Below are 72,089 nucleotides of genomic sequence, written 5' to 3'. Positions count from 1 at the left end.
ACCTTATGATAAGGAGCGCAATAAGTTTAATTTATATACCTACTAGCTGTTGCCTGCGACTTCGTCTGCGTTTGATATTGTTTTTAAAGTATTCAGTATCGCTAAGCCTTAAATGAGTATAGTAGTATATATATAACATGTGACTGTCAATTAATTATAGACAAATAATTTGCAATAAAATAAAATTGCGACTATAATTAAAGATCTAAGCTATCCTATCTCTTAAGTTGGACCAGACTGCTCACAGTGTGTCAATTTAATTTAAAATCGGTTAAGTAGTTTAGGAGTCCATCGCGGACAAACATCGTGACAGGAGATTTATATATATTAAGATGTCGTAGAATAAGTGGGCAAACCGACGCCTCACAAAAAAACAAAAGAAAAATTTAATTGGAAACCAAGAAAAATTATCACATTTCATTCTTAATTTAGTCACCAAAATTTAAAGTTGAAGAAGTGTTTTAGTAAGGTTTTTTTTACATTATCTCTCGATAGTGTAAAGTATCTAAGAATAATGTCGCAGTTAGGTAGCATGTTTTTTATTGTAAATATTTTAAATGGCGTTTAGACTTTGCTCTATATTATTTCTATGTTTATTTAGTTCCATATATTATTTCTTGTAGATGAAGTTATAGTTATACTTATTTCATACATCTAATCTTATAACTTTATTAGTCGTCCTTCCTATGACCTGTTCGTGTTCAGTGTCCAACACTTCCCAAGATTGATGAGTTTTGCCAAACAAGATAAAGCGACGAAATTCCCTTTCTGAATTACGAAGATTGGGGGATAGGTTAGGTACGCATTAAGTAAATTGACAATTATTATGTAATCAAAATGTATTTGATCGAAATAATGAAAACAAAATGTTCAGGTAGGTACCTTCATTAGGTAATTAATTAACTTGCACAGTGTTAGGGAAAATCATTTTCTCTTTCCGTTACGCAGGGTAGTAAAAGCGAGTAAAAGGGTCATTTCTGACCGTCTGCCCTTTCACGCAATATCTTGGTTGTGGAATGCGAAACGATTCATTTTGGGCACGTTACTTGCGGAACCAATGACTAGCTTACTTAAGGCAGTTTTTTGAATAATTCCTGCATACATGATATAAATATTTTGCTGGATGTTTTGTTTGGCCATATAACATGTTACAGAGAAAACTTAAAATAGCGAACGGTATATCATAAGTCATTTTAAAATGCCAATTCCAGTCCAGTTTTTTTATTAAATAAGTCGTAATTTATTAGTTATAGAGTGCATGATCTAGGCTTAAAGGCATGTGAAGCCCATAAATCTGCACTTGGCCAGAGTTTTATTCCTAGAGGAGACCAGTGCCGTAGTGGGCCAGTGGGTTGATTATGATGATGATGAAATATGCATTGAGGAATCATTGAATTAATGTCGATAAAACCTTTTAAATATCCACATTAAAACGCATAGCAAGCTTTTAAATTTGTGTTTCAAAGAATTTATAGCGCGAGCAGATAAAACTCTTTTCCGAAAAAGACTTTTTATAGTCAAAAGCTCGCTGGTTTTAATGTTTCAGAAAAGGTTACCATAAATGCAGACATTCGCATTTCGATCACTTTATATAATGAAGCAACGATAAAAAGCTACATTTACTTTCTACTTTGCGGAGGATATTAATGGCAGTAAGCACCGAACAAGCCGGAAAACAGAACGGCTTTAATAGCTTGGTCCACCTCCCGACACACGCGTCCTTCAGTCGAAATGACAACGATGAATTTCTATTAATCCTTAGTCACGATGACTCGTTATCTTTTAGTTCTTGCTAGAGGATATTAAAGTGTGGAGAGGCAAAGACCTGAGCGTTTGCTTTGTGTAAGTTTACACTATGTTGTCAACAAATGTCTATTCTAAACTATATATATTGGCAGGTGTAAAAACAGTGCTATTATTTTCACAATGTATCTCCTGGAAAAGGAGATACACGCTATTTCTAAAAATTACAATGTACTTTCATTTATAATTTGAAATATAACGTAATTGGCACGTGTGATTCGTAATTTTTAATAAAACGTAGATACAGGTAACATTATGTCTACCGCATGAATAGGTAGGTAACCACGAATACGTCGCAGTCACACAAACGTTAATGAGACTCGCTTTGCTAGCTCAGGTATCGTTTACGTAGCATAATGGGCTTCGTATGCTATATTGACTCAAAAGCGACGCGGCGAAATATTACAAGCTGTAGCGTGCATACAGGATATGCACTAAGCAGGCAGATTTTTTAAAAAGGAAACAAAGTCCACTACAAGTAATAAAAACTTAAGTTAGTCATTGTACGATAGCCTAACCTTACATTATAATAAAAAGCCTACCCATAAGTTTTTATGAATTATACGACAGTTTTTTTGTTTTTTAAATTTTATAACATCTGCATAGTGCATACCCTCTGCATAACTTGTACACACCCTATATGCACGCCAATAATCTCAAGTTTCTTGCTTTAACAGTAAAGGAAAACATGGTGAGGAAATCTGCACCCCTTCTTTGTATTGTTCTCAAAGACGTGTGAAGGAAAGTCATCGGCACTCGGCCAGCGTGGTGGACCACGGCTTAAACCCTTCTCATTCTTAGAAAAAGCCCTGAAGTTGGTCGGTACTGGGTAGATTATGGTGATAATGACAAAGTGTTCTCTAACATCTAAAATTTTCGTATAGTTGTTTCGGAACAATGACAATATATTAGGTACTCTCAAAAGCTCCTTTCTTCCTTTCAACGACAATCATACAGAGCTGACTATAGAGAAAATATCTATTGTGTTGAGCTCTCAATGTCGGTACTCCCGCTTAATGCTGTAGCTACATAGGCTTTTCGCTTCTTTGTGTAATTTGTAAGAGCATTATGGGCGCAAAGCTCCTACAAGACGGGTAGTTACTATACCGTAACTTTAGGATAACGACTGGCATTGCGACGTCAATGGGTACTGCAGTTAGCATTTTTACCGACCTCCCTCGCACATACGTGTGCACTGTGAGCTTTGAAATTAGGGTTCCGTTACCAAATAGTAAAAACCCTTATGGTACGTTTTGTTGCGACTTTTAGAGTTCACTTTTTATCGAAGTACTTTAAATTTTGATAGGTTAGATAACGCCCGTTCAACTTGTTTGCAAATTAAAAAAATAAATCAGTTTTTCATAGTTTTAAACATTCATAGAAATTGTGTTTTCCCCCCTTTTACTAATAGGTGTACTATAAGTTCGATCGATCTAAAACCCGAAAAAATCATCCTTTCTGTTATTTCGTAAGGAAATACATGTTCTGTGGTTGGAAGGGTTCAACTGCGGCTTGAGACAACCGACAAGCAGTTGTGTATTTTCTGTAATATCCTCATCTCCAGCTTTTCTATCATTGTTCTGAGTTAGTTGTCCCACTGGCTCGAAAATTCATTACCACGAACTCCGTAGGTACACTCCGTAGTATTCTGATTTCTTTGTTTTATTATGAAAATAAAAAAAGCGTTAACGTGTTCTTTAAAGTACTTTCTTGAACGATCTCTGACGAATTTAGACTTCTTCATAAGTTAGTCTTTAACTTTTGAACGAATGAATGAAATTTGTATTGTATCCTGGTAAATTAAAGAAAACTTCTTAAAAAGTCTTACCGAACCAGCAATTTACAGCGTCGTTTATTTTAAAAGGACTTAGCTGGCACCACATTCTTTTAAACAAATTACGGAAGTTCTCCGCTTTTCGCTCTGAACGTTTTACCCGGCCGTCAATTGGTTTTGTTGCAGGTGTCGTCTGGATAGTATATCAACATAGAGTAATAGCTTAATATGGATATTCTATTTCTTAAGAAATTAGAAAAAAAGTAAAGAAAATCAGTCAATCATAAGAAATAAAAATATTTCAAATAACAACCGTACGTTCTGACTTATCCAGTAGGAACTATGTGAAGACTAAGTTTGGGGTGAAACATTGGTGTATAGAAAGTTGAGAGTTCAAAGAGGATAATCAAATTTCAACCGTTCGTTGCATTGGTCCGACCTAAACGACCAAACTCTCAAGTCAACATTATTCCACTTTGCAACTTACAACTATGTAGTTCTCTTTAGATAAAGCAATTCAAAGTTGTTCAGTTCAACTTGGAAAGGCTGCAGCTAAAGGCACCATCAATTTTCAATCCAATTAACGAGCCACGAAATGTATATAGCTCATATAGCTCAGTAGCACTCGCAAGAAATCTAATTATCGTATACTTGCTCAGAGAGAGCTGGTTCTAACATTGCTTTTTGTGGCTTTCCTAATTGTCTGTTCGCACTTCGTTACGTTCGTGAAAAATCAAACAAGCTCCTGTAGATATAACAAGCAAAGCCTTTGAAATAACTAAAATATGAGATTTCATCATTTCAACCGATGGACCTCCACTGCTGGTTTTCTTGTAGTAATTATCATATTCCACGTGCTTGATTCGACTGGGTCCAGCCGTTTCTGAGAGTCATTTGATGAGTTCTGTCCACGTGGGAGGGTTAATAAACCGCCAGCTTGTCGCCTTTCCAGAATTGTGCATACTTTTATGACGCAGTTGGAAAGTATGAGCCACGTAGAAAAATAAGAAAGTCGTTCTGTATATACAATAATTTTACCAATTATAATGTATGTAATTGTTATTATATTAGTTAATACTTAAAAATATCTTTTTAACGGGATTTTTTGAAACTTCGCTTACAATAATCTGTACTAATATTATAAAAAATTTGTTTCCCTTGCGATTCGTACTTAGATTCTTAATTTAATTAGATAGCTTATAACGTCAAATCAAATAATTTTTTTTTAGGCCAGAATTATACTAAAGTCACTTCTTAGCATGTTATGGGTATTCCGACGTATTCAATACACAATTAGGGTGCCAATTTTAGTGTACATAAATCTCTACTTTTTTTATAATCAACTTAAGTTGACGCGTCTAACAATAAGCCTTTTCTAGGACAATCTGACAATTTCGTTGTTATCTTTGCATTCCACAGAATCGTCGCCATCTTTATACCCAACTATTTAGTAAACAAGAGTCGTTCATTTATAGCCATTTGTAAACTAATATAGCTCTAAACTGTAGATAAATCATAATGTTAACGATAGCACTAATTGCATAGACATCATTAGTATTCTACGCAGCACTAAATTCTCATTTCCATCGTCCACAAAATTAATTGTGTTGTTCCGAACAACGTTCGAATAACTCATTTAATGTTTTCATAAATTATGGTATTTTCTTTGTGTTTTATTTGATTAAAGGTTATCGCATGACAACGGCTGGGCTCTCGGCTTGATTTTTCAAGTTATACTTCCTTTGGCGCGTTAGGGTAAAATTATGAGAGTAAATTTTTACGATGTGCGCACCGTCACAAAAAACCGACACCCTGAAATTTAGTCAACACTTTAGTTTTCAAAAAAAGGTTTGACAGTGTACATATTCAAATATCAAAGCCTGAGGGCTCATTCCGGTGATTTAATTGATTCAATTGTACAAAAATCTCAAATTTTAATGTTAAGTGGAACTTGGTTGTACTGTAATGAGATAACTAAATAAAACGCTATATTAAACTTTCAAAGTATTAAATAATTAAAAGTTTAGTAGTTTTAAAGTACCTAGTCTTTTCTACAAACGTAGAAAAAGGCGAAAGGTAAAATTTTTAAAATGATTTTTATCTTGTTACGCCAAAGAAGTAAAACTTCTAACGCGTGTACCTACATAAGAACACACACGTTGTTTTTTAAATTTTTTATATAGTAATATTAAATAATTAAACGACACTAACAATTAGAACTCAGGGTTCTTATTGTTAGTCGTCGTTTTATCTAAAAACGTAGAAAAAGGCAAAAGCTAAAATTTATAACAAGATTTTTATCTTGTTACGCCAAAGAAGTATAACTTCTAACGCGTGTATCCAAGCACACACACGTTTTTTTATTTTTTTTATATAGTAATGATTAACAGACCAATGAGATGGTCCAGCTGATGGTAAGTGCAAGAAGCACGTCTAATTACACAGGCAACTACATCCTTCAAACCGGAACACAGCTTAGCAACAATGCTGCTTACCGGCAGAAATAAGCATAGTGATAGTACTTCCCCGGACGAGCTCTGTCATAAAAAGTTCTACTACTACTATCGATATTCTTAAATTGCGATTTCGTTTAATATGAAGGTATGCGGCCTTATATTATAAGTAAAACTATAAAAAAAGAAAGGCTTTACCGAAGGCTCTGATGAGGACTGGTGGGCTGTATCAATTAATATGAGCGGGACGGACTGTTTACTGAGCTCTACAAGACACGGGTAGACACCCAATCTTCCTAGCTCCGGCTCTTTTACCTTAACCGGGAATCGGACCCAGGACCTTGGTATCAAAAGTAGAACATGCTCACTACTAGACTAGCGTAGTTAACCCAAACTTATACTTTATGTGCGTTCAATAATTGAACCCTATATGTGTTTAAAGTACGGGCATCCATGTGTGTAAAAAGAAACCGTAATAATTTAACGTCCGACTAAAGTGGGATTAAAAGTTGAAAATATGAAGGAAATCCAGAACCTAGCTCCATTGCAATTAGTGCATTCATTCTCTATAAGCGCCTGTTGCATAAAAGATTCATGTGTTTGAGCAACTATAAAGAGAATTGTGCAGAGATTTGTTTGAAAAGAAGTAAGCATACTTTGAATATGAATTGTTTGAAATCACAGATGATATATTTTCAGATTTATATTAATCGACAATTATAGTGATGTGGAAATAAATTTTACCACGGTAATTTATTTTTTATTAGTACCTAAGTACTTACGGAAAATAGTATGTTATTTTTTTACTATAATAATGTAATACATTAGTGTTTTTATTGATAATGTTAAAATTAAACTTATAACTAAACAAATTACTGTAAATATCATAGGTATGGTGCCAAGAATGCTGGCTGCATTTCCGCAGCCAGGATGATTCTTTGCACAATAAATGAGCCAGCCGTTCTATCATCATAGGAGACAATCATTAGTTAATACATAATTTGGTGAGATGACAACGCGAAAATATGAAGCCATTTTCAAATGTGGAAATTATTAGTGTTTGGGAGCTTTTAAAAAATATAATATATATATATTTTTTCAATATTTTGAAATGAATTGAATCACTTGAATTGTTGAAATGTCTAAATAATTAATTCCTTATAGTATGTGCTAAAATACATACTGTGACTTTGTTATGTCGTTTGAATGTTACATTGATCACATCACTAATGAAGATGGCGTGCCGTTAGTTCATATCTGCACTTATGTCATTAACGCTCAACCAACATTCATGAATCATGAGTAGCCTGACTAATAAGGATTCTAGTTAGTAATACCTACTCTAAATACGATTTCTATATACTAAATATACATAAGAACAATTTGTTCCCGGATAATAATACAAAAATTTGCCCACACCTTGATACACACACACACATAGATGTTTTAATGCGATTTCAAGTCTTTACGATTTGTTATGGTTGTCAACTTTGGTTTGAAAACTTCTTTAGCGTTGAGCACTTTTTTGGTGAATAAAAATCATGAAATTCGTCATCATCATCGAACGTTTTCATGACCTATGAAATGTAAACTGTGTATATATGTGCACTTTTTGGGTGAACCAAAAGCGTGAACGTCACCGCACGCTTCCCATGAGCTATGCGTATGGCTACTGTGTACGCATATGCATAGCTTTAGTTAAGCTTTAGATGAGCTATATATAGATTTAGTTTTTAAGTCCCCAAAGACTGTCCCGAGCTTTTTTCTAAGGTTGATTTTATATGAAAACTGAAACATACATTTGAATTTATAACTATTTACCTAGTAAGAGTCTAAGTGTAACGTTTTATGAGTAATATCCTAGTACCTCCTGTCCCTTTGTATATATTGCTTAAACTGATCAAATCCCGAAATCTTTTAAATGTATTGCAAATATTCGTAGATACCGCTACGCCGTAAAGTTCACGTAGTTGGCTACTACTTAAAAGCGATTACTCAACAAAATATCAGTTAGAATCCCCCCAGCCTACGTATTACATAAGAGCTAGGCTTTAGAGCGATTCAGTTTTAGCCATTCATTCAAATGCCTTATCGTTTGAAGACTTGTTTGTATCGATTAGCTTACTGCATAATCTTGGTAAAAGCAAAGATTTAAACGGAATGTTACCAATGCCCGTTTTAACTAGCTCTAGGCATAGCGTTAATCGAATGCCTAATGATTTAGGCGATGTATGTAGAAGAAAAACATTTGACCAATTCTTAGGTGATTACTATTGCTGGACGGTTGATGTATGCCTAGGAACGTGACTTATTTTATTTGTTGATGCAATTAAAGCATGGGCGATCGACGAATATTTTACGTTATAACGTGTGTCAGAGTAGAAGAAAGATGCGAACGCTAAGGCTCTCTATCGCTTGTTCCGCGCTCTCGATTGGACGTTCGGCTCCAGCAGAACGTGACAATGAGTCATGTTTTTTAGTGCATGCAGCTGGCCTTCTTCGATTTATAAGACGTTATAACTTAAAAAGCATTGACCGCCACCTAGGAACAATGCATAATATTGTTAATACGCCACCACAGTACGCCTGGCAGAATTGAAACATCAACATACAAGCAAGCCGAGTTTGGTGGCGCACGATAGCATTGGAGAGCATAGTGCAATTTTCCTTGTTTTACACAGGTTGATTTTACTGCCAAAGCGCGTCAATACTCAATATAACATATATTGAGTATTGACGCGCTTTGGCTCAACTAAAAGTTATATGTATTTTGAGTGGCATCTTTATTGCTCAGCCTATTTATGTCCCAGCTGGGCACACTCCGTCATCAAGCACTTCCGAGAGCTTTATTTCACTTAGTGTTAAAAAATAGGTGTAAAAATCATCTCATGCGTAGAATTTTGACTAGATCACTCGAAGATAACGGTCATTTTAAAAGTTTAAATGAATGTAAACACATGAATTCACGGGTGGCTTGGGCTATGAGCTATATGTTTTGGATTTCCGCGATAATAAATCTACGGCGGTTAACAGAACTAGAACTCTAAATCTCGACATCAAGAAAAGCTCTGTCAATTAAAACGAGTTTCTAAAGTGCCCCAAACTTTGTTTTCCTCCTAAAATATTCAGCATTGTATACTGCGGAGTGTTTATTTATTAATTCCCTCGGTTTGCTTCATTAAAGTATATAAACTTGTGTTAATTTTTGCTGGTTTGATGGTATGGTTTCAGCTAACTTGGTGAAAGTTTGAATGTTTGGATAATTCATCAGACTTTCTCCACAACGATCACGCTAATTCTCCTATAGGGAGTAGTTATAAGTTTTGTTATACAAAAAGCCCTACCTTCAAAATAGCAATTCATTTTCGAAAGTAAACTATACCGTTTTAAGAGTAATGTTCCGTAATATTATCTCAATTTTCTGAGCACGTAGCTCCTATGAATTCGCCCGCTCGTTTATCTAAGCTTGTAGTTTTAAAGACGGGAAGGATCATATTTATTTATTGACATTATGTTCCGTTCTTGTCTAAGAAAATATACGTCGTTAAATAACTAAAATCTTCATAAGGGTCGACGAACAATAGTGGTACATATAGGTTTGACCGTTTTTGTATGCTGCGTGATATTTTTTTATTAAGAGTTTACAATGCCAATGGTACTTAGCAAAGTTCGAGAAATCGTCAGGCGTTTGACGATTATCATCAGCTCTTTTCCTAGTTAGTGAGAAGATTTTAGTAAACAAATTGATATTTATCACTTCCAGTCGAATTTGTACTCTATATCCTAATAAACTTTTGTCTCTCACTACGAATAAGTCTTTAGACTGCAATATCACCTAGTAGTAAATGATGATGCAGATTGAAATAGTAGCGGATTAATCTGTACCAACTATGACGGTTATAATAAACTCGTACACTTGATCGGTTTCTATGAACGCTATCTTAGTGATTATTGGCAAGTCTTTATCGGTACCATTGCGCAAAAAAGGTCAACATAGCCAGACTGCAATAATAAGAAACCTTGAACTGACGCTGCAACTTGACCACTTACAACAGCAAAGTAAATAATGTCTTGATTCGGTATTAAAAGAAGTTTGTTCACGTTTGTGATATTTTGAATATTATTATGAACTTGTAAATTATACTTTGAGAGCCACTTATGAGGCAAATTATGTCAGCATCAATTAAATTAACCAACTCGTTTTGCTACAAGGGGATAGAATAGAATAGAAAAACTTTATTGCAACACAACACAATAGGAAAAACACAAGAAAAAAACAGTAATAGTACTTAGTGCTAGGGTGCAAAGGCGACCTAATCACTAAAAGTGATCTTTTAAAGGCAGCCTGAGCGTATGAAGCCGGTAAAAAAGTGGAAAGTGGGCATAGAGGATGATACAAAAAATATACTACATTTACACATTTACACTACATTTAACTACAAAAATACCGATATAAATTTATATATACTACTAGCTGTTGCCCGCGACTTCGTCTGCGTTTGATTTTGTTTTTAAAGTATTCAGTATCGTTAAGCCTTAAATGAGTATAGTAGTATATATATGTTATAATATGTTCAATTAATTAAAGACAAATAATTTGCAATAAAATAAAATTGCGACTATAATTAAAGATCTAAGCTATCCTATCTCTTAAGTTGGACCAGACTGCTCACGGTGTGCCAATTTAATTTAAAATCGGTTAAGTAGTTTAGGAGTCCATCGCGGACAAACATCGTGACAGGAGATTTATATATATTAAGATAATAGATATTTAGGGAAGTAAGATTGTTTTCTTTTATTCCGCTACAAATTAGCCCTTGTAGTGATAATTGATGACGCACGATTTAATATATGCATCTGAACTAGGACTGGCCTTCCGGCTTCCATTTTTCCTACTACCATAAAGTACGTTCTTTCAAATCAATAATACTACTCGTCAAGTTCTCCTTGGTAAACTTATACCTAATTCAGAGAAAATAGCACAACACAATATGTCATTTGATATACAATTGGCGGCCGATTGGCGCTGTGGGCAGCGACCCTGTTTTCTAAGTACAAGGCCGTGGGTTCGATTCCCACAACTGGAAAATATTTCTGTGATGAACAATAATGTTTTTCAGTGTCTGGGTTTTTATCTGTATATTTTAAAAGTATTTATGTACTTATATTATTCGTGAAAATTATTCATCAGTCATCTTAGTACCCATTACCCAAGCTACGTTTATTTTGTGGCTAGATGGCGATGTGTGTTTTGTCGTAGAGTATTAAAAAGAAATGTAAAAATATTAAATTTAATAGGATTTTATAATAATTAAACTTTTTTGTGCTCCTTGATGCGAATACTTTGAATTTACGGAGCGTGAAGAAGTGGTAAATTTTTAATCGGACCCCGAAGTTGAGGCTTCGATTTATTTTATCTGTTATCTGATTTGATATATTGCAAAACTTTAAATTGTTAGTTGAGTTCTACCTCTGTCTTGACTATTTAATAAAAGTTTTGAAACGTTGCTTACAAATATTTAAGCTCACAAAAAGTAACGCTATTGTCATCAGCGTATAATTAATGGCCCACTGCAGGGCACAGGTATATAGAGCTTACACCCACCGAGCTGCTTCAATATGGAGAGATGGGCTTTTTTACTATTTTGGGTGAAAAGGACAATATCACCGTTGTTATTTTTACTTCCAGAATACTGCCTCGTTAGTCTAGTGGTTAGCATGGTCAACTACGGATTACGAGGTCTTGTGTTTGAACCCCGGTTCGGACTAATAATTATAAGTATTTCTGTTATACAATTTTCAGTACCAGGCTGGAGCTAGGAAATTGCTGGGGTTAAAGGCGTCCAAGATACTACGGTTAACACAAGTAACTGGGAGTAATACACGGGAGCGATGGTTATTATCTCTCACATGTGGTAATAGTCGTTACTACCCGCATAGGAGCATTGAATCATGCTCTAAAAGCGTCTATCCGCGAGAGATGAGGCCTTTGCTCAGCAGTGGACGTTAATAGACTGCGGATGATGATGATGATGATTTATGTCTACACAATAGGGATTAAAAACGCAATGCCCCAACCTTTTCCAACACGAGATGACAGGTTTAAACGATTACATTCGCATGTTAGTGATAATCTATACTTATAATGAGACTGTAACTGGAAGATTTCTGTACGTTTAATATATTTTCATAACACAAGCTTCGCTTACTTTGGGACTAGATGGCGGTGTGTGTATTGTCTTGATCCTTTATAATCGATACTGAGTCCAGATTTTATTTAATTCTGGTTTGTCTGGCTGACTGTCTGTCTGTTTGTCTGTCTGTCCGGGCATCACGTGAAGACTACTGAACGGATTTAAATGAAATTCGGTATAGTGGTAGCTGATATTCCGGTTCAACATATAGGATACTTTTTATCCCGATAAACAATAAGTTTCCTCCGGGAAATGGGATGACAATTTTTATCAATTTTACTTCATAGCTCCGTTAAATTGATTGTAATAATTCTTTTTTTTATTTGAAAGTGTACCAAGCATGTATTGTCTTATTTTAATAAGGTTCTGATAAATATTTTCGGAGATAAAGGACATAACTCTTCACAAATAACAGCATGTCGCAAGGCATATGGGACAACGATCGAATGCATGCGTACCATCCTACTAATATTATAAATGCGAAAGTTTATGAGAATGGATGTATGTAGCAACTAAAATAACAACAACAACTTATTAACATATATATAGCTATCCACGATGATTATGATGTTAGCATAAGATATATTCTAGCTTTTTGATTAACTCATACGCTGGAGACGTCGCGAGGGTCCGCTACTAGAAACATATATTTCAACGGGTATATACCACGGGTATTATACACGAAAATCTTAGTTTCTTTAATAGAAACATATTCCCCCCTATATTACTACGAGGTAGCTATGTAGTAGTTATTTCTTATTTGAACCGCTGAGACAGTAATGTTAACGTCAAATAAAATTAAGACGCTGCTTCAATTTGTCCAGGCCGCAATCAGCGCAGGTGGCATTCAGAGCCACTGAATAATTCAAATTTAGTAGAAACACCATCTTGTTCCTCAATACCTTTGATATTCATCTATTGGCTTAGTTTTATGATTACATAAGAAGCTCTCTGCTTACTAAACTACGGATAATGAAGTCGAGGTTCGATTTTCGAGGATTCGAAGATTTTTTATCGGGCTTTACACGACTGTCTAATTTTTAATGTTTACACGAGTTTCAACACATTTTTACTATGAGTTATTTGGTCTTAAAAAGCATCAATTCGGGATACTATAGTAGAGCTCGTCCGGGAAAGTCAAGTCGTCGTGCTTATTTCCGCCGACAAGCACCATTGTAGTCCAGTCTAAAATTTCTGGTTGCCGGTGCTATTAAAGGTACATGCGGCTTAACTTTATGAGACTTTAGGTTTATGGACTTTGTTGGACGCGTTCTTTCGGTAAAGTGTTGCTCTGTCTTTAGGCGATGGTTATCCACTTACCAACGGCCATCTGCTTTGTCCGTCAATTATTTTATTTATTTATATATACACATATATATATATACATAAATATTATACTTATAAAAAACAAATTGTTTTGTTTTTCATAAGAATTAGGAATCTAGTTAGGTTGATCCATTATTAATTTTTATCACATTGGTGTCACTAAAATACCCTTAATTAAAAATAAATAAACTCATGTGCTTCTAAATTCTTATAAGCTTTAATAAGTTAAAAGTGAACTATAATAAATAGCCTATGGCCAATAATTATAGTTTATTTGTAACAAATATCCAACCGTACCCTCAAACTACGCCTTAAACTAACTGCTTAGACTAACTAAACTAGCTGGATGTCATTTTACTTACAAACTCTCGGATTTCAATCCATCCCTTAGCCTTTGAGGCGTCCACAGGGAACGTAATAATAATATCCAATCCAATATCAGACGTTTGACAAAAACACGCTTCTTACTATTTCTTAATAATATTTTTCATTATGCTTTTATAGACTGGCGGTCCGGAGAGTAATATTAAACCTCGCGCACATATTGTCCGACCACTCCACAATTTAATATTTTGTTTCTTTCATTTAACTTGGACCTTGAGCTTCGTTGAAATATTTTAACAGACACTACGTATTTGTAGAACGTGTCTGAAAGCAATATCTGTCGCTTTAGATATTTATTTCTCGCTGTTATTATATAACTGGTATTTTTTTTGTTCGTAGATAATATGCATATTATATATTCAAGAATTGTGTATATGTTTTGTATATAAAATAATTGTTATTTGTTTCCCGAGTCACAAGTATTCCAGAAGTTTCTTTCGCATCCTAGTTGAGAGAGAACACTTTTAGTAGCAAGCTCAAAATTTGCATGTAATTTATACTATATTTTTTTGTTTGCTGGATGCAATATAGATGAGGCTCCGATTTTAACCATTTTTCGGCAAAAGGAACTGTAAACTATCACGAAGTAACATGTTCTAGAATATATTTTAAAAATAAAGGAGGTTCTTAAGGAAATTGCAATCATTAAACCCAAAGTAGCAAAATTTGGCATATAGGTATAATTAATTCATTACTTGGCGTGCGCAGGGAAAACTATTAGTAATACATACAAAATATATGTTACATGGTTGTACTTGAACCTGAAAAAAGTCCGGTAGGAAATATATCTAATTAGCATAGTTAAGTAGCAATAGCAGCTTTTGTGTTCTTGTGTTTTTTTTTTGATGAACATAAAGGGTGCGCCGGTAGAAACTAAAAAGAGGTTTAGTTAGTATCGCAGTATTATTCAAATAATTAGTTTTACTATCAAAAATATTTATATAGCAGTAAAATACTTACTAATTCACACCGATCGGACATCGATTGTAGAAGTTATTGTGAGTGCCAAAAAATAATGGACTACACCTAATGAAAATAGTTATTTTTAGAGATTCAGTTAATTGAAAAGTTTTTTTAAAAACAACACCCTTTATTAGATTTTTATTAGATATTAGATATTCGATTTTTTTATAACTTAAAAATTGAATTCACGAACAAAAACACACGCGGACGAAGTAGCGGACAATAGCTAGTGTAATATTATATTCGATATACTATAATTCATATTTTGTGGCAATTCATATATGGATTCGATGTGTAAATGTAAATATGTAAAACTCAGTGGTTCTGTTCATAACGCTGTGCGGTTACCTTAACAAGTCACCCAGAAAGTTAATACTCGGGAAAATGTAATAGCTGCAACATCGTAACAACCAACATAAAATTTACAATGTTTTCATGTCTTTTAATTATACCTATCGGGCGCATTTGTGTGAACCTTTGCTTTTCCGAGTTAAAACGAATCCTATCGGTCACTAGGTTTCAAGCATAATCCTAGCCTATATAAATGCATAATTACAGTTGCTAAGCCGTACATAGGTTAATTTGTTAATTTTTTTGATTCTGCGAGGACAGTCCCTAGACGCCAAGTCCGCCCGTCTTCAGGATCAGGACCGGTCCACTTGGCCAAGTGCGGACAAACACCTTTCGGAACATTATGGAAAACTCTCAGGCATGCAGGTTTCCTCACGATGTTTTCCTTCACCGTTGAAGCTAGTGATATTTTAATTACCTAAAAGCGTATTACTTAGTAAAGTAAGAGGTGTGTGCGATTCAAACTCGGCCCTCCGAAAGTCCAATGAAGTCGAAGTCCTACCCACTGGGATATCACCAATTCACTCTTTCGCATTTATGATATTAGTAGGTATAGACGGTTGTTAAAAGTTTGAGCCTACGCTTCTATAACCAACTTTGACGAAAGTGTGGAAGGAGTCAATATGTCGGCATATTTTAAACAAGATAAGACAATGAATTATTGTAATAAAGATTTTGTATTTTAAAGCTTAATACCTACGCTTCAGATGGATGGCTACAAATACGAATTAAAATTCCCCTTTCAGATTGATAATATCCATGAGCATAGGGCGGCGGTGAAAATAATAAGATACTTTAAAAATTCTATTTCGATTCACTGATATAACATGTTAACGAAATTTCCGTGTTCTCTGTTTGGCGTTGTTCGAAACTTCTCTCTGTCTTTGATTATGCAAAGTACATGCTATACTATCGTAGTAAGGTACGTACCTACAGTTACTTCATCATATTCCTTTCTCTATTAAATAATTTATCAGAACTCTGAGTTGTTTATTGTATTAGAGGTGATTTAACATTTTAATGAACATACTCGTACCTTATTTTTATAACGTTACTACTCGTAACTATTCATCTCGGTTTCACATGCGTTATATATATTTATGTTATGTTTATAATGGTACTAACTTAACGTTGGCCAACTAAAGGACGTAACGTAACGCTATATAAATTATATTAAATAAGAAAATAAAAACAATATTAATAAATTATTTATAAGAACCAAGTACTCATAGACTTAAAGTTACCATTCGTCCTGTACAAACTATGTTAATTAAATAATTTTTCAATATCTGCCTCTGCATCCAAATAACATACTGTAAAAGGCAAGGGTCTACTGAAATGACTGTTTTTTGTCAGCAAAAATAGTTTAACGTAAACTAAACAAACTACGTATACACAAAAAATCGAATTTATAAGTCAATTTCAATTTATGTTACAAAGGCGGTCTGTGTCATTTATAGGAAGTTCTGCCAGGAAACGTTTATGGGAAGTTCACTTAGTTAGAAATTAAATTAGCTGTGGCCGGTGCGCAAGGTATAACTCGTTAGTAAGTTTTTCTGGTTTTCTTTAGAAATAATGATATCAGTCTAGAATCTTATTATAACTATAATATCTTTTTAATTATGTGTAAATTTCGTATAGATCTGATGAATGTAATTGGAGATAGAGGACAGAACTCGTCAGCGAACAGCAGCAAACCCCTCATATAAGGCTTAGCTATGATTATACATAAAGTGCTGCGTCTTTTATGAGGACTTTAGTGCTAGGACAAAATAAAAAATGTTACAAATGTTCTTCGTTACACATTGGGCCATTAGCATATCAATCAACTACTAATGCGATTTCGATTCTTCCTTTAACGATTAGGTACTATTCTTTGTAAGTGATAGAAAGAGCTGAGACTGATCAGACAGTTCTTTTTAGATATTGCTTTCTATACGAATTGAAATATTTTTTTTAAAACTTTACCAGTTTTTTTTAAGAATACAATACTTAAAAATTTCAGTAGAACTACACCTTAATTGAATGCCACATTTCTCTCAAAAAACAAAAACATAGGCAGCGAAATCGCGGGCAACAGCTAGTATATAATATACAATATAGATAACGTTGACTTAGATCATGTACCGACAAAAGAGCAAATAGGTAGGTAGGTAGGTATTTGCAAATGGCAGCTTTCTTGGCCAATATATTAATTTGGCTATTCAAGGAGAAATGCTATATCCGCTTCACTGCAGTGGAAACCGATAAGTTTGAGGTTTCATTAAGTTTATTATTTTGCAATTATTTTATTCACATTAATTGCTTGTAAATTATAACGGTAGGTACTACTATAATGTGTTATTTACTAATTTGTATTATATAGGTTTTTTTGAATTGTTTACGGAAATGAACTTGTTACTATAATAAAATATTAAAACATGCAATAAAGTATTAACTTACTTGTCTGATTGTCTGTGCGCAAATGCAGAAACTACTAATAAGGTTAATGTTTGGAAATTTTCTCCACAACAAAACAATAATGGATACTTTAAGGACGAAGGTTGAAATGCACACTTCTAATTTAGCATTATATTATAAACAGTATATTTATTGAGGAAGGTTGTAGGCTACGTATTATGCTCTGAGTCTATGCCCTATACTTACTTGACAGTTAAAGTGAAAATTAATTCCAAGTAGAAATATTCCCTCACGAAAAAGAAAATCCAAGATGCACAACACCGCGCCGGGAGAAATCATCTTATGAAAAATTCTTTCCCTTCTGCAATTGAATAAGGAATTCGAAGAAATTTTTGCAAGTGTCGGCGAGTATAAAAATATCTGCAGCCACTGTAATAATAAACAACTGCCAACGGGTTTTTCATTGGATACGATTTTTACCATAAGTATGTTAGGTACGAGTATTTACTTTTCTGGGTTATGTGCGTTTTAAGCAATTAAAATATCATTGCTTCAACGGTGAAGGAAAACATCGAAAAGAAACCTGCATGCCAAAGAAGGCGTGTGGAATCCACCAATCCGCACTCTGCCAGGGTGGTGGACTACGTCCCAAACCCTCCTCATTGTGAGAGGATACCAGTGCCCTGCAGTGAGCCGGTAAATAGTTTATATGATGATGATGATGTAGGGCTACATTACTGGAATGATAAAACGAATTATTAAGGTGCGCTTTTGTTCTCTGTTACAACTACATATTTCAGTATATGTAATGATCGGTAATGAAACTGAAAGACTTATAATTGACTAGCTTTTGCTGGCGGCTAAGCTCGCGATAGAGTGGATTTTGTCAAGGAAATTAGGGGATACACCAATTCCTTAAAGTTTTTTCCGTAATAGTAAACACTGAACAGAACAGTACAGTGTAGAACAGTACACTGTCTCTGGATGAAACCTACCTGATGTACTTTTCTTTACCCTGATGGTCGGTTAGACGTGGAAGCGTAACAAATAAACCAACAAACAAACTCAGATTCGCATTTCAAATATTAGAGTTTTTCAATTTATGTCGCGTAGATTTTGATCGATCGTGAAAAATGGAAAACCGTCGAACATCAATTATTTGACCAAATAACTATTACTTTTCCCTCCCAATCGTGAGTGGAACTGATTTGCACTTGACCGGTTTTTGTATCATGCTTCGCCGGCATTAGTTTCAGTTTTTTTTAATGCCGAAACGTAAAAAAATTACCAAATGGTGGTATTATAGGCACTTTTCAGGATCTCTAACGCAAATTTTGTAAGAGATAAGAAGCAAATAGACAAACTTTCGGATTTATCATATTGGTGTGGATTTATACACACCATTTATACATGTAGTCACATGTCACATGTCACAAAGGTCAAAGAAAGACCGTTAAACTTTTAACTGAAAGCTTTAAAGTTGGCAATGGAACATGATTGCAACACGTAGAGGCTACCTGAGGGACTTGCTAAAAATAATTGTACGATAAAATAAACCACTACCGTAGAATAAACTAAAGCAAATAACGTGTCACTTTTAGCAATCCTACAAGGAGTTTTCGCTTCATTCCTACAATGTTTATTAAATGTCATGACGTTATAATTAAGTATGCGAGTATTGCACGACTCATGATGCGAAGCATCAGAGAGGTCTTTACGATCGAAAAAAATTTTTTTCGCCTCATTTCGGGGGCTATTTTTATTATTATAGCCTTGTTAGTTCACGGAATCAAGATATTTTGCATACTATATGTCGAGATAATTTAATGGAAATTAATTCCATACTTTTCAAAAATTGATTTACTGCAATAGAATTGGAAAAAAACACCAAAATAGGTCAAATAATTTTCCTGTCCGTCATGTGTGAAACCCGAAAATACTCTAACTTCTGAAAAAATCCATTATTTGAGTTAAATTTAAAAAAAAAAAATTCTAATTTTACTTATTTGTAGGACACTGAATGCGAATGATTAATTAATTCAGTGTAGTTTAATTGCAATTAATAAAAAACAGCTGTACTAGGAAAGTGATGCACAGGCGCCCCTGGTGGAATAAAATGTACATAATATCTATAGATATAGATATATCACCATCCATGCTAATTTTACATGGATATATATAGATATACAGTCTTGCAGTTTTTGTTTTTTTTGTTTTTTTTTTTTCAATATTTGATAATTAAATGAGCATTATGAGTCGTGCACTTTTGGATTTTCCAAATTTGTTCTTATACAAATGAATGTAAAGTCTATTTTTTCTTACTTATCTAATAATGTTTACAATCTTTTTGTTTATTTTAAAAAAGAGAAAAGTTAAAAAAAAATGGCGTTCCATTATTTATATAATATTATCTCAAAATAAAAAATATTTATAAAATATAATTTTATCTAAAATATGTCAAGAAGTATTTGTGTGTGTATGAAGTAAATTGAAGATCTGAGTAAATAGCAAATTGTTGAAACGAAATGCGTAAGGGTAAACGTTTGAAACAGTATTCCTTACGTAAACAGCCAAAGCAAATACAGTATAATTAATGAGTCAAATTAAACAAATAAACATCAAGATCAAAATACGAGTATCTTATGGATGCTTTTAGTACAATGAAACAAAATGAAAAGCAAATATTTTTTTTACAATACTTACTTCAGAAAAGCTTATTTCAATCGCCGTGGGTAACAGTGAAGACCAAAGTTGATGATTTTGTATACCTTTCTGTTCAAATTTCATACTGGATATGGTGTAGAATACTGGCCAAGAGCTAGCCATCCGTGGCTCGGTAATAGTGAAGAAGACACGGACTCTATACATTGCGGTAGCTGCTTTAGTGAAAACTATTCTGAGCACGACTTACATTGACTACGATTTTTTTTTTACGTTTAAAATTACGTAAGTACTAAGTAGTATTAATAACCAAGGCAGCAAGCTGGGCGTGGGCGTCTGTTTCCAAGGTGGGAGAGGAGGTAAGGTGAAGAACAAATTCTTATCAAAAAGGTCTGTTACCCACCCAGTCATTGATGGGTCAACGTTGCTTAACCAATGCAATTGACTGATTAGCAAATTGCCCACACCTTTATTGTGTGTTGTCGTAGTATATTTATTCATTTATAAAATTTCAAACAAATACAATATTGAATAAAAGTGTTTGAAAATCCATTTGTTAGATTTGTTTTGCTGTTTACAGTGCTACAAAACCATCTGACTAAATTAAATGCAAACAAGCCAAATTCGTGAAACGAAATTTAAAAATAAAATGGAAACAGCATTTTGTAGTTAACAAATAAAAAATACCTAAATATGTGCTAGAACGCACTTGCGTTAAACCGCAAGAATAAAATGCTTGGGTTTATTCCTGTGGTTGATATAAGGTCACCATTCACAGGCGATCCGTTGCAGCGATCGATTGCACGCAGACCGCAACGATCCATCGCTTCAAAACTGCCTTCTATATACGTTTTGTTGACCTTTTTGGCGCAGGGGTGAGTGCTGTGATTTTAAGTGCTTCCTTTTCGTTTATTGTTTCTGAATTTTCTCTGGTCTGATCTGGTAGGAGTTTTCGGCCGTGACTAGTTACCACCCTACCTACAAAGAGCTAATTACCGTTCCAGTACGATGTCAACATAAAATGTAACTGCCATACCCCGAACAGGTTAGCCCGTTACATCTAAGACTGCATCATCACTTAACAGCAGTCAAGTGATGATGCAGTCATGAAAGTTACTAAGCCCTATACTGGTGGTAATTAAAAAAAAAGTGCAATCGGTCGCTGCGATCGATCGTTTGCATCCGGATATTGCTACGCGGAAAGATCAAGCATGAGGAATGCCCCAGTCAGTATCTTGTGCAAATAGTAGATATACTCATGTCGCTTGCACCTGTAACGTGTGCAAATAGTTTGCTCTATTAATGAACAATGTATTAAAACGGACTGCAAGACTTACGCGAGTGTGGACACGTTCAGGATTGCATGCGATCTCCTAAATCACTGGATGTATTGCCAAGCTACGGATTGCCCCGTGTATATATGCCCCGTTATATAAGGTAACCTTTAAGATCGCAATAAGACAAATAATTTGCAGCCGACTGTCGGCTAAATAACTCTTGAGCTGCGAATTGGATACAATAACAGCTGGCGCCTGGATACTATTTCACCCGTACTTTTGTTACAAATCGTCGACCGACGGTAACTAAAACGCCACAAACAATACCCGTTGTATGACCACGCCATCTAAAATACATGGCAGGCAGATAGCGGCAAACTATTTGCCCAATAGTGACCTATCGGGACAGCCTAAATCGAAAACTTCATATTGCGCTTGGTTTTTTCCTAAAACCCATGGAATTCTATAAAATTCTAAACGGGACAAAATCATTTAAAATGCCAACAAGTAAGCACAAGTAATAAAAAAGTAATTAGCTAACAAGTAATAAATAGTAAAGTAAATTATCAACTAACGGTAGTTGGATGGCGGACTGAGGCTTCTGATTTCTGTTTGCCCCCTAAGAAATCAGCGTGGGGATAGAGAGGAATGAATTAGTTTCATCTGTCCCCTCGTCGGGCACAAAGGGACAGATCGCTCTTTTTTCCCATTTGTAGCCCTGAGGAGACAAATAGGAATAATTCATATTTTCTGTTAATATAGGTCGAAGTATGTTATAGTTTTTAATATACCACCTACTGCGATCACTAACCTGTCTGCCCAACGTTGGGATTATGGACACTTCAACTCAGAGCACCGCCCAAATGTTAGAGTTTAATAAATATTCCGACGTTATTTCACGTTTATTTGCAAGGCCTGTCAAGTTTAAACTGTCGTGTAAATACATATTGCATAGTTTAGATACAGATTATTAGTCCAATTTATAAATTTTCCGAAACAAAATATGTAAGCGGCGCGGCCCGTGGAATAAACGCGTAGAGACCATCCATGTGTTCTTCCACGAATGTATGTTAAAAATAATTAAATACAAATAGTGTATATAAATAATGTAATCTGTTAGTTTTCTTAACCCAGGTAGGTTTTGGCGTAAAGCTGAATTTCGTATCTTAGACAAAAGTGGAATAGTGTTAATCAATCAAAATGCTCGCAGAGAATTAACATGAATCAACCCCTTGGTTATCTTAACATGATTTTCTAGGGCATTGCAAAATTACTACGCACGACGCCAAGTGAACTTCTGATAGAAAGACAGTCAATATATTGGAACTTCGATACAGGTTATAATCGTCACCCTATGAAAGCTATCAGCTGTAAACTGCGGTCAACGCGCTTGCAGCGGCGCAGCCATTAAGTGCCGATTTCATTAAAATTAGAATAATAAAATTTTTATATACGGTTATGGTTACAAAATAAGACGTCCATCCTGTACCTATAGCAATTATTGCTTTATGCACTCTATTATAGACAACAAGTATATTTTAATATCTAGTATAGGTCGGAAACTGTTCTGAGAGTTTGTCGTGTCGACTAGATATTTAAATTCAAAGAACATACTTGGCATGAATATGGCTAAGTCCGTTCCAAAACGGAATAGAAGCAGGGTGAGACTTTTTGAAGTCCATCACAAGTTATGTAGCCATAAGATTAAACTCACAACTTAGGAAAAATCCAGATTTTGCAACAAGTTGGTTTTCTGGATTTTGTTCTCAATTAATAAAATACTTACTCGTATATTACTTAAATTTAGAAATTAAGATTCGAGCACCTCCATGTCAATTTGCAGTTCTAATATTTTGACTCTGGACCAGCTTTGAACGAAAATAGTGATCTTTGTCACGCCTATATACGAAGGTATACAGAAACTATACACAAATTCGAGACTTTTCCCAGATTGAGAAGTACTCGTAGGTAGGAACATTAGGCATGGTAGAAAATAAACCTTTACATAACATTATGTAAAGGAGATACATTAAAGATAATAAGAATGAAATATAACTCAACTTGGAAAATATAACTATATAAATAAATAAATAAATATACTACGACAATACACACATCGCCATCTAGCCCCAATTTAAGCGTAGCTTGTGTTATGGGTACTAAGATGACTGATGAATATTTTTTATTAATAATATACATAAATACTTATAATATACATATAAACACCCAGACACTGAAAAACATTCATGCTCATCACACAAACATTTTCCAGTTGTGGGAATCGAACCCACGGCCTTGGACTCAGAGAGCAGGGTCGCTGCAAACTGCGCCAATCGGCCGTCGAACTAAACTAACTCGTAGTCGAACTATGAATGGAGACAATTTTTTACACAGAATTCTAACAGTATTCTTACACATCTTGAAATACAACGTATTTATTTTTAACTCGCGACCGTAACGCCGTCTGTTGCAACTATTTCAAAATACATATTTAAGAAAAAAAATCACCCAACTTATCTAAGTGATAATTTAATTTCTTAAAATGCACATACATTTTAACAAATTAAAATACTTGCTTCAGCGTGGTGGGCTATAACCTTAACCCCTTCTTATTGGTGGAGAAGACCCCTGCCCTGGAGTGGGCCGGTAATCTGTTGATATGATGATGATGATGATGATGATGAAGATGATGAAGAAAAAAATCTTAGGTCAAAAACCATGTCGCTAGTTGTACGGGACCAAGCATTTCTTTGAAGTTATATTGTTTTGCTGACAGTATCTGACACTTCTATATTGTGTGTGTGTTGTTGACAGAATAAATAGTGAATACTCCAGTAGCCGGCACTCTGCGTACTCAGCGGGATCCGGCATTGTTTGATCACTATGCCTCGGGCCTCAGTTGTTCAGTTGAACAATGAAATAGCTGATAGTATAAAAGTAGCTAAGATTTATGTAGACCGTATCACGTCGGTTAGTCGTTGACAAACATTTGGAATTTCTTTGTTTTTCTTGACCTTTGGCCCGTTATATTGCCGTTGGGAGCAGATTCGGGTAGTAAATTATTCTTCAGTAAAAGAGAAAAACGATTCGGATTGGGTGTTTATTCGTAGTAAATACCCTCCTTGTTTTATTGAATTCTTGCCTCATAAACAATACGGTGATAGTACTAAATTGAGAGCTACATTTTAATCTTGCTGGGGTTTCGCAACCGAAACTTGTCACGCTTTACTTTACCGCTAATTTCCACATGAATTAACGTGTAGGTTCTAATTACCTATCCGTGTTACTGGTTTATTGGATTATAAGTAATTAAATACCTACCTTTGCCATTTTCTGTTTTCGATGATTGTTACTTACTCGTTAGAATTTGCGGACTTTCACAAAAGCTGATGCGAGTTCTAGAACACCACCTAAAAAGTATCACTTATAGTTACTCGATTTAGATAAACGTATAGGTAAAAAATAATTGTCAACCCTTGTTGTAATTATTTGCAATTACATGTAAGTGCTGAGTAAGGATTATGATTGTTTTAATATTATATATATACACCTTACTTTTATTATAAACTCCCGTATTCTCTAACATCACACGAGAGAATCTGCGTCATAATATATTCAGAGCCGCTCATTGTTCTTACTTATCATAAATCCTACCTTAGCCATACGTGAGCGCCAGTCTTATAATTATTGTGTGTCGTGCTAAAGATTAGCTACGTATTTATACATTCACAGTACCCTTAGTAAGAGATTCATATGCTCACAATCGTATTGTCTTTCGTGTACGAGATAATCTGTCATCAGTGTTTCGATTAAAATTGAAATTATCGGTGTTTTGTTACAATTCAAATTCGTCCACACTTCTTTAGCCAGCGCTCTGGGTTGAGCGGGAAGGATTAGCGACTTTAACCAGTGCTGAAAAAAGTCCACTTTACTTTAACGTCATAAAGAGTTATCTGGAAATCCTCAGTATCAGCTCGGAGAGCTCGTTTAGCTTTCGTTTAGTTTCTATAACTAACTTGTGATAATAAACCTTAAAGTTCTTCAATTCGCATCGGAGTAACGTGGAAAGTTCAAGCTCTATCACTCACCTGAGTGATATTGAAGCGGTTTGATATACAAAAGCTCTGTTTGTAACAGTAACAAAAATCGAGGGCTCCCTATCTATTTGTAGGATTACGTCACACACACACACATACTCGTATAACTCTATAAATCCAGCTGATCGGATCGCACTATGTTTCGTCCAGTGTAAGATTAGAGAAATATAGTAATTAATTTCGATTTTCAATTGACCCCTCCGATGCGATCTTGCGAATATTGTTTGTAAAATATATATGAGTGAGAGCAAAACTCAAACGTGTTTTGCGATGTATACATTTATACAACAGCTGTAGCAGTTGGTCTTGCGTAAACCATGAGCCGTAGTTAATTTAATACAGACGATAAATTTTCTTAATGAAGGGGCTAATGTAGAAATATACCTATGTACGGTCGAACTGAGATAAGCAAACATACAAGCTTCCACTTTAATATTCGGTAACATTTTGCTAAGATTGAAGAATATATATATTTATTTCAGTAATGTCAACTTCATTTATTTATGTAGGCCGTACGTAGAAAAAACTTTATATGTAGGCTTTTTTAAACTTATAACCCAAAAAAAAGTATTTTTAGACACTTTAATTTTAAAAACAGATTTTGGAGTTGCTCTGTTGCTCTCCTCGATCTCCAACCCAAAACAATTAATTATTCTATCTTGTTTGAGATGAAAGCGGAGCCGTTCGCTTTTAAGCAACCTTTCTATCTACGGATTTCGGACAACAACCGCTGTTTACTTACGAGTATGTTGAAAACATTTCTATAATAGTGAATACGTGGCTTTAAGAAATCTTCAATAACCCCATTGCATTAAAACGATGCCACATTTTCTCTTTACTATATACATGATTGAGTTTATTGCGCGAACGAGGAACGTATATGTCGCAAACGTATAGCATTAAACAAACTCCGGATATTACTCTAGCAGGAAAATTGCGATATATAAAAATGTATATAGTGTTTTACTTGCAAAAATAAATAAAAGGAAAGCAACAGGCCAGCGCTTTACTTATTTGTTTGAAGGCACGTGACAGTGGTTGTTTTGTTAGATCGACAGGCTCTTCTGTGTATTTAGTTAGGTAGTAAGTGCATTAATAAATAAAAAGCAAAAAATAAATATTTTCTACAATACAATTCGATGCCTTGTGAAATTTAAAAAATTACTAGGTATCCTTACTACTATTATATCATTTCGAACCCTATACATAGTATAAGTCTAGCGGTACTTTTGAGGGGCCGAGTTCGAATTCCAGCAAGTACCTCTAACTTTTCTAAGTTATGTGTGTTTCAAGCAATTAAAATAACACTTGCTTCAATGGTGAAGGAGTACATCGTGAGGAAATGTGCATGCCTGAGAATTCTCCACAATATTCTCAAAGGCGTGTAGAGTCAATCTGCACTGGGCCAGCTGTTCGACTACAGCCTAAACCTGTCTCTGTGTGGAAGGTGACTCGTGTAATGTAGTTAGTAGGCCGTTGATATGATGATGATAATGATACACAATATAAACTTAGTAATTTTTATATTTTACTTCGCACCGACCTAAAATAGTAGTTGTGTAGTAATATTTATTTATTTTAGTTGACTATTATTTAGATAATCTAAATATATAGAAATAAAATGCTGTTGGTTAGTCTCACTAAAACTCGAGAGCGGCTGGACCGATTTGGCTAATATAGGTCTTGAAATATTCGTGGAAGTCCAGGGAAGGTTTAAATGGTGAGAAAAATACTCAAAACGACACCAATATTCTGTATGTTTGTCACCCAATTCTCTTACGCAGCTGGACCGATATTGATGAGATTTTGTGTGTGTATTTCAATAGTTCCTGGATGAATTGAAAATAAAATTGGGCCCGGTAGGTAGCGCTGCTTTACTAGGCAAGACGACTTCTGCCGGTTCCGCTAGTTGCATATACATATACATTAATGTTCAAGTTAGTTAGTTAATTTTTTACATGAAAGTTGTACGTTCCGTCTTTATAATTAGCTATTAAAAAAGACAATCAGTAAAAAAGTTAAAACTCCAAAGATACTTTTACTTACCAAATGAAACCCTTCTAAATGAAACTTTTTTTCTTAGCTTGGCTTTGATCTAACGAAGGTGGAAATACATCGCAACAAAACCTCGTCCCGCTTTTTTGAATCATTGAAAATAAAGCTGCTTAATGTATGTGCCTTGAATGAGTATAGCGACTCACCCTGGCTTCTCACGAGTACAATATATGTTAGTGTGTATGTAATGTGAATTTGTCGCACCCGCCACCTGTCCTGCCCCCGCTTTTTAAATCTCTAATACCCTCTAAGATATTCATATTAATGAAGTGCTGTTAAGGACAATTTTGATTCACATTAAATAAACAACGTATCTAATGTATTTAATTGCATAAGGAATAGAAGTGTATTGTTTAAAACAGTTTTTTAAACAACCCATTTTTATTGTTAAACGTAAATGATAAAAATTGTTACTGTGGATTACTTTGTACTTTTTGAGATAAATATATGTAGCGGCAAATTTTTTTGTATCACTCATGCGGGGAAAGTATCTTGACGCTCGCTGTTGCTGTTGAAAAAGAACCGTTTGCCCATTTTAAAATTTGAGTGCGCCAAGTTTACTTGTCGCACTCAAACTAAACTAATTTTAAAATGGGGGTCACTCAAGCGAGTGACCGCACTCGCTTCTCTCGTGCGTTCAACTTCGCTTTCGTGGGCAATCGACAACTTGTCGCACTAGTTGCACAATATACTATTGGAGTTCTTTGTAAGGTGTAGGTACAATACTGTAGTACAGTATTTTGATCTATCTCGAGAGGTTCAGCCAGCGCTTGGCAGTGTTTCTTTACTATATTATGCATTCACTCAATATATAAACTTTCCTCTTAAATCACTCTATTTATTTTAAAAAACCGCACTAAAATCCGTAGCATTTTTTTAAAGATCAATTGGGACAGAGAGACAGCGGGAAGCGACTTTGTTTTATACTATGTAGTATTCAGTAGCGTGCATAGACGGTATGCACAGGGAATACAGATGATATAAAATGAAGAAAACCTCCAGTACGAGTCATAAATAATTAAATGTAGGCTAATAACTCTTACAATGTATATTCTTAAGTTTTTTATAACTCAAACAGGAGATTTTCTTCGTTTTATATCATCTGTATGCCATGTTCATACTCTCTATGCACGCCACTGGTGGTATTATATAAGTCTTTCTCTAGAGGTAATAACACGCCACTGGTCGTACACAATTTATTCTCCATAGTTCACATTGTGCGCAGCCACCACTTGAAACACAGTCACGTTCATCAATATAAAGGTTGATAAGCAGTAATCGCATCTGGGGGATAACTGCCAACAACGACAACGAATAACGTAGTCGTGATTTAATGGGATTGTCATTTGTGAAACGTTTTAAGATTATTAAATCTACCCTGAAATAAAATGTAAATTCTTTGCTATTTAAATTCTAACGAAGAGCTGAAAAGGAAAAAAATACTTGATTTGGATGTCGTCGGTGAAAGGTCGCCTTTTAAATATGCTGTTAAATATCTGAAATATTTTATCTATTATATTTTTTTGTTCCTCGGCTCTCTAAAACTCGTCTGGCTGTACCTAAGTGATGTCTTGGATGGCATCGGGCTAGTGGTATGGCAGTTACATTAAACTCATACCCACCAGTTTCTACGCGGTATCGTACCGGAACGCCAATATAACGCGTCTTTTTTGAAAGAGTGGAAATTAGCTACGGCCAAAGCCTCCCAGACATGATCAGAGCTCAAAAAAGTCCCTTAATTTTAAAAAATTTAGACTGTAACTGGACTGACATACACTTACAAATTAGTACCTATAGTATTTGAGTACCTAAGATATATAGATGTTCGAAGGCGAAGGTACCTACTGAGGTAAGTATTACCTGTGTTGTATTTCCAAATACAACGCTTGCGTACCTACTATCTAGAATGCTGATTTGATCTGCCTTTCTAAATAGCTAGGATAGGATTCTAGGACATAAGGACATAGAATAAAAGGCGGAATGTCTATTTCGGAAGTGATAGTCTCCGTTAGCTGTTGTCCGCTTAAGTATTATACGCTGTGTACGTAAATCAAAAATTGTTACGGCCAATAATATATTTTTTCCATAAAGACCCTTATGTAACACAAACTGTGTGCATGAAAGGCATTTATGTGGCGTATAAGTATTATTTCAGTAGTTTAAAGGCACAAGTATAGCCACATATATTTTGTGGTCTAGATGACTCGGTGAATTTCGTGTCACTTAACAGGTTAGTTCGTTGCCTTCTTAGAATGCATCATCACGTACTACCTGTTTAGTTTGCCTAACTTGTACTGTAATAAAGAAAATGATCAGACTCTCGGGACTTACCTTGTTTTATAAACTAATATTTCTTCAGACAATACCTATTCCAATGCAATTTTAGCGTGCAGCCTGCATCGGTCACATGTTTTAGCCTTTTAGAAGATATATTCCTCTCGCATTTCCTATTATGTAAATGCATACTATACAGTGTTTTGCTCATAAGAAATTCCAACTCGATATATCTGAAAGTATTCCCATTTCCTGACTAAATAGGTGTCTGTAACGGTTAAAGTTTTTTTTTTTTTATTGTGTAGAATTTTGAGTATTATTTTGTATACGACGTTTTATAAAAACAATTCGCAATAATAGGATGCACTTAGATGGGCACGCTTTTTTCGTAGTTAGAACTGGTAACCTTTTTTCCTTAGTCATTTGAAAAGAAGGCAGGATTTTGTACGTGATGGCTCTTCCATGGCCAGCGAGGCCGCCATTTTGTAGCAATCGACACGTACGATTAAGTGTTGATCGCTCTTTATTCAAACTGAACGTTCCAAACAAATACGCGAATCACACCCAAGCCTCTAACCGAAAGCCATCTCAATTCCAATATTGCGTTCGCATCATGTGGAAACACGGAAAATAAAAGCTAGACCACTTGGAGTTCGTAATTGAAATTTCTCTTTACTGTATTGCTAACGATTCATGCTTACTGAGTAGTATTTTGTAGCGCGGTTGTATGTTCGCAACTAGCCTGAAGACTTAACATTAAGAGTTAAAACATTGTGCTCCTTTTTAGCGCTATGTTATATCAATTTTGCAATTCCAATTGGGCTATAATTATTTACTTTTACTTGTGCAGTGTTTTCTCGCTCCAATATTGGCAAATTGCTGTTAGTGGAAGTGTGATACAATACTGAATAAACATTCTGACGTTATGCCAGGTGTAAGAGGGCCATAGAGTGTAAGTCCCTTTTTGAGGGGGTTAACTACGGATCACTAAGTTCTGGAGCTACCAAAGCTATTTCCGGTGTGGGGTAGCCACTCAGTAGGTACCCCCAAGCTACGTCAACCGTTGTGGTATTGCCGATGGTTTATATTAATCAATAGCCGAATATATATAATATAATATATATATATTCGACTATTAAGCCACATATATACATATATATATATATATATATATATATATATATATATATATATATATATATATATATATATATATATATATATATTATATATATATATATATGGTTTACATATTTAATTTTAAACAGATTTTTCTTAGAACACCTATGTAAACTTTCTGTATTGCTGTAATACAATTGACATTTAAATACTAATAATTAACTTAGATTAACTGTAATTTAAATTTGAATGGTATATTTTTCCATAATGTGGTGTTATAATTGTTTTTTAAAAACTATTGCGTGATTATTGTTAAAGCGTGAATTTACTGCCATACTCTCAAACAACCTATGTTTCTGCAATTAAAGAATTAGAATTTAACCCCTGAAGAGTTACAATTATAGTTAAACACTATATTTATAGCCGTGTAATGTCGTGCTTATATTAACTGAAACGAGCTACTGTAAGCTGAAAACCCGCGCTAATTACGTACCTTTTGTTAGAATGCACGCTAAAAGATAATTAGCAAGAACTCTACATCTAAACCAACAATAAACGTTATGAGCTATGAAGATGAAATAACTACTTACAAAACATTTATACAACTAGGCCCAGATTTAAACAAATAAAACAGTATGCTATAAACGGTGACGTTGTTAAACTAAGAAATTGAGTATCACTTGCTTTAAGGGTGAAGGGAAACACCGGGGTAAACCGGCATACCTAAGAGTTATCTATTATGTTCTCAAGTCTACCAATCCACACATTACCAGCGTTATGGCCCTTCTCTTTCTGAGAGAAGGCCCATGCCCTAAGTTAGGCTTGCAAATTGTTAAATGATGATGAATAAAAAAATCGTTTAAACTGCAATATATAGGCCTTAATTGAGGTTTATGTTCTTATTTTTCGTCATCATTCTCAGCCTCCTATTCTAACCCGACCCTGGCATCTAACCCACAACATCCGTAGTCAAACCACTATTAAAATAAACAATAAGATCTTCCCTTTGCGTTTGAATGCGATATTCTTAGGACGCAATCATGATTTTTCCATCTATATTTCATACTTATTTGTTGTCCTCGCAAACATGTTATATCTAGCATAAGCTACTTACTGTATCAGCTCACAAACTCACCAAAATAATATCAAAAAATAAACGGAAATACAAAGTGTGTCTTAAATTACGCTATTTACTTGAAATTGTTTGGTACTGATTTCGATTGTTTTTTTTTTCTAGATACCTAGTAACCTGCATTAAAACCACCAAAACCCTATTTTTATCACTATATAATAACTTTGTTCTTAAATTTTACAACAAATTATGGTACAAAGTAATATTATTTTAATTTTCTGCATTAGTTGTGAACTTGATATCATATCATTAATAGGTACAGTTCACGCTTTTTTAATAAAAACGGCTTTTTGAATAATAAAATAGAATATATGCGTTAGCCCTGATTCCCTGATTATTAAGGAATAAATTTTACGTCGTCAATTTTAAAACTTCATAAGATACAAGACACATATAAAAAGAAGTTATAAGGGTTAGGGTTGATTGAGAATTAATTTGCACATTTAGAAAATCACTCGTTTGATTGGGCTATGTAACACCCTTGTCTTGGAATGGGCACTGGATGAAGTCAAAGTCAAAGTCAAATTCTTCATTAAAATAGGAATATATAAGGTCCTTTTGATAAATACATAAATTTTTACATGGTAGCGAGATTATGTCTAAACCTATAATCGTAAACTTTAAACTAAAGCTAACAAGCATTCCAACCGCGCCCGCTTTAAAGAAGGTCCAAGCTTAGATATTAGCATGGACAGGTGATATAGACAGAACTGATGTTATTGTAACATTATATTTGGCCCTTTCCTCTTTATTTATATAAATAAGCATCTAATATCGTGGGATCTTCTGTATCATTATTTATCTCGGAATACTCTTTTGTATTAGCATTATTAATCACTTAACAATGACGTGTTCGAATCCTCATATTATCCTTGGCTGTATGCCAGTCGATCAATCGAATAGGATTATTTTGTTTCTATTAACATTAAAGTCACTTCGGGTCAGTCAGCCATTTTCCTTCATTCAGAACTGGACAGATAATTTTCTACTTTATACTAAAGTAAACTAAATTGACAGTTAAACAAAAAGTATTGCGGTCCTTTTTACAAAGCTCCCTGTAGAACAACATAGCTCTACCTACATTTTAGAGACATAAACTCAGTTTACTTTAGAGATTTGGGCACAGCACAATTGACATCAATAAAGTCGCATTTAAAATATAAGCAGACAAAAAATTAGCGTGCCATCAAATGTGACAATACCATTTTACCGGCGTAGCTCCGTAAATTCAGACAAATTCTATCGTTTTGTGTAAAAGTTCAGATAAATTGATTTCAGTAGTTTATTCATTCATATTGAATAAGTAATGAATAAACGAATAAAGTAGAGCACACCAAATAAAATTCAAATATAAAACAAACATACTGTGTAAAATTTGGGGGCTTTCATCTCTTCCAGGCAACCAATGGCGTAAACTACAGAAGAGAGGGGTAATATGTGAACTGCTACGGCCGTAGCCGTTCTACGACTAGTAGAGAGAGCTGGTGGTACTGCCCATTCTTGACGACCTCCAAGAAGCACGCAGGGTCTTATTATTGGAGGTCACGGCCTCGATCTTCGGTACGATGCCGCATAGAAACAGATAGGGGGTGTAAAAAAATATACTTATCTTTAAGAGTAATTATAATGTGATTGGCGAAAAGTAGAAGAAATATTTTCTAAACACTAGCTTATTGATATGAGCAAACTCTCACGTTATCCTGATATTGAACTAGAACCAGATTAAAGCTAGCATTTCAGCTGTCTTGCATTGATCACTCATTCAAATTGTTTTGTGTATTTTTTATGTTTTTGAGATAAGTTATTAAATACAGATGAGTGAATCTTATCAGACGTATCATTTCATTTCATCGACCCTACGCAAGCAGCGAGAGTATTTATTAAACTAATTAAAACTTTTTGTCGCGAAAATGCAGTTAGTTAAGCATTCTAAGTAGCATTCCTAGCGGGTATGCTTTGCATAATAATAAACTAAGATCCAGTAATATAATTAACAAAGGTTTATGTAAGAAATGTAATGTAGTTAGTTCCGCGTTTATTATAATAATAATAATAATTATTATTTTTACATATCCCGAGGGAGCCGTGTATTTTCCTGTGATAAAAAACCTATGTTACTTTTTGTCCATTCAACTGGCTTTATGAAAAAAATCAAGTTCTGTGTTTGCTAAGTTAAAGCGTAAAGAAAGATGAGATGTTTGTTTGTTTGTCCTTCGTTAACGCAGTAACTAACCAAACAACTTGATTTTTAGCATCAAGTTAGTTTACTTTTTATCCTAGGAAAACAAATAGTTCCCACGGGATTTACAAAAAAAACATAAAAATTCGGACGAAGAACGCGGGCAGCAGCATGTGTTTAAATATGAATATTTTGAACAAGGCATAATAATATGAACAAGATTTAACTGGAATAAGCGCTAGATAGTACCTCAAAGTTTTTCAAAACTTTCAAGACAAATACGAAGGCAGCTGGTTTATTCTATTCAGTTCAGACTATAGAGTAAATATAATATAGGGTAAGGCTTGCGTTATTCAGTGTCTTAAGTTTTGGGCCACAAAGTTGAAGGTTTAATTAGCACTGAGAGGCGTTACTTAAACTCCGATAAGGTCATTCTTATAAATATTTGATTAGAGCTTCATTGCTTGAGAATAAATCCTCATTGAAATGAGCTTATCCTTTACGCTAGGCTTGCTTGAGGCAGACAGTTGTTCGCGTAATAATATTTCTCGATACCAAAATAAGTCTATATCGATAGGTATTAAAACAAGCATAGTTTATGTGAATGCCGCTAATTCTCTTATCTTCTTTTTAGCCATAATTGTTTTTTTTTATTCTCCTAATTTCTTTATCCTACGCTTTAAAAGAATTTCTTTTAGTTGATGGTTTGAAAAAAATATGATGATGATGATGATGTTACGAGTTCACCGCACGCCCGTTTCTACTTTTCTCAATTTTTACAAGAATTTTGTCCCCTTTTTACTGAAACTTCACATAATGAAGATGGTGGCTATTTTATTGAAATGAAGTATTCCTAAACGCCCAGAATGAATTGGGATAAACTTAATAGAGCTAAATGTAATAAAATGCCTCGTCTCGTTATATTTTCCAGCAAATATATAAATTCTCTCCTGTTTAAGGAGTATTTTTTTTCAGTAAGAATTCGTTACCCGGGAAAGAAAAAACAAATCATAAGAGTCGAAATAGCGATACCATCTAGCTCCGTCACCAAGAGTTTATTTATCGAGAGCAGTTCCTGAACGATTGAAGCGATAAGTTTATTTCCCATCCAAGCGATTGTTTGCATTTCAGCACATTGCTGGCGTTTCTAGGGCGTTCCTATTTATTTTTATCTGCTACATGTACATACGTCATTTAAAAAAATGATCATAAGGTTGTACGATAGTAATTTGTTTTTAAAAATAAAATAATAATTCAAAACTAAAACCCGACTAAGAAGAAATTAATTTTTATAGAAATCTCAAAAATTGGTAATAAAACAAGTTGATAACTACATAAAATCTAGCCCTCGATTTAATAGTAAACACCTTATATTTTACAATTTAAAAAAAGGCATAGGCATTGGCTACCCTAATCCTAGTGGTGTTGATTATACCAACTCAGTTTGAGTTTTGTGGAATATGTGGCCACCGACTACACTTATTTGAGTAAGTGTATAACTCTCTTTTACAATATAAATAAAGATCCTATATCAACAGCTTTGCCAGTTAGATTTTATAAGACATAACATTGTTGGGATAGTAACCAAAATAAACCAGTCGGTAAATCTTTCTGAATGTATAGGTTGCTTAAATTAATTAAATTTTTCTAGTATTAGGAACATTATGAGTGCCCTATATGAGTGGCCTAGAAGAGTTTTCGATTGTAAGTATTCCCACATTTATCATTATATTTTTATCGTTGAATTCTTCACATTAGGTTTTCATTAGCATTTAAAAGCAAATTATTAGCAGTAAACAAATGCGATAGTTCATGCGATAAAGCACTAATTAGTTATATTTTAATATTAGTAATGTACCCTCCTTAAACAGTACAGTGTCGCAAGTTTTGCTGACCTAAGAAGGAAAATCTTATATAATAAATCTATTTATGTACATAACCCTAACCCGTTTCACCCTTTTTTATAACCACAACATCAACATAGCTACACTCATAAGAAAAAAATTAACAAGGCAAAATTACGGATGCAGTGTTTCTACTGCCGCAGGGGTAAAAATTCAGAAAGAGTTAATTATAACTTTGATACTGAAAATTTTATAATTAATATGTTTTTCTTAAATAATAATAATAATTTTATTATAATCCTTTTTAAAAATAAACTGCAATCGCGTCTGTTAAATAGCAATGCATTATAACAAAACCAATATGTATAAAATCGGCAATGTTACCAAACAATAGAAGGTACGCGTTTTCAAAGGTAACATTTCCATTACAAATAACTTGATGATGATTCACACCATCAAGTTATTTGTAACGGAAATGTTCATCTAAAAAATTAATAAACACAAGCTCGACTAGATGCAATAAGCGAAATCTACGGCCTTCTTCCTATCAGTTTTACCAAATGCATTTATTATTAACTACCCCACACGTTCTGCAAAATTTCAGTTCGATCGTGGATGGCAGAAACACACAACACTAACAAATTTTGAGCGTAAATATTATAAATACATTCACGCATAGAAACCTTATAAATTGGGAAGGAATTCATGAGAAAAGGTATTCTCATTTCAGCAATACATTTTTTCGTACGAATAAGTACCTATATGTTATGTAAGAGGATCGGAAATTTCAATAATAGGTTAATAATTTGAATTTCAGTAGCCGTCGACAATACAAGTTAGCCCGCAAGTACCTCTCAGTTTGCGGTTACTAACTATTGGATAATTTGTGGTTCCAGCAAATATTTAGTAATATTTTGTAGACTAAATTTAGTACCACTCAGCTGAGAGTAGCAATACTTTTTCAGCTTTAAAGAGACGAAAATGTTCCTACAGGCAAAATCATTTTTATTTCACTGCCAGTTCACAAGGGTGCATACTAAGCTTTGTAGCGCCTTTCGGACTATGGTTCCAGTTCAAGTAACTATGTATTAATCTGTAATATGTATCAGGTTTAGTCGAAGAATGAATGGAAAAGTTGCACGAGAATTTATCAACGGGAATATCTGAAAATCCAGCTGACGTAGGGCGCGGCAAACCCGGGACACGGCGAGCGCTCGCCAGTGCTCTCCCGGATTGCGTTCCGGACGCTCGTTCTATCGAGTTTCGAAATTATCACGATACAACTTCTACGGAACAAACGCAATGCCTAAACGGAACGCTTCGAATGTTCCCTACCCAAAAATGTGAAGTGATTGTGTTCGGGTGACCATTATAGTAACGTTTACACCGTTCGTTTCCTGAATGATGCCGCGTGTTAAAGGATTAAACGACGATTTGTACGCTATTTAATTTTGCTGGTGGAATCGGTACTCACAGTAATTACCATTCATTTGTATTTATTAATGTTATATATAATTATTACGTTCTGTTTTTTGCGCTCTAATTAATTATTTTATTTAAAAACATGTATACTTTGTGAGGGTATTTTTCCAAATTTCCCAAATTTTCCTATGAAATTTGTGATCTTAATTGTATTCTAAAATTCTTACTTCTTAAATGTTTTATATACCTACTTCAAGTAACGATGAAATTTCGTTTTAAGAACTAAAACACTGATATTTTATTAACTACGTTGGATGGAATTTAGGTATTAATATTTTGTAGATTTCTTGATTGATAAGCAAGTAAGTTTTGAACCCTATAAACAAAATAACAAGAATCCTGTTTTTGTTATGTTATGGAGTGGGTGCTTGCCATTGCCTAAGCACTTTATTCTGTTGGCACTCTAAACAGGCATTGTGGCAATGTCATGTTACAAGAATAAGACAAAGCTTTATAAATATTTCAAAATTTTGGCCTCCGTCAGTATATTGCTGTACAACCCAAATATTATAATACTTTCGAAAGTGTGTCCAGAAAAGGTGTAACATATCTACAATAGGATGTCATTGATTCTTCAAATAATATTCTATTAAGATTTCTTTATATCGATATATATGAGTACGTTAGGATAGTTCAGGAGCTCCCTGAAAACAATTTAACTTGTTCCTCGAATCTAACTGTGTAAGTCTATACCTAGGCAGGCAACCGAGGTATATTTCTTTTTATTCTTATTCTAGCTAATCAATGGGTATATAAATATAAAATACGAAAATTATAAACGCAAAAGGGTGTTCGTCGGTTTGGACCTCGACCACGCAACAAAAGGGCAACGGATCGAAGTGATTTTTTGCGTTAAAATTGATAATGGGCCCGAGAGTGACATAGGCTTTTTATTCCGAAAATTAAACGGTCGCGATTGAATAGACCTAAGCACAATTATCTTTCTACCCTTCACATGCTAAATAATCGAACGGATTTTAATGGAATTTTCTATAAAAATATCTTATAATTAATAGGATAAGTAAGGAAACACCCTGTAAAAATATGGAATCAAAAGAAGCACAATTTCCATACAAACGAATTTAAAACATTCTTAGAGCTTGCTTATGACAACCCTATTGAAGATAAAAGATCGACATGCGCATAGTACCTATCTTACGCGACGCGTACCTAATAAAGTGAAACGAGTCACATGATTATAATTTTGCATGTGATGTTAGAACTGTATCTGATTTCTTTCAGTAAAAACTATGGCAGTGGTTTACTCTAAAAATATTAGTTTTTCATAGATAAGTCTCAGAGACAGTACATATTATTTCGGTTTTCATTTACACTTTGTATATGGGCACGGTTTATATGGGATAGCTCCTATGTAGTTTTGTGTTACAACCTTCTCATAATAAAATCGCTGAACAGATTTTGATGATGTTATATTATATGGTATGTGATGCAAAAGTGACTTTGTTGTTTGTCCTCCTTTATTATTAATATTATTATTGCATCAACTATCGCATATATAACATTCCAATGAAAGTAAAGATATAATTACACGCGTGCAGTACACAAAAGCAATGTTTAGGACAGGGATTTATCATAAAAATACATCAGAGTAAAATAGTTAACTGAAATAAGATACTAAAATACTGTATTTGCTAAATATTATATATTATTTTAAGTGATAAGTTTTAAGTTTTTAGTTCTTTTATTATTATATTACTTTAAGTATAGAATGACAATGTTGCAGAATAACAACCGATTCTATACTAGATAGACGATCGATGATCACTGCTATGGCGATTAGGTTGATAAACGTACTAGGTGTACTAAAATACTATATATTCTTCATACATATATACTATGGATAAAATTCAATATTATCAATCAAGTAAAATAAATTATTAATATTATTTAGCCACTAATTACTCCATATTAATTAAGCTTTTTAAAAAGAGCATTTCACTTTTATTATGAACCCAAGTCATAGCAATAAAGCCGTATAATTATATTTTTAAGTCTGTGTTAAAGCACTCAGCAAATTTAATATTTATAAGTACTTGTCAGCGACAACGTAAATATTCCGTCGAAACAAATAACTATTAATTTAAATTTAAATTTGAAAAACTGATTCCATGACCTCAGATCTTTTTAAAGAATATTTCCGCACCAATTAGCATTTTATGAATAACGGAACTACTGGAATATGATAATTACTTTATCTCTGGGTAGCTCGTTCTCCTTCACCATCAGTATACCCAAAAACAAAAAAACTCAATACAGAAAATATTACAAAGGTCTTAACACAGAGCTTTTATTTTCTGAGATCTAGGTAAAACCGTCACTCTTCGAAGTTAAGTAAAGAAAATAAATTGCCCTTAGAATTTAGCTGAAAGACGAATGAGAGGGAATTTCGAGCGACGTTAATTATGTTTCTTAAATTACTATAGACGATAGAACGCTACCCATAATTCAAACAGAAATAAAATAATGACAGTTGGCTTATTTTGTAGCACACATAATGTCAAAGACCCGTGCCTTATAGAGGACTGGTAATGGGTTGATATGATGATGATGATGATGATGATAATGTGAAATTAACTTTTGTTCATTTTAGTTAGTGGAAATTTCTTTGCAATACTTACTTACCCCTCGTCGTCGTGTTTGTATAGTCATTGGTTGTTTCATCAATAGTCTTAAACAAACTCCCAACCGGCGGGTTAGCCCATAATCACTATACTGGTCAGACGGGTCGGTAATCGGGGTGAATGGTAGTCGTAGCACAGCGGATGTTCCCATTTGTAGTCTCTAGTCTCCTCGCACGAAACCCGCGGGAAGGAGGGCTGGACAACTGTATTCTGATCTGTACATAACTAAATTACATAAACAACTAGGTTATCTATACATATCAAAATTAGTTGTTGTTCGTTAGTCACACTAAAACTCGAAAACGACTGGACCGATTTGGCTAATTTAGGTCTTGAAATATTTGTTGAAGTCCAGGGAAGGTATAAACAGTGAGAAAGAAAATAATAAAAAGTACAATAACATATATAATTCTCCTGTACGTGTGTTTGTCAACTAAGTTCTCCTAATGCTCTGCACCGATTTTGATGTAATTTTATGTTTATATTTCAATGGGTTGCTTTAAAAACACTATGATCCCGGTAGGTGGCGCTGCTATACCGGGCAGGATGAAGTCTGCTGGGTGCACTAGTGCTTAACAAAATTAAGTATTAACGACTGCACCAAAATATCTTCCTATTGACCCTATACAAAGGCAGATAGGTACATTTAAGAAAAACCCGTTATTCTTTTGACTTGCTAATATGCAGAGCGGAAACATGAAAATGTGGTCACGTTTTTGTAATTTTTAGCTGGCACACGCGTAAAATACGATCTACCTTATGCTGTTGGGTGGATTATTATTGTTTTATTTACAGTAATAAACAAACGCTCTTATGTCCATTAAGAAGTACAACTTAAACAACAAATAACGCTTTACGAATAAAGTAATACCTAATAATAAACCAACTTATATGTAGAGTCGTATAAATTCGATTATAAATTGCTTAAATGAAGAGGTTAGTCATGTTAAACGGCTAGTAAATTAATTAAGTGTATTAACCATGTTACTTGTAGTTAAAGTCGTAGTCTTCCAACCCGCATTGGAGCAGCATGGTGGGTCTACGCTCTCAAACCGTTCTCCCAGAGGCGAGGCCTGTGCCCAAAAGTGGGTCCTAATATGAACCATATAACATGGCTGAAAAATAAAATCATAACTTCCTTAATAAACGTAACAATTGGTAATTCATTATAACCAATGGTTACGTTCCGAATGTTATGAATTTAAATACATTGAAGATTTGTTGGGAGTGGCAATATGTTTAGAATATCAAAAAAGGCAAAAAATTATTTTGTTATTTATCCTGATTGCGTAAACAATGTTTTATAAATTAGCTGAATAATCGGGCGGGAGAATTCGACCGCAACGATTTTCTGCCATCGCGAGTCGCGACAAAAACCGATTTAGCACTGATAATTGGCTGCTGTTTATCAATTTGTTACCGCCCAATTATGCTTAGATACCTTCTGGTAGACTTAGGTTACAAATGATGTAATATAACAAATTTTGCAATCATAGAAAGTTAACACAGCATCATTTTTTTAATTCTAGATACAGGATTGTCTTCTCATCAATATTTCTCTTGTTATTCTAAGGTTGTCGAGATTGTTAAGCGTTGCACTCTTTTGTTTTCTTATATATATTTTAACTTAATGTTCTGTCAAATAAAGAGCAATAATAAAAAAAAAATTAACTCATTTTTTTTTCGTATTTTCGACCAAGCATTAAGAAATTAATTAGGTAGAAGTATATCCGCCAGCAAAGGCTATCGTATAGCAATGTAATAATACTCAACTAATTACTTTGATAAAATGATTACATTTCAACAAGCAAAGTAGTGATTCTCAACATTAATTACTCCAATACTGAGAGGCAACCAATTACTAATAAGCTTTGGTCTGACCTAGTTCATTTTACACATACAAGTTATTTATTATTGCTTCGAACCAGCTTCTGCTCGGGATAGGCATGATGAGTAATTAAAAAAAACTGCCATATGATGTTGGCAAGTATCTACTATACAAAAAAAATCATAATTACAGGATTTTATTGATATTAATTGCAAAATTTATTTTAAAAAATTGTTTCCCGCGAAAACGCTTGCCGGGTATTATGGGCGTACTCGTGATGTCATAGGCAAATTAGAGCTTTAGTCTTTAGCTTTCTTTCATAGCAAAATATTTTGATTTTGATATTAATAACAAAAAAATAAGGTAATAAATACGAAAAATTATTTTTCACAATACATGAATTGTAATCATACTCATAAGATAAATACAATATTTTAACGACCTCCGTAGCGATAAGGTCACCAAATTGTATCTTCTTGCTCTATATTTATATCTCTGTAACTACTTTTTTCTTTGGTGTACAATAAAAGTGTATTCATTCAATATTTTAGCCAGTCTTTGTCATCGGATGGATTCGGTATTCTTGCGTAATCAGAATTGTGGCGTGAAGGAGTAACAAACTGCAACACTTTAAAATTCTAGTAATATATTTTAAAGACCTTCCCTTTAACATTGATGAGCACTGTGTTTATAAGTGTGAGGTACCGGGTTCGATAAGAGGTAACTTGGGAATCTATACCTAAATGAGTTTTCTCTGGTCTGCTCTGGTGCGAGGCCTCGCGACAAAAGTGATTTACCGTCGCGTTGAAACTGATTAAAGGTATGGACTCATATTCGGTCCGGTACGATGTCAAGTGTATTAGGGGTATGAGTTTCATATAACTTACATACCCCTCACAGGTCAGCCCGTTACCAGCTTAGACTGCAACTTGACTTACCAGCACGTTAGATTGAAATCAAGGGCTGGCCTGTAGTGGAATTAAAAAACACGACTCGAATTACGTCAAGTGATTAATGGCTCTTGATATCATCTTGTAATTTAACGCCTCAAACCGAGCATGGATATCGATTAAAACACATCCTTAGGGCGAAAGCCTACAAATTCTATCAATGAAATTTGTTGGTCGTGAATTTTAAAGAACATGTTTGACTTTCCTTGTCCTTAAAGATAAAGGCAACTCAGCAAAACCGACGAAAGTTCAGCAAAGATATTACGGGCCTTATCTGTAATAAGCTTTACTGATACCCACGCCTGTGTCATTAGCGGGAATCTCTGCAATGTTTCCTACGCTTGAACTCCATCGTTGTTTCGACCGATGTTTTTTTTAAAATTAAATAAGAGAAAATGAACAAGCGGGTCACCTGATGATAAGTGAAAACCGCCGCGTGTTTAAGTTAGTTCCACAATTTGCATGTGCGTGGGAAAAAAGATCTATTATAACGGACTGTCGAAGGGACTTCAGCATTCCGGGTGGTGGGAATGGAATTTGTTTCTGCAACTCATAGTACGACTTCCTCTGCCACATTGGCTTCTTTGTGGGATTTCGATTATCAACGCTCTTGTACTTATTTTATTGCTGCCTACTCTCTTGATGTTTGGATTCAGCTATGCGGTGTATCCAAACGCTGCATCTATATTTACTTGGTTCTCGTTTCAGTTCCTGAGATGTCTGTTCCTGTCTCTCTATACTCTAATAGGTGTGTTAGACCTTCTTATTTTTGACTCAATCACATAGTTCTCCGAGCATGCATTTTTCCATCATGCGTTGAATTACTCTAAGCTTTCTTATTAGGCCCCATATAACTATAGTTAGTTATCAGTCGTGTTTAATAAAACCTTTTGAATTTGCTAAACAAAAACAATGCAAAAGTTAAAACAATATTAGTTATATTTATTATATTAATATGTTCCAATAAATTGTCAAGGCAAATTATACTGCATTTATAAATAATTTTTGTTGTTATATAATTTAGAATTTCTTAGGTATTTGTTGTATTATTGCAAATATCTTTTTTACATACCACTCGGAGAGTGACAAAGTAAATAAACTAGTATCTAACTGTACAGTAGGTGTAATTCAAAGTTGTACATATAGATATTAATTATCATTTTCATATAAAGTTATAAACTTATCTACATCACGTAGATGTTTCAAAGGATTCCGCGTCCTATTTCGCCCGAAGTTACCGATACTAGTGCAAAATGTGATATGAACATCCGTCTCTAGGAAGTTGTACAACAGCTAGTTCTTAACTATTTCTCGTTAAGTATCTTTGCCGACATTTAAAAGTAACATATATGTATAGTGTAGTTTAAGTAATGTTACTATAAACACTATTATGCTTCTTAATCATTTTACAATTAGTCAATTGAAATAATGATTGTCGAAAACTGAAGTCAAATAATGCACACAAATAAACTTTGCAAGTGGTCAACGTTTTACCGGCTTTTTCGGCACTATAATACGTCACGAGCATGTCAAGGGCATCGATGACGCTAACCCATTAAACCTCCTAAAATACGCTCAATGCGTCAAAAGAAGTTTTTACTTCAAAAATATTTTTTGTTGATTTTTTTCTTATAAACATCAGGCGATCGTAGGATTCAAAATATATTATGTAAATAATGTTCCTCGATAACCATCGTAAAACGTCTATCATCCATCATCGGTAATATAAGATTGTATCGCTTACATACATATACCTAGTGCAGCGAGCGTAGTGATAAATTCCATTAATCATAGTTAGCATAACTATGACTAGCTTCAAAACAATTTGCCAGTATACCACAGAACATACCCAATCTGCATATAATCCAGACAATATAATATGACGCATATATATGCATACTTAATACTCATGTTGTTTAAACGGCTGTATATTCTATTATGTAGCTACTTTATTTATAAAAGGAATAGATAGATCTGTCACTAATATTAAGAGAATATTTTGCCTAAACATTGGCTGTAATAGACCAATTTCGAGACTTATCGAAACTACAGAGGGTATAAGAATAATTTACGACTCTGCTTAGGATTTAGAATTTGAAATTAATTAATCTGCAAGCTTACATAATAACAAAGTTTAGAAATTTTTAATACCATTTATTTATGGTAATTTTTATTTAGCTTTATTCTTGAATGAACTTGTAACACTTTCGTGGATGTTTGGTCAGGTAATACATCCATTGATCGCTTAAGTCTTAGTTTACGTATTAACTAAAAGTGTATTCATTTTTGAATAGAAAGTACCACATGTTATTTTTCAAGATAACAGTTATCTCTGTGCGATATAATACTAGCCCGGAGCTATGAAATTTAAATTACCACTCTCCGTGCGTCAGAGAGTACGTTAAGCCGTTTGTCCCAGTTAAATATGACCAATTTACTATAATCTTTTATATAAACTACTTCGTTTCCAAGGATATCACAAAATTTTTAATGTTATTTTTGAGGCTGATGATGATGTAATAAATTATTAGTCTGCAATCTGCATCCAGTAAATATATAGCTCACGGTTACGTTCGTAGTAGTTCATGTCTACGCCATTTCCGTAGCGTTTGTACCCTCATAGCGGCGTAGTACGTCCGGCGTAGACCCCGCCATTACAACTCCGTTTGTACTTTGTTTTATATCATCACCGCATACACTCTAAATTGTTTTAAATAGCTAACCGGTTCTATTGAAGTCTTCAATTATAAATAGATTGCATCTCAGAAAATATTAAATTGTTCATGTTAGTATGTTAGAGTTTGATACTAGTGTATTAAATTAACAAATTAGCTGTTATCGATGTGACTTAATAATTTACACCTGCGATTTATTTCAGTAGTAGTAAATTCACATTCGTAGCAATATTTAGTAAATTTAATTGACAAGCTAAAATATTTATGTTAAAGACTAGAGCTTAGCGAATGCTGCTAGAGCTAGGTTGTAATCTCGGTTTTTTGGGTTACTTATAAGGTTGGCCCTAGGATGCGTTAGGATGGTAGAAATCCGAAGACGCTGGTGTATTTTGTTGTAACATCAGGAATTAATGTCGTCTGAATTCGCGTAGGTAGCCGAACGTGGTTCGTAATTTCGTTAATTGTGCGGTTTGAAGTGTTAATAGGTTGGTTAGTGGAGACTGGTTAATTATTCTCTAGCTTCCCTCGTTATCTATGGATTCGTCTACCTTTTAATGTCAGTATCGTGTTACAACGGGCTTTTGTGGTTATGTAAGTTGTGTAATGTTGAAACAGTTATCTTTAGTAGTACAAATTTGTGGTACCTCAAACCCTTATCACATTACGCGATATTTAGGGCCCTGTTTGGATTTACCTCTGGTTAGTATGTAAATTATTACAATACTCTAACAATCCGCCCTTACTCAGACTGAAAGCAAACATCGAGAGAGTTATAAGATTATCTTCTATGGCACACATGCTGTTAAAAAAATCAGTAGCTAATTAAGAAAAAGGAGGAGTTAAGAAAAAGGAGACTTGTTTAAAACAAATAATAAATAAATAATAATAAATAAATATACTACGACAATACACACATCGCCACCTAGCCCCAAAGTAAGCGTAGCTTGTGTTATGGGTACTAAGATGACTGATGAATATTTTTATGAATTATATATACATAAATACTTAGAAAATACATATAAACACCCAGACACTAAAAATACTTATGCTCATCACACAAACATTTTCCAGTGTGGGAATCGAACCCGCGGCCTTGGACTCAGAAAGCAGGGTCGCTGCCCACTGCGCCAGTCGGCCGTCAACAAAAAAGCAGATAAGAGGAAAACTTTCGAATAAACAGATTCTTAGTATTCTTAACCTCAAATCAATACCAACATTATCAAACTATTAAGTGCTGGGCAAAGATCTCCTCTGTCACAGGAGAGAGGGTTCCTATAGCATAGACCTACCATAATACCCCAATGCAGGTTAGTGGGCTAGAACCATCAGATTTACAGTGGCATGAAGGCGCTGAAATTTAATAAGAAAACGACCCAGATGGACCCCCACTGCCCTACATGTTATCAAATTGCCCGATCAGCCGAGAGAAAGGGAACTAGAAAAATTAGAACGACCTGATTGCTCTACTTAGGGCCCTTACTCTTTTTCTCCTATTACACCTCGCCGATTTTGAGAAACAGTCCCTTGATATCGGAGTAATATAATAACCCTTTTAAATCCTACTTAGACAAAATCATATAGACGAAACGATAGGTACCTATGTCTTTATCATACTATCATTATTATCTACAAATTATCGGTCCACTATAGGGGACGGGTTTCCATTAAGAATGCGAAGTGTTTAAGAACATTATGGGGCATTCTTAGGCGTGCAGGTTTCCTCATAATATTTTCCTTCACTGTAATTCCGTACTACAATAATGGATAGAAGCAGGCGTTACTTTGCGAAATTCCATGATATATTATGAAAATTAAGCTCAATTTGCTATAACTCCGCGAAAAGCAGGAGAATCTGTATGGTGTAATTTATAATTTCTTGAATCCTTATACACTGCACCAAACAGATCTTCGACAATATACCATACAGGTTCTCCTGCTTTTCGCGAAGCATAGCAAAATAAGCTTAATTTGCATAATACCACAATATTATCAAAAAAAAAAAACACATTCAATATAAAAATCTATTCCCTTTGTCCAAAATCAAACATTTCAATGTTGTTTACCTTCGTATGTTGAAAGAGAATATGGAATATGTTTGATGAATTTATAAACTGAAATCCCTCGAGGCAACGGAATCAAAACTGCTCTTTTTTAATATCAAAGTGGACTATTGGGTAGCAAATGAACATTACCTATTATATAATATTTTCAATGAATCTGAAAACTCAGACTCTGTATAATAGAATGCATACCATCCAACTTGTATGAATATTCTGACAGCCGCAAAATGTTGCAGACCTCATTATCATACTTTTACTACATACGTCTAATATTATTCATTGCTCTTAGACATACGCACATTTATATTCATTTATTCGTGACACGGTAGCGCTTGACTGGGATTGAAATAATCAGAGAAATTGTGAAAAATCAAATTCACATACAGTCACAAAACGGAAAAATGTGGGTAAAAAATAACCTGACCTGCACGGTTCAGTAACTTTTCCTATAAGTTGGTAGATCTTAATAAAAGAGGCGTAATTTCGAAAGCGATGGTTGTATCCTCATCGAATATCTTGTATGGAGATGACGGATCGTCACCGATTGGCAACTGTCAGACAAGTAACTGAATGGGGGCCGATGCAGTGAAAGATGGATGTGCGCTAACCTGGAAGGTTTATAGCCTATCGTCAGAGGGGGTAACTGTTATCATGAAGTGATGCCGTTTGGTGCAAAGTTATTCGCCTCTCTTCCCTGCTGGCAGCCTGGTACTCCCATACACATATTACCCCTACAAAATTACAGTTCAGTTAAAGTTCAGTTCACAGCAGATTTGACTTTATCAGTCAATCTTATGGGCAACTTTCTTCGAGCTCTGGTTGTGTTACCACCTTGCCCTTTTCAAATTTAGGGTACGCAAAATTAGTTTTAAAAGCATCGTACCAAAACGCTCAATCGCTTGGCGGCATGGGTAAGATAACAAGCAAAATCCAAACAAATCTTTAACTATCAATGAAAAATCCTTTCGACAACATGTAAACATCAAATATTATATTTCTTTCTATCATTAGCTAATGATATCCTAATTCCACATAAAATGTCAAGTGAATTCGTTTCTAACCAATTTTATTTCTTTGCAGCAAAATATAATACATGTTATTTATTTTGTAAATTTCTATCAACTAGTTATGCCTTGCATCTGGTTTTATTATGTTTTATTACAAATCCCTTGGGAACTGTTTGATTTCTTGGGCCTTTCAACTAACTCTTTGCTTAGTTAGGGCGTGAAGGATGGACAAACAAAACAAACACACTATCGCATTCATAATATTAATAAGGAAGTGAGGATTGTTTATTTTTATTGAAGTAACTTAAGAGATTATGGGGCCGGCGTAGACGTGTTGGATAAGTCAAAAAAAAATATCATGAAAGTTTTATTGTTTTCTTTTTATATCATACTACTTGTATGAAAAACAGGACCTGTTTTGAGCCCGTATAAAAATTTTGTTTTCCTCTCAAGCAGCTATAATATTTTAGTACATAGGTATAATATTTTGTGCTATAACTCACAGAATGAAACAACCAATTTATGACCATTAAAAGGTCGTAAAAAATAAGGACTCATGTACGATCTTCGTGATAATGAAGAGAAATGTGTAGAAAACATTAATGAAAAAAAAAACCTTCGTTAACGTCGAGACAGATTTATATTTGCAATTTAATTTTAGGATTCCATGATGCAAAGAAGTGGAGTATAGTACATTTGTAGGACTTCGCACCTTATGAAAAAAAAACGATTCCTTATATTGATGCATGTCCATTGTCTGACTGGCCTTATGGCAACGGATATCTCAGACTTGAGTTGAGTATTATTATATCAAGCCATTAGCGGCCCACTACAGGGCACGGGTCTCCTCCCACAGTGAGAAGAGGTTAAGGCTGTAGTCATCCAAGCTGGCCCCGTGCAGATTTGTGGACATTGAGAACATTATGTAGAACTCTGAGGCATGCATGTTTCCTCACGATGTTTTCCTTCACCGTCGAAGGATATTTTAATTACTTAATTACGTGCAGAGATTCGAACTCGGCCTCCCGAAAGTGGAGTAGAGCTCCTACCCACTGGGCTATCTAAAACGTCTTTAGGGTAAAATGAAATTGAAACAGTCGAATAATTTTACCAAAAAAAATTACCTTCCTTCCGAAGTGCGCGTACCGCTCTTGACACGATTTTCTTTATAAATAAATAAGATTGATGTGTCTGTTAGTCATATCAAAATAACGTAAAATAACATGCAAATATACTTGTATCAAGGATACTTGTACTAGAAACTATTTTTAAAATTGCTACGTGTCTATCTGTTCCGGCTAACTTCCGAAACGAATTGTCCGATTTTGACGGACTTTTAGAAGGTTCCCGTAGGTACACGCTAAGAATTTCTCTAATTTCTGAATTTTACTGTGATGATACCCAACTAGTTAACCAAATATAAAGTTACACTATACAAGTCATATATCCACCAGAGACAATGCATACGTAAAACCCGCGCCATTAAAGAATGCATCAAAATGCGAAAAATCTATCATTTATCAAAAAAGGTTAATTAGCAAATAGATTTCAATTTTGCCGACCTCTCTTGCAACGAGGAGCGGGGTAAATTTAAGTACAAGGTCCCGGGTTCGATTTCCGGCAGGGGCAAATTGGGAATTTATTATTTCTGAGTTTTCTCAGCCTTGGCCGAGGCTAGTTACCACCCTACCAACAAAGAGGTGCCGCTTAGTGGTTTAATGTTCCGGTGCGATGTCGCGTAGTAACCGAACCGAAGGTAATACTACCATACATCCTAACAGGTTAGCCCACTACCATCTTAGACTGCATCATCACTTACTACCAGGTGAGATTGCAGTCAAAGGCTAACTTGTAGTGGACTAAAAAAAAAGCTCAGAAATAATAGCTACCTAAAACCCAACAGAGAGACAAAAGCTAGAAATCATGCTATCAAAGGTAAATAGCTTTCTTTGTGCAACTGTCTTCTTTTAATACCAAACCGCAGTCCACAGAGGTTTTTTTTTTCGTGGACAAAATGAAGATCTGAGACACAGAGATGTCCAAACAGGTACAAGTGTTATCTGTTTCGGTGTAGTTTGTAATTTCTTTAGAGATGGCAGCACTGAAACATTGACTTAAATATCCAGTTCACGATATTGATTGTTAATAGTTTGGTTTCAAAATGGCGCTATAGGACTCAAGGTCATTTGGTCTACCATAAAAAATGAACACGCTTTTTGCGCCATTGGTCTTTAATGCGGACTACATAATGGACTTGGCTATTTTTCAGTTATACAATCTTTCTTATGTTATTTACCCATAATTTCCTGAGTTTTTAATATTTAGGTAGGTAGCGAGCAATTCCAATTCAAGGCATTAAAACGGTCATATAAAATCTATGCTGCAGTCTAAATATCTACACTCGGGTTTTATTAGGTTGTCTTATCATGTAAATAATATTTTTATTAAGAGGTATTTTTTAAAATATAATAAATACAGTTGAGTATGTGCGTCCGTAACATAATACAAGTAAATACAAGTAAGATAAAATAAATAACAAACATGTAAAAAAAGTTTATCAAAGATATTGAATATTCTTAACAATTTAAAAATATACTTTAAACTAAAAAGGAAAAAAGATTGAAATTATAAGACAGGTTACGAAATAACAGAAAATATAAATTTAAAATTTAAAAAGCTCCCAATTTTTAATATAGTTAGTGATACCCGTATTGAGGGAGTTGAGAAAAATAATTCTAATTTGCCATTTTGTAGTGGCTGTAACATGCACCGATTTTCATCAAACTTAGCTAAGCGCACTCCTGGCTTATTCACCTTTCAAGCACACAAAACAAAATAAAAATAGGGAACACGCATACACACAAAAACACACACACACACAAACACACGCACGTTTGTTGGGGGCTATAAATAGACTACATATAGTGAGCTTAACCGACTTACAGTATACACACTAGCTTTGTAATGTGTTGATATATTTTGGGTTACACTGGCCTGTGACAAATCCAAGAGATAAACCTGATCAATTTTCTATTGAGATTTACACGTTTCAACATGTGTTTCGAAACTCAGTATTCGAGTAGTTATATACGTGGCATTTGAGTTGTATTATCTCGTTAGACTATGATATACGATATTGTCTATTCTGTATATCTTTTTTAACATACGTTCGTGTAAAAACAATACATACGTTTTCAGCTCTCGAATTAATAAGAGTTCCTTCCACAATCGCCTCTCTGATGGAATGACAGTGATTACATCGATGCTAAGTAAATTCATGTGTAGGTGCCAGTCATTTGTCGCTACAATGAACCCTACCTACCCATAATGACGACCTACGCAGTAATAAATCTGCCTCCAACAATTCGGTAGTAAAAGCTTATGTAAAGAGCGAACGTTAATAAACATAGAAATAAGTATAAGCCGCTTTCCATATAAGGAAGATATTATGTTCTGTTTTGGTCTTCATATTTTGTATCTTTCGGTTTTTGTCAAATGTACATTTTTCCGCCTTAAAAATATCATATCACTTACTGGCCTTTTAGTTTAAATAAAATCACATCAATACATAAATTTGCAAGCCTACCGGGTAAATAATTGCAGAGTTCATTGAGGATCATGGTCTCCCAGAGTATTTCTATCATGACAATATTTTCGTCAAACCAAACATGAGTGATAATCGCTTTTAATATTGATACGGACGAAAAAAAAATCTTCCAAATTGAAATGTTCCTGAACTTAATAAACATGGACCCTTAATAAAATTTCCCAACACTCATTTTACCCCCTTAGAGCGTGATTTTGGAAATAACAAAGTGGCCCATGTAGGTCCCTGTATAATCTTCTACCGCACTGTTAATGATGTCCCGTTATAAAAGTCCCGTCAAAGTAGGTTCAACTTTTTTAAAGATTAGCTTGAACAAACAGTCAGAAAGACGGATTTACAATACGTTTGTTTGGCTCATGTTATCGTTCGAGTACTCATCATAGCTTAATAAGAGTTAGTAATTTTAAAATAACTGTCAGAGTTCGAATTTTATTTATTTGCTTCGAAGATATTTCGCAAATAAATATGCATTTAGGTGAATGTAATTTTCATCTCCTTACTAAAAAATTTTATAAAATTTCGTGCAAGTTCATAAAGTATACCGCGGCCTCCAAATACAGATACAAAAGAGTTTATGGTTGTTTAAAAAAAAGACACGAAAGCTGTGGCGCAGCGAAGTTATTTAATTATTTCTAGGCTGCATAGTTTGAAGCGAAGTATTTAGTTTTTCCGTGATTCGTGATCAAATAATTTGTGTTCGGATGTTTTAGAAACAATTAGCACTATTTCATTGTTCTACTACATTCAGATTCGACGTATAAATTTCAAATCCGTGCTGTCGTACATTACACAATAATTTACATACACGTTAACACACATGCACATGTAATAATATGATTTCAAATCTTTAATAGTAGTTTATGCACTGTATAATAAGGGGTATTAAAACACGTGTGTGGGTTTTACATGAGTGTTTTATATCTAATTATCAAAAGTTGCATACAAGACTTTATCTACTCATATAATATGAAGCTTTGAAAATATTCTGAAACAGCTTACTGTACTATAACATTAATACAGCCAGTCCTAGTAACTTAATATCATCTGTTACTGAGTATAAACAAATAAACTAATTATTAACTATCAATGAAATAATTATTTATTGTAGTAGTAATTATACAGTTTGTAATGTGCATTTATTAAAATTCACTGTAATATGTTATTTTTTGTAAACGGAACGATAAAAGTATCGAAGAAGAATGGCAGGGGTTTGAATAACCTACTTCTTATTTACGGCGCGCAGCGTTCAGCCGTGCACGCGCGTGAATGACAATGTCCTTTTTTTGAAATTCATACACATAGTACGCATCGAGCAGTAAGAAATTGGCTGTCTGTGAGAAATCTTTTGTGCAGAAGGAATCGAAAAAAAAAAGTGAAAGTTACTATGTCATAGGGGTCAGTGTTTATAATAAAATTCAGTACAACATTACATCGTCCGATTGGATTATATAATGGTAATTATGACATTGGTTGTTTTAATGTTCGCAATAAGTTACTGTTTCAGAATATTTCATAGAGGGTTTAAAGCATGGAAGTAGATAAAATTAATTATGGTTGTCGTTTTTTTAGGTTATATTTAAACAGAGTTCTAGGTTTTATAAAATTTTATTCCTCTAAATCGAGTATTATTGATACTTTTTATGTTAAATACTTATAATTATTCATTTACTTTTAATTTAAAATAATGATAATAATCATGATTTAATTTTTTTGTTATATAGCTTTATGATTTTTATTTTTATTATAATAATGAATAAATTAATATAATTACAATTCAATTTGTACACCACAGAAAAAAAAACATCATATGCTTTTTGTATTTATCGTAAACAATTTAAGTAATTAAAAAGCATATGATACGAAATTCCTTTAACACTTATGACTAATATTAGGCAATAAGCTCAATTGTGTTATTAAAAATTTCATCCATTGTGAGATAAAATTGCGCTCACGTACACGACTGGCTTGATATACCTCATCAATCTCACAGAGTTGAGCGGTTTATGGAACCGAATAGGTTATGATAAGGACGACACGAGTAAAATATGTTACTAAAAAAACATACACAGTAAAAATATAAAGACAACGTCATTTTCATTGGGTGAATTTTGAGATAAAAATGTGTAGCGAGAGCATGACTCGTTTGTGGTTCAATAAAGCGTTACTTTTGTAAGCACGAGGAAAGGGGAAATGGGTTATAAAATGTGCTCACTTGTGTTTTGAAGGGCACCCGCATCAAGGATTTTGTGATAACCTTTATAATTCATATTATTGTGCAAAAATAAAAATCATTATGTATTGCAAGATCGTTACAAATCCAGAAACGATAACTTCATATCAGAGACAATATAATCGACAATATATCGCAGACCTCAAACCTCATATTTCAAACTTTCACCCTTTAAAAATCTTGCCTTTTAAAAAAACACGTTAGTGTTAATTTCTGTGTTTGAAAATCAACCTAACTGTAAAGGTTAATACCACTGTATTCGATCTAGCTAGCTAGCTGTAAAAGAGACTGCCAGATGGTAATAACAAAAGGCTTCTTTAGAATATTTGTGATTTGAAACTCGATGGAACGAAAATGCATCAGGATTAAGAAACTAACACATAAATGTATAGGATTCAGTCGGCGAAAGAATGAGCTAGAACACTTTTCACATTTTGTCTTTGTTAACGTGGAAACTGTCATTTTTTGGGCTTTTTCTTTTAAACTAAATCTAAAACTAAAAAATTCGAGCATAAATTTGTTAGTTTTAGATTTAGGTAAATTCACGAATGTTGTTATCACCATCATCTTGCTACAACAGAAAAATATACTTATCAAAAATGCTTTCTTTACGTCTGTTTGATTATAGAAACTTTGACTTTACAAAAACAATCTCTCGACAGTACTTATTCTCTTAACCGCATATATAATACGTTTGGAACGGAAATTTAAGTAAACAATTGCCAACATAAACAAACCTTGTTAATTTCATTCCATTTTATTTACGGCTCTACAAAATTGGCCTTGATGATTGCGCGTCAACACTTATACAAATTCACTCACTTCAGCATCACTCACTTATACAAATTGATGGAAAATAAGATTTATTGTTCCACAGAATTAAATCCAACGTAGCGCAATAAATAAAAAAAATATTATATTCTATAGTTATAATAAAAAACTATTCATTAATTCCACGGAATAAGTAGTTTTCTATGTACATCTACAAAAGTCGGCAAAGCTGGCGGTCTTGTTTTGATTAGATTGTAGCATAATCGATGGAGGTTCTGATTTAGCATTTGTTGTTCCACCTTGCCTCGGAGAGCACATTAATCTGATGGCAATTTTATAATATTGAGACAACCCTACGCTATTAATTTCTTTTTATATTGGCTTCACTTAGTGTTAACAGTGAAAATTCAACCAATCAAGTTGCCCCTAGAAAGAGACAAAAAACATAGCTTATAATTGAGTTTTACTGCGGCTAGCCAGTGTTGTAGCCGTTCAGCCGCCATTTTCACTTCTATAGTTTGACCCACAAAATCAATATTGAAAAAATGAGAACTCCATGTAAAATAATAAATACACCATAATGGATTAAACGTTTTCCTTTTCGTAGTTTTTTTAAATTAGATAATGCAAAATAAAAACAATAGAACTTTAACGAACATCGAAACTTTAACGACATTTTTAATTACAAAGCTATCTTTAATTGTTTAAGACTGTTACATCCATCCTTTGTAGTTTTTACTACTAGTCCTCCATATTTGCTCCTAAATGGATGTGACTTTATAGCTTTGCTTGATGCCTCAAGTTTTCAAGACTATGTCTCAAGAGTGCGTTAAATGAAATATCACATTAATGCGTTGCAACGCAGGTGTTGCTACAATGTGTTGATCCATTGCGACGACGCAATGCAACGCACTCATGAGGCATCGTATATTGTTTTACTTGAAAACTTACACTCTGGGTATTGATAACAATCAGTTTGAATGAAATATAAAGTAGTAACACAGACGGACTGGCGAAGCCGCACGTAAGATTTAGTTTTTGCCATATTACTAAGGGATTTAAAAATGGTATACAAAAAAATGTTAGCCAAGTAACAGATTTAAAGAATACTTTCTTTTTGTTCTAGGATTCTAACAAGATGTTGGATGTAATGTAAGCTGACGGAATCCGAATATTTGGGACAAAGGACCAGGTTGAAAAACATATACGTCAATATGGCTATCATAAAAAGTAAGTTTACCTCTAACGAGTAAAAATGTAGGTAGAATATCATATAACTGGATCCATCTGGAGAATACATGCTTTGCTTCAGTCCATTTTAACTTATTAGCTTTTTTACTTACTACTAGGTAGGTAAGGGGACACTATAAGATGACGTAATCAGATACACAAGCAACACTAAGCTTTATTTAATGAATCTCAAAAATCGCACAACGGTAAATTTCGGTGTACTTGCAAAAGTCATCTCTTGAATCCTCGAGCCCGGTATCAGAGTGCAACGTACGTAAAGAGGTTATTTTTTAAGCGTATCTGTAATGCATATGAAGTCGTAAATTTCACTGTAGAGATTTGTCTGGTTGTCTTGTTTATTACAAAATAAGCAGTGAATCTGTTTACTTCATCTTCTTCTCGAGAAATTTATTTGGAAGGTGAAAATGACAAAGATCAGCTTTTTAAAGTGAGATACTTAATACTTAATACGTAAGTATGAAAAAAATAATGGATATTGTTTAAGCGGTCTAACTTTTAAAAATAAATGTTTAGAAGAAGAAGAAGTAGGAAGAAATTAATTTTTTTTTTGAGCAGTCTTAAATTTAAATTATTAAAACGTATTATCACCTATTTTCTCACTTTGCCTTTTAATTAATACAAACACTAAACATAATTGACTATTTAGAGCGAACATATAATTTTCGATCATTCGGTCAAAATCGATCGAGGCATTATTTTTGATATGGAAAAAACCGACTAACATTCTTAATATCAAATTAAAATCTGGGAATATAAAACGAACTCCACTTGTCAACCATTTGTTACATACCAAGCTAATAAGCTGGGCTGCAATATTAATAATTAATAAATACAAAGTACACAAATATACTCTAATTAATTGGCTATCAAAGCTGCACGTGATCAGCTTTCAGCCGTTATGTATTACACTATCGGAAGAATTCGAGATAATTAATTAAACCTTGGTTATATTGCTACATTAAATAAACGTCTTCTTTTTTTGTAACTTAGCCAGTCTCCGTAAGTTCGAACTATGTTGGCCAAAACCTTACTTTGTGCTTAGGCCTACTGAACATTATTTTCAATGGGTTACTCCAAAATAAACGTATCGTTACTTTTTACCCGGCTACGGGAGGTAGACAGTTCTACAGTCTGTTATTTGTACAGGGATAACTGATAGTAAATATCTTAAATATAAGAATTAGTTACATAGCCAATAAAGCACTTTCAGTAGATGAATTGCTTCAAATCCAAATTGTGCATCCTTTTCGAGTATCCACTGAGCTGGCAGTCACGCACACGATCAAACAATTTACCCAGTATTGCGGTATTAAGGACTGCAGACTTTTCCGACATACCTCTCGTTTTATTTTTAACTGCCAGGGGTAACTAACTATGGTCTCTAGTAGGTCGGGCGGAATATATAGGACAATCGGATGCAGAACTTATACAGTATCGCAAAAGTACTCGTATAATAAGTATAATTTTATATGTATCCGATATATATAAAATTTTGATAGGTAAATTTTACGTAAGTGACCCGTGGCCAAATTAGTCAAGGCTGATAGATCAAATGCAATTGGTGACATCAGTTCTTTCATGAATATCTTTTCGTGCTAAAATTGCGGTTTTCGCAGCACTGTATCTTTGAAATGGTGGCATAATTTGTGTCACAAAAATATATTCCTGCGTACTTGCAATTTCAATGTCTTAGAGGGCATTGAATTTTTAGGGGCAACTTTCCAAAATGGTGATAAAATCTTTACTAACAAGGACCTCCTTCTGAAGCTGAACCTGCATAATATATATGCAATAATTTATTAAACGAGCAGCGCACTGCAAATTCACGCCTACCTAGCTGCCTTATTTTACTCACGCATTGAAATACAAAAGTGCTTTACCTAATTAAAAAGAAACCAGACGAGGGACCGTCTAAGAAAATATTTTCTCATTATAATCCTCCACTTGAACAGACGGGATAAATTTTACACCTTAATTATTGTAGCCTCTGCCGCTGGAGCTTTTGTGATTTCTTTTTTAATTAAAAATCGCGACAGCTAAACTACAAGAGAGATTTTTTATCTAGAATTTTCCGTCAAAGAATATTCTATTATTCATCATATCATGTTAAGGTGGATTCAAATTAGAACGTGCACGTGCCAGGCTTGAGACTCAGACAAATCTATAATTTCGTTTTGTTTAAACGAACTTTGATAAGTGTCATAGGTCAATCCAGGCATAAAGCCAGTTTTATCTTCTGCGAGTGGTAAACATGGAAGTACAGTTATCTACACATATCGTAACTTTGCTGCATTAGCCCTCGGGTTAGTTTTCGTGTAAGTTAAATTTATCTACTTGGTAATTTATACTAGGGATCCAGTGAATAGCATAGCATGACTTCAATTTTAGTTAGTCCAAGTTATCCTTTGCAAGTGATTTGTTTTGTGTTCAGGGACGGGGGTGCTGGTGCTGGCGACGATGGGCGGAGTGTCCGCCAGAGTTGCCGGCAAGATGGGCGGTTACTCCAACAAAATGGGTGGTCAGTTTTTTTTTTCCTTTCTATAGGCAGGCCTTTGCTTACAAGTAACGAACGGAAAGCATTGATGATGTCTTGTTTAGCATTTTCTAGCCTGCAAATGGCTCGTCTATAAATGCTAACATAGATATACAATGCTTTTCTCGTTTGTCTTTACGTTAATTAAGTTATACGTAACAGGAAACACAGATGACGGAAGGAAGGCAAACGTGGATAAATGTTTTGTGCAAGTGGATTACATATAATCCTTATAAGTATGTAACACGTCAGTGCGGCTCACTGTTCTGTTGCTACGAAGAAGAATATCCTGCAGGAAACCGATAAATAGGCAACATTGCACCTGTTTTGCATACCAGTAGTTTTCTTTGTGTAAACGTCCCCTACTTCTTGCGACTCGAACTACCATGCCAAAAACTTCCCGCTGTTGACTACAGTGCTTCATGTTAGTTTGGATTTGAGCTTGGTTTTTTTGATAATTGACGGTAGACAGCCCTTTTGATGGAACAAGGCATGCTTGGAACATCTCCCTCAAGGTGCCGCTCTGTGTATTCACCACGCCCAATAGACCGGGTGAAATAATTACGATGGTAGCAATTAGCAAGACGAGCCTAGTCACAAAAAGCTCTACTAATACTACTACTTGGTTTGGTACAGGGTAAATAATCATTTAGCCTTGTTAAATTTACCTAGCAGCTGTTATGGCTTTAACACTTTTTATAATCCAACAATATTTTTACATAGAGTTTTCTGTCGACGACAACTTATGGAACATAAATCTACACATAACTCTGGAAAGTGTATCCCTAGGGTCATCGTTAGAGGTAATGAATAGCAACGAAGACGTTTGTTATGGATAAGACGACCTTATAATAAACTTTTATATGGGACTTTATTATTACGCGAGTTTGTTTTCAACCCAAGTTTAACAATCTTTGTTTGTGTTATAGGAAAATCTACGAGTGGTATAAACGAGGAAATCATCTGGATTAGTATAAGCATGGCGATCGCGATTGCTGTGCTCATAGCAATCGCTCTCTGCTATATCTTAAAAGAAAAATGCACGAAGCGGGCAGCCTACCGCGAGCAATCATGACGATATAAAGAGGAGTTCGCGAAGCATGCCCTCACGGACTCCCTTTCTGAACTTGAGTTCCCTGCGTATACACTCTACCCACAGTATTCTCCCGATGGTACAGAGTACTTCTATAATTTCCACCGCTTCACATATTTGAGGGACAGTTTTAAATTACCCCCAAAAGATTATCAGGACGACTATGCCAAGAACTATCCAATTTGTGGACAAGAAGACATATATATAAATGCGTGATTAGTATATTGTAGATTTGTGTACAGTGATTCTATGAATTCGTCTTTGTGTATAAACATTAGTGTATATTATATGCCAAAATGTAACTTTGAATTTAATTATAATAATTAATGTGTAGATACGAAATGTAACTTTATGATGTGGTTAGATGATCATTGATGGTAGACAAATGTAAAAATCGACGTGAGTGTGAAAATATTTAATATTTACAAATAAATGTATGATTGAACATGACCGGACCACCGTTTGTACATCGTTTATAATACAATGGGATCTTAACTGTGATAGAATATATGCATGTATTAGTTATCTATAGTGTGAATCTTTAATAACATAAAGGATAATTCACATTAGACCGTGCCGGGTATACAGGCATTGTGTCGAAGCAAATACAAACATTTCATAAGATGTACGTATTTAGGTACCTACATTCCTCGTGAAACATGATATAAATGTTCTTCCTTGCAATCAAATTTAAATAATCGATCAGTTCACCGATTACCTCACATACATTTTGTGTGTAAGAAATAAAGGTAAAGTAAAGGTGCTCATAACTGACCCTGGGGTCGATTGTCTTAGATAGACAATATGATGATGAATAACGCAAAGCTTTCTGATTAGCTGAATCTATTCCAAATTGGTCGATGTACACAAAATACCATCATTTCGTTAATAACCATGTCATAATTAAAGTTTTGCACTTCTAATTTTAATTTTGGAATTATCTTGGACCACTGGAACAGATCTCGTTTCCGGCACTGTCGAATATGAACCATCACTAAGTCTCTAATATAATCTTGTATACAACATAAGCATTATCATCGTTATAATATCATCAATGTATTATCATCAGATGGCAGATGTCTTTAAAATTATAGCTTGAAGTTACCCTTTATTTTTAAACAAATTATTCTTGGATTTAATACACAAATATGTATAATCTAGGATACTACAGAGAATAAAAATAACGACGCTGCACTAGCTGCCAAGCAATATTTTACTAACAATCTTTTATTATATAAAAATACACACTTTTTTCTAAAATTTTCGTTTACGCTTATAAAATTTTATTCCACAAAATAAAATATTTTTAAATCTGTACTTATAATATATTTCTGTGTGATAACAAATATAAAATTATTCAATAATACGTACCTGGCTCTCATACACGGTGTTTGAATGGATTAGTAGCAGGTAAATAAAATAATTTAATAAGATTATAGTCTTTCATTTTTTCATGTAAGTAAACTATTTAAACTCATCACGGTTACTAATTTGATAAATGCCGCCCGGGTCACGACTCCTTCCTACTGAGGCCAGAAAAAAGTAATTTCCTCGTCCCGCATCTAACAGCTCGTTACCGCACGATTGCTTTGTCGAGATGGCTTCGTCGGTCCTCTGTGTGACTATCCTTTTTTTTTTATTCCACTAGAAGTTAGCCCTAGACTGCAATCTCACCTGGTGGTACGTGATAATGTAGTCTAAGAACTCTAAGACGGTAGCGGGCTAATCTGTTAGGGAGTATGGTAGTAATACTAATCCCTTATCCGTTTCTACGCGACATCGCATCGGAACACTAAATCGCTTAGCGGCACGTCTTTGTCTGTAGCGTGGTAACTAGCCACGGCCAAAGCGTCCCAGGCTAAAAAAATCCTTCATCCATCATTAATAGCTACACACCTGGACTAAAGGGACGGTTTGCCCATAACCACAAAGCCTGACAGGACGGATTGGTGAGCACAGAGGTCGGTGCTGCCGATTTTCGGTTATATTCCATTAGTCGTGTCTCACGAAGAAGAAGGGTGGTGACAACTGTATTCTGATCTGCCATCATCACTCGACACTATCCGGTTTTTTGCTTAATTATAGACTAAAACCATGTCATTGGAACCGTACCTTTTTGAAATGTCTATCTCAAAGCAAAAAAAATCAAGACGATCGCTAAATTTTGACTACAAAAAACAATCATAATACAAACACTTACCTTAGCTTCTAATAGCACCATGGGTAAATGTTTAAAGCTCTGTCTCTTATTGAAATGCATAAGTGCTCTTAAGACGGCACCATTTCCAATCGGGTATTATAGCTAGACCTTTTCAAAGATACAATATGGCATTCTGATCACGTCATCTCTGTATTATATTCAGCTTGACCTATTTCTGCACTTCTTTTTTAAGAAGAACCAAAACCATTATAATTTCGCCGTTTCCGTCCAAAAGTGTATGTTAAAAGTATTCTACTTGAATGTCAATAATAAGTATATCATTTTAATGTGGAAGTCATTATCACTTGCTAACGTCACGAAACTACGTTATGAATCGGAGCTATATACCTATATCTCCTATAAAAAAGGAGGGTTGTGAACCATGATAATAATAATGATGAAGAGAATAATTACGTCAATTAATTCATAACTAAAGTATAGCAAACCACAAAGCCTAGTATTATATTATTTAAGGACTTCACTTCATGATAGATGTAGGCAAGTATAATTCTTACGTAACGTACTCGTAGTATAAATTAATTTTAACAGACTCACTACTTTTATACTTTTTATCAATAAAGTGGATATCTAAGTAAAAAATTCCAGTGGCCTTCTGTCTAGTCAGGGAGTAAACAAAAAAGCAAACCAAACATTTATTTAACCTTAAATGAAAGAAAACTCTTCAAGCTGTACGAATTCTATCTGAGAGAATTGGTCGGCAATATATCTACCTATATATCTATAACGTGTAAGTAGGTATTATTATTTTTAAGTATATATTTTTGTAGTAACAGTAAGTACAAGGTATGCTAAAAATAATAAATTAACATTTTTATCATTATATCTTTGTGGAAACAGGATAAACTTAAGCTATTTAAAACTTTAATAAGTAAAAAATTCCAGTACCTGATCTAAAGAATATAAATTACATTATTAACAATACCTACTTAAAGAATTGACTAGCATAAAACTTTTTTCAAATTACGTACGCTGTTCAATTTCACCGTACGTTTAGTTATCTGATTTAATTTCTCGCTTGATCTTGTACAGTATGGAAGTATTTCAGAGGTTTTATCATAAACCTGTACCTCAACTGTAACCTATATAGTTTACGGTAAAATAGTAAGTTGAGCCTCGTTTTCTACACCTACTTCTTTACATATATATTATATCTCTATGTTCTATCTTTCTATAACTGTGAAATCTTAATCTTAAAGTTTTTTTCTTTACTGACTGACAGACAACTAACGGCTCAAACAGCTGATTGTAGAAACTTTAAAATTTGAGAGAATAAGTTTTAAACACCCAAGTGGTACGTAAATTTTAGGAACCTCTGAGAAAAATTGTTTTTTAATAGGGGAACGAAGTTCGTATAGAGGCCTGATATACTTATTATCTGAAGACACTTTATTCACAATTTTTAAAAATCATAATAGAAATTCTACGCTTTGTTGTTGTCCGAAATATTTAGTGTTGGATTGTGTTCATTATTTTATCAAAGCTATCAGTAATATTCGAGAGCGAGATGTTATTTCGGCTGACGAATTTAAATAATGAATTAATTTAATTATTTTATTATCAACACTGTAGAAAAGTTAACGCAGTTTTAATTAACCCATGGGTGCTGGTGCAAAGGTACCAACCCACTACAAAGTCCTCTCAGAATGGGAAGAGTTTAAACGTGACTACAATAAGTCTGATTTTCATTACGACTACAGTTTGAAAATGAGACAATGACGATGATCAGTGGTGTGACCAGGGCAAACAGATGACATAACAATAAATAAATACTCCGTTTATAAGAGTTATTTTAAATTTAAGGCAGCGTTTCTGCATGAAGAGCACGTCACTAACTGTGATGGCTGTAACCAAAGCGCACCAAAAAACCTCGTGGTAGGCTTACACCGTGCCTAATTATCACAAACGAAGACGTGTCGCAAAGTGATTTGGTGTACTGGCATGATTCCGTTTAAGGTTATGGTTTTAGTATTACTGCAATCTCAAGAAAAAGATAGACCGGTACCATTTTGAAGTGGATCATTATCACCGAACAAAAGAAATAAGTCATTTTTTTTAGATTTACGGACCCATTAATAACACTTAAGAATCGCGGTACATATTGAGCGTTCAATTAATAAGACAACTGTATCAATCTATTGATCGTAATCCGTTTATCACGATCCTGGATCCTACAAGTTATTTAGCGTGTTAAATACGATGTGATTAATATAGTGAGAACAGAACATGTCTGTACTATGTAGAAGCAGCAAATTGATTGTACTGATATGCAAATTCAGCTTACCTTACATAAAGGAATTTTAATGAACAGAGAATTTTTCCAACATCGCTTTGTTCTCAACGAGAGGGCATTACTGCAACATTTACTATGGTGATGTAAATTGCTCTAGTCTTTCTTGTTTGGATTTATGTCTGCCATTACCCGCAATATTTCTTTGAATACTTTACTCGGAAAACGTTTTCAGATAACAAAAGACATTTGAGAAAACATTTGCGTGGCAATATAATTTTGCAGCAACTAAGTATGCTCAAGATGGTATTTGAATAATTTGTGGCCTAAATGTTTCGATCATTAATTTGTTATATTGGGATGTGTATTAAAAACATTTATAATTACAAGATAGATACATAGATAGATAAAGTCTTTATTGCACAAATTAAAAACGTGAAAACAAGAAATAACAAAACAATGAAAATATATATTATATAAGATGCGCAAAGGCGGTCTTATATATATATTTTCATTGTTTTGCTATTTCTAACAAGGTACAGTCGATAATTTTTTTAGTGACAGGGCTTTGAAGCACACCAACCCGTTTTTATCTCACGCAAGACAGAATAATGATTGGAAAATTGTTAAAATATGTAGATTCTGGAAATGAGCAACTGCTGAGTTTTTTTCCGGCTTCTTCTCTGTGAATCTTCCTTCCGAACCAGTAGCAGAGTCATTACAAATAGAGAAACTTTACGTAGGACAGGTAAGCTAATGTTGATGATGAGGTTATGCTGGTGAGCTATGCTATGCTGGTGTGTATCTAAAGTTTGAGCTTTTCACCGCACTCAACCTTATTGTACCACTGCTATTTCTGAAGGACCCGACCCTAACTGAGCAATTTATCCGATTAAGGGAGAGGCTAAAGCTCTCCCGTAAGTGAGAATGAAAAGCTCAATTTATCTCGACTCGAGGAAATTTCTTGAGTGAAACATGCCATAAACATTTTGGAATAAGATAATAAAAAGTTGTCGGGATTCGGATGACGAAACTGAATGGAATGTTCCGAAAGAGAAATGTTTTTTCAGGATCATTACGTTATGGAAGTTGCGTTCAATTCACGTACTTCCATTATACTCAATCATATCTTTCTTGGTTCACGAACGAGAATCCGTCACTCTCGTAATTATTCGGTCGTTAATGCAAACCTTTAACATCAGATAACCATTTTAATTTCTTATTTCAGACTTTTCTTTTCTTGGTGAGAAAAAGAAAGACTAGTCACTGATGTTTTATTTTCCAATCTTGGTAGTGGCTTTATACAAGTCGATTTCCGGACCAATTTTTTTATTTTTGCACGGCTAGTGTTCTTTATGGCCTTTTTGCAACAATGGTTAAATCTTATTTACTAGTTAGCTTCTGTTTGTTGGTGCGTACTTATTTTTGGGGCGGCTGCACCGATTTCAATGTAAAAGATTTCGTAAGGTAATCTGAGTTACTTTTACCAAGTGGAATACCAACCGACCAAAGACTAAAAACGAATGCATCAGTCATAACAACCGACATACTAGTAAATATAGAATGAAATAGTCTATTAAAGGTATTGAAAAAGGAGCTGTGCCTGTGTATTTGGAGTAGCCCCTGATGCAAAATTCAAAATTTAAAATTAATTTATTTCAAGTAGGCCCAATTTATAAGCACTTTTGAAACGTCAAGTCAGACGACCAACCTATTTAGGTGGAAATTTTTCAGAGAGTAGAAAGAAATCTTTGCAGGGATTGTACTAAGCTTTTATAACTCTACAGAAGACGGGAATACCAAAAACTGTGCGGAATATAAATCTTGCTATTTTATTTTCCATATACAAGCGAAGTCAAGACCCCTGAATAGTTCTTTCCATGAAAGTTTTTCAAATATAAATCTATGCGGGGGAACAGGAACATAAAGAGCTAAATTCATTAATCATCTATGCATGGTCCTATTCTAACTCCATTGTTCTAGTTTTCCTTGACGTAGGTTGATAGAAAGACAGGGTTTATAGACCTTTTTGATTAACTGTTCTTGACGTGAACAGTAGTAATATACTCACTATATTCTGCTCTATTGTGTTTTAAGGTCTGTTATATCTATCAAAAAAAGGATTTGGATGAGCAGTGAGATGTTAAGATGAAGATAATGCACCGTGAGTACCAGATCCACAGAAACCAATGTTGGTACCCTGACTGAGTAAAGACTTACATCGACCTAATTAAAAAAAAAAAATTCACCATCGCAAGCCTGCTTAAAAAAAAGGGTTTTTTCTATCGGTTATTGTACAAGCTATATTTTGTAAAGTTTCCATAGCAGCTATTACTTGATATTTTTACCATCTAACCGCGAGGCTTGGTAAAAGTAGGCTTTATATCCCCTCGCCACGCGAATTTCACATGAGTTTTATAAAATACTTACCTACCGCGATCGCGCCGTTCCGCCTGCGAAGTTAACGTCTATCAGTTAGCTCATAAAACTTTTTGTTACAATTACAACCCATATTTAACGCGGGTAATACCGCAGGGAATAGCGAGCTCATATATTACGAGTATTTTTCATGACGCCTAGGCAATAATGGCGATGGTGAAAGAGGCAATTTCGGAAAGTTTCACTCACAACTTTTCCTATCAATGTTGCTGTGACACAGATTTTTCGCTCTACACTTTCAACCGACTTACAAAACGAAGTAATTCAACTTTTATTATTTATTGATATCAATCAAAAACTAATTATATTTTGAAAATTTTACTAATGGCTAATAATAGTGGCTCCATTGTATTTCTTTGGAAATAGAGAACGGAACACTGGAACAACAGCAAGCACTCGTGATTGGTGCAATTGTAAACCGTATACCTACATCGTAGGTCTGGCAGTGGAAGTAGGGTTGAGTATTTAGTAGCTACTTTAGTACTAGCCCGTATTTTGGAAATCGAGTTTGGAAATTTTATTTGCCTACACCCGTGTATAAGAAAGTGCAATAAACCAGCGGTATTTATTATCTAACATATGATAATTTTTTATCCAAGCACATTACTACCAGTTAACCCCACGGCTAGCATGGTCAGGAGACAATTTTCTCTCCGAGGATAGGATAAAATTTACCTTTTCCATGATCTCTAAGAGCCGCCAGGGACAAGTGGAAATAATATCCAAATAATATATGTGTAATAATAAGGACAAAACGTCTTCTTCCGTGCTTAAGCAGGTGGACACGTTAATTATATCCCTTGGGGATATAATCGGGTACCATAATTGTTGTTTCCTGTGCCTGTTCTAGCCCTGCTGCAGGGATCATGGAATAGGAGAGGTTTACATCCGTTTATTAATACACATATTTTATTTGGATCTTATTTCCACTTGTGGGCCAGTGCTCTGGGAGTTCATAAAGCTGTGGGAGAAGATAAATTAATATCCTTTCCCTGGGGATATAGTCGTCTCCTGCCCATGCTAGCCGTGCTGGTGGTAAATAATGCAGTCTAAGAGGGTAGCGGGCTAAACTGCAAATGTATATCAGTTATATTAAACCCATATACTCAAATCTGTTTCTACGCGGCAAAGTCATATAGTTACAAAACAAAGTGCAGAGTAGGAGAGCTTGTAAAATGGATCATTAAAGCCGAGCGGAGCAGTGAGTCGGTATGAATACTTTCCGTGTTAACCGTAGTAATGGTATTTACCTCTCTGAACTCATCGCAGCTCGGCTACGCTTTTCAAATCGTGTTATAGGTTAAACTTGAACAGCGTATAAATATTGGATGGCAGCAGGCGTTACTTTGCGAAAGTCTTTGACACAGAAAAAACTAATACTGCCTCTATACACCAGAGGTTTATTAAGGTTGACTCTGTCTCTGTCATTCAATCAAGGCAGTTTGTAGTGACTCTACCATCGGTTTGCAAGGAGGATGGCAGGATAGATGTTGTTCTTTTCCAACATCATCTTTTTTCAATTAAACTATAGTATATGTAACAGAGCTGACTGCTTCCAAGCTACCTTATTATTACGAAAATCATAATTTGTTTAACAACCGACAATACCGACTAACACTATCTTGCCCATTTTCGAAACCACCTTACGCAAAATAGTATAAACGTACGTTGCCTACTGCCTAAACAAAAAAAAACGAAAGAAAGAAAGAAAGATTTAGATTTAATTTAGTTTTCTTCTGTAACGTTAGTGCTAAGTTCGATGAAGCTTTCTCCTTCTCTATCCTCCCTTTCACCTCTCTGTTCCTAGCATACGATAATCTATTATTATCTGTCTATTGTCAGTAGACTGTCTTGTTTGAGGTTCTTGAAAACTAGTAGAAGAAGTTAAAGGAACACTTTATTGCACGCCAAACATAAAAAATACAGATAACACAAAATATCAAGAATAAGAAATAAATTAAAACGTTTAGGTATGCAAACGCGACCTTATTGCTGCTTGCAATCTCTTACAGGCTACCTTGGAATGACAGAACCTGCGACAAGAAAGCGGGTCAGAGATATAGTGTACTAATAAATATGCTATGGCTAAGTTAAGCAATGGCTTAGCATTAGGTTGACTTTCAACAAAAGTAGATGCTAAAGTACTAATCAAGTCTATTTAAGGGAAGGTAATGCTTAGAACAGATGCTAAGCTCTTACTTGGCTTATGCCATCGCTTAGCATTATATTTATCCGGGCCATATTGTTAAATACATATTACATTATTGATTATGAGTGTATTTTAGGACGTAGGCTATTATTGTTTATTAAATATTATTACTACTTTTGGGGCAATGAATTAAGCGTATAATTTATTATACGCTTAATTCATTGCCCCAAAAGTACATATATTATAGTTTCCAATTCATTGTGGGTTAAAATATCTGATAGCACATGTATTATTCAAAACTCAGAAGCATAAAGTGTCAACAATTTGCTCTTTATATCTTGGCTGGCATTCGGACAGGTTGATGCTAATCGAGATTTGCATGACCCTGTTCGGTACGCGATTTGTGAGTCAACTAGTTCAGTAAATAGAGCTGTTGCTCTCTAACTTTCGGTACTATGAATGAAACATGTGGGCTACCTAGCCCACATGTTATATAAAAGATTATTTTATCAGACTTTCATAAATACTCTGAGTGCTGTTTTCTACCTATTCGATCGCTTAAAAGTTAACTACGATTTTTTGTTTGTATGAAATCAAAAGAGCGCCATCTAGTCAAAATACAGTCACTAGATTGAGCTCTTTCGAAATAGAAACCGAAATAGAAAAATCGAAATAGGCTCTCGTGATTTCGAACAACGGAACACAAACGTGTCAGGAGCTTGTCTGCAGCTTGCCTAACCTAACCTAAACCAATTGCTAGGCGATTTAGGAAGTTGCTGGTCTCGTGCTGCAGACCTTATTTTCTGATTTATTAACAAGATGCAAAACCGCCGAGAAAGCCGCCGAGCTGTGACGGCGGATCGGCGGGCTTTGTATGGAGACCTCAGAATTTTTAAATAGGAACCGAGGAACTTGTGATCCGTAGTAAAATTTGCTAACCACTTAACCAAGAAGGCAGTTGAAACTTATTCCGTTAAATTTTGCCTGCGATTTCGTTCACTACTTTTCGTTGTGCTTTTTTATTTGTTTGCCTTAGTTATTCTCTGAACACTGAACTATCGGTATGCAAAAAACCATCTCTTGCTCTGGGATAAAAGTTGCCCAATTCTTCCGTGATATAAAGTAACCTATGTGACATTCAAGACTATAATCTATCTCTGTGCTAAATTTCACGCAAAACTGTTCAGCCGTACTGGTTTGGTTGAGTAACAAACATCTATCGATCCAAACTTACGCATTTATAATATTAGGTATTAAGATACTTAAATCGATGGTATTTTATTACTGTACGACTTTTAGCTGACGGAAATAAAAAAAAAACAAAACCGTGATTTCATACTTAAAGCTCCGCTCGCTCACAGCCATCAAAACCTTATTTCGTTCCTGTGACCTATATCCAATCTACATCCAAGATTGATCTTAAATTTGGCACGAAGCTAAGTCTTCAGTGAAGAGAAAAATCCGATAGTCATGGATTTAAATTCCCGTATTGAACTATTATTTATTGGAAGAAATGGGGACGTCGACACTCTAAAGTAAGTTTTAATGTTTTTTCTTATTTTACTAATAAAAAAAAATATTACCTAAATCATCTATAACTGTTTTCTACCTATTCGATAGCTTGAAAGTGTTGTTTGTATGGAAGCGAAAGACCGCCATCTAGTCAAAATACAGGAAACAATATTATTTTTCTTGAAATACAAGCTGGCTAAGAGAAATAAAAATTATAAATTATACATACCAAAAAACTATTTGAAAATCTTCTTTTCTTGATGCTCGTTAAAAACAATCAGGAGTTTTCTTTGAACGGTGGAAGGCTATTAAACTAAACTACTAGATAATAATATAAATCAATAATAAATATTCTACGACAATGCACCCATCGCCATCTAGCCCCAAAATAAGCGTAGCTTGTGTCATACACCCCAACTCTGAAGAACACTTAATGTTCATCACACAAACATTTTCCAGCTGTGGGAATCGAACCCACGGCATGCTCAGTAAGCAGGGTCGCTGCCCACTGTGCCAGTCGGCCGTCAAAATAAGAAAATAGATTTACACTAGAATTTTTTTTTTATTATCTTTTAGTTTTGCATAATATTTTATGCACTTTTTATATTAACATAACTCGTTTTGCTAACTTAATTCGGATGGAACTTTATGTTATTTACTTCACTTACTCTACCCTGCTGTAGTTGCATACTTATCATCACTTCACTCTTACGTAACATACATACACCCAGATACGTGTTACCTTTACACCATGTAGTTATGTGTCTAGCAAAAGGAATTTCATACTAATAGCAAAATACAAGCAATTAACCTTAGATGCTAAGCTAAATTGCTTCCTTTAGTTAAATATTGTTTTAGTCGAGACTGCATATTGTTGTTAAAAAAATGCCTTTTTATTTTACCTACAAAGTAAAGTATCTTAAAAGTGAAGGTTGTTTTTGGTATAACGCCAAAACTGATCTCATATTTGAGTCGGCCATTCAGTCGGAAAAAAATGTCATTCATTCATTAAAAATCAAGGTAATGAAAAGATCTTATAGATATAAGCGCCGCGTAACATAAGGAAAATATGTTTTAAATAATTTTTGTTGTTTTTCTTTTATTTTGATATAATGGAATCTGTGCG

General features: G+C 34.3%; 1 protein-coding gene across 2 annotated transcripts; it reads left to right on the top strand.

The window, feature by feature from the left end:
• Positions 1-37,677: 37,677 nt before the first annotated feature.
• On the top strand, positions 37,678-60,646 carry LOC120629523. Of its 2 annotated transcripts, none has more exons than XM_039898473.1 (4): positions 37,678-37,752; positions 56,665-56,768; positions 59,221-59,307; positions 60,252-60,646. In XM_039898473.1, exons 2-4 carry the CDS (start codon positions 56,753-56,755, stop codon positions 60,395-60,397), a joined length of 249 nt encoding a protein of 82 aa, XP_039754407.1. In that variant the 5' UTR covers positions 37,678-37,752; positions 56,665-56,752; the 3' UTR covers positions 60,398-60,646. The 2 variants fall into 2 exon arrangements, with proteins under 2 accessions (XP_039754407.1, XP_039754405.1); XM_039898471.1 differs by having other exon boundaries at positions 37,678-37,761.
• Positions 60,647-72,089: the final 11,443 nt, after the last annotated feature.

Source organism: Pararge aegeria, chromosome 14 (assembly GCF_905163445.1).
Source record: "Pararge aegeria chromosome 14, ilParAegt1.1, whole genome shotgun sequence".
NCBI lineage: Eukaryota > Metazoa > Arthropoda > Insecta > Lepidoptera > Nymphalidae > Pararge > Pararge aegeria.
Note: the sequence above shows the minus strand (reverse complement) of the source record. Positions and strands in the feature narration are given on the sequence as shown.

Excerpts from the sequence above, each read along its gene's own strand:
- LOC120629523 (XM_039898473.1), top strand. Across the intron at positions 59,308-60,251 it reads TTACTCCAACAAAATGGGTG|GAAAATCTACGAGTGGTATA; the intron begins GTCAGTTTTTTT and ends TTTGTGTTATAG.